At 41.4% G+C, this 72,089-nt stretch overlaps 1 protein-coding gene across 2 annotated transcripts; it reads left to right on the top strand.

Moving 5' to 3' along the window:
• The first annotated feature begins 17,566 nt into the window (after positions 1-17,566).
• On the top strand, positions 17,567-65,772 carry SIKE1 (suppressor of IKBKE 1). Of its 2 annotated transcripts, none has more exons than XM_054980514.1 (6): positions 17,567-17,701; positions 55,067-55,235; positions 55,347-55,452; positions 59,976-60,118; positions 62,890-63,003; positions 63,851-65,772. In XM_054980514.1, the coding sequence occupies exons 2-6, from the start codon at positions 55,077-55,079 to the stop codon at positions 63,968-63,970; spliced, it is 642 nt and encodes a 213-aa protein (XP_054836489.1). In that variant the 5' UTR covers positions 17,567-17,701; positions 55,067-55,076; the 3' UTR covers positions 63,971-65,772. The 2 variants fall into 2 exon arrangements, with proteins under 2 accessions (XP_054836489.1, XP_054836488.1); XM_054980513.1 differs by lacking the exon at positions 17,567-17,701 and adding an exon at positions 54,357-54,456.
• The last annotated feature ends 6,317 nt before the right edge of the window (positions 65,773-72,089 follow it).

The following is a 72,089-nucleotide window of genomic DNA, read 5'->3' as shown; positions in this document are numbered from 1 at the left end:
ACAGGGTCCATTTTACAACATGCCAAATTTGTTACTTGTTGCTTGCTGACAGCTTCTGAGGTAGAGTGAAAGTGTGATGGAGGGATTTCAGCGTTCAACTAGTGGTCTAGGCATTTCATGGAGGGAGAAAGAGACCGTCCTCAGCACAACACCTATCACTAAACCACCCCGCTCACAAAGAAAGCGGGAAAGATAGACGCAGGGTCATTGGTAACAATTTTCCCTCCAAATGTCAATAGCCAATACTCTTCCACAATATTGGCGGGAAGTGCTCTGGCCTATCCAATATGTTTATTTGATGCAACGTTTATGTGTAGTAACGTTTTTTTGTGAGAAGTTTTTTTCTAATGTGTTGGTTTGATGCAACGTTTATGTGTAGCAACGTTTTTTTTTGGGGGGGGGGAATGAAGATGTACATCACTTCCCCCGGAAAAAGCGATGAGGAATCAATTTTTATCCTGTCAAAAATTCCGCATGATGGACTTTGAGCCGATGAAATATGCGGAATCCCCCCAAAACAGACAAAACGTGCAGTGACTTCGAATCTGCTGCTAGGATTGCCTTCCCACGTGTGGAAACACAAGAAAAAATCGAGGTCATTTAGAAGCTGAAGCAGGGAAAACCATTTGTGCGGAATCACCCAAGATCTTCCCTTACAGAACCCATACTGAGTCTTCCTCAATAGCTTTTGTTCACCAATGTTTGCTTTGTTTATTCTCCATTGCCAACTTGTTGTGTGTGTAAAGTGCTGTCAAGTCACAGCTGATTTATGACAACCCTGCTGGAGTTTTTCAAGGCAAGAGATGAACAGAGATGGTTTGCCATCACCTGCCTCTGCGTAGCAAGCCTGGCCTTCCTTGGTGGTCTCCCATCCAAGTACTACCCAGGGTCCACCCTGCTTAGCTTCCAAGAACTGATGAGATTAGGCTAGTCGGGTTCATTCCAAGCTAATAACTGCATAGGTATAAGACAGAGAGATGGTGTACCTCCTGCTTTCACACACAGTTTTGTTGTTAATATGTTATGAGATGGCCATGACAAAACTATGTTACTATAAATCACATGACAGGAACAATGACTTGACTCCTACTATGGGAACCACAACGGCTTACTATTGTTTCATTGTTATAGCAGTCACTGCGCTGAATGTTTCTGTTTCTTTTCCTTACATTTAATGGGCCTTCCGACATTCAAAGACTAGGTGTGCTGAGATCATCACAACTAACATCCTTGCCAGATGAACATACTTTGTTCAAATTTCCCCATGTACAGGTGAGGTGAGTTCCTGATTAGTTTGCCTTGATATTCCTTTGAGAAGTTTGTCTAAAGCCCAGAACCAAGCCAAGTACAGTAATTGCATAGTCATTGAAGCCTGTATGTGGTTTTGTCCAGTCCAAGACCTAAATCATTTTCTTACTGGAGAAGACGTAGCATCCCCCACAGCCATGGTCACTTGGGTCGCTAAACTGACCAACCAGTATAAAGCACAGAATCACTTGCAATTTGTCTTTGCTTTGTGTCTTTTAAATTTATTTATTTATTTAACTTACTTTACACCCCACTTTTCTCCTCAATGGGGACCCACAACAGCTTATATCATTCTCCTCTTTTCCATTTTATCCTCACAACAACCGGATCAGGTAGGTTAGGCTGAGAATGTGCAACTGGCCCAAGGTCACTCCATGGCAGGCTGAGGAGCCAAACCAGATCAGTGGCATCTATTCAAGAGGAGTATATGAGAAGCGATCACAAATTTAGCTGGATTCACAGACAGATGTTGAAGGCACAGAGAGATACTAAGTAATAAGTCTTAACTCAAAAATCTCAAATGAAATTTTTCTGTTTACTATGCGTCTTTTAAAATTGGAGGTGGCTGTGGCAGAGAAAACTTGGGGGAAGCAAAAAGCAGTGCAATCTTGTAAGTGAAAACATCCAGATTCTTCCAAAAAGTTCACTCTCAGTTGACTCCTTGCTCACACCCAGCCATTAGAATGCGAGCGGAACCATCCTACTATATCAAAGGCAAGCTGTGCTGCTGATGACTCACTTTTCATCCTGGGGCAGGCACGTTGCCAATGATCCTCATACAGATGCCTTGCCGACAGCTCTGACCTCAAGGCTGCTGTGAAGCTCCTGCTTGCCGCTGGGAGGGGCACCAGTGAATAGACAGTCTGAGCACTCCTCCCAGTGGTAAGTGGCCGCTTCACTGCAGCCTGGAGGCCAGAGCAGGAAGGTGCTGTGGGGAGCAGTGGTTAGGCCATCAATTCGGCGGACCCCCTCCTGGCAGCAAGCAGGTGCTTTACAGTGGCCTGGAGACCAGAGCAGGAGGGTGCTGAGGGGAGGTATGGGGAGGAGTGCTTAGGGCTGCAATCCTAGAGCCCGTTGTATTTTTTCACACAATGGGTTTTGTTGCTAGTTTTAACATAATTATCAAAGAACCAGTTTTATTCATATATTTCCTTTCTGTGGACAGGGGCTTTTTTCATCCATGTAGTTGTAAAGAATCTCCAGTTCCACACCTGCTTTCTGCCCCACTACAAATTAAGTACTTCAAAATAATTATTGTGGAATACTGTTAGCTTTCTATCAGAAACAGAGTGGACCTTAACTCGCTGGATGTTTAATTCATCCATTTATCAAAGATAAAGTTTCCCTCACCCTTTCCTTTCAGCCTGGAATCTATCTTGTAGAAGTTTGTTTGAATAGTACAAGGAATATTAGACTAAAAGTATGGTGCCATAAGGAGTTCTGGCAGATTTATCAAAAGTAGCTAATTAACATGAACAATGGGACTACATTCTTAGGGTCACTGAGTAACATTTTCTACCTCAACAAAACATAATCTTCATAAATAAACATAGGTATGGCTTCTTAGGAATGGGAAGAAGCTAAAGGATGTGCATTCTATTTTCTATTAATAATAAACTCATGCCCCTCTCGTAAGAGCTTATGTATGAAGCCACAGGAAGGGACCTAGTTTCTGACAATAATTTAGAGGAGGAAAGATTCTGCAACCAACCTTTTTACAAATTCTGTATACTAACAGCACAGTGCTATCCATATGCAAATGGAGGCTGAATTACCTGTTATGCAGTCTTTGTGGCAGACCCACACACAATCTAAGTTCATTGTAACATGTAGCATACATTATTTTCTTTCTATCCCTCCATCCACCCATCCATCCCTGCTGTGCAAAGAACTCTTTTTTTCCCTTATGAGAAGAGAAATACAACAGTGTGGAGCAATATAAAGCTGGAAAATATTTTCCACAGAAATACAACAGTATGTAGCAATGTAGAGCTGGAAAATATTTTCTACAAATCCATTCAAAATCTGCTTCTTCATTTTTTAAAATGTTAGCTGACTATGTAGCAATATTTGATACATATTTTTGTGGTTGTTGGGGGTTTTCCGGGCTGTATTGCCGTGGTCTTGGCATTGTAGTTCCTGACGTTTCGCCAGCAGCTGTGGCTGGCATCTTCAGAGGTGTAGCACCAAAAGACAGAGATCTCTCAGTGTCACAGTGTGGAAAAGATGTACACACACCCTGGGAAACTCTTACAGAATGACTCAGCTCAACCCCACCCCTCCTGAGTAGATACAAATGACCTACATCTTTTCCACACTGTGACACTGAGAGATCTCTGTCTTTTGGTGCTACACCTCTGAAGATGCCAGCCACAGCTGCTGGCGAAACGTCAGGAACTACAATGCCAAGACCACGGCAATACAGCCCGGAAAACCCCCAACAACCATCGTTCTCCGGCCGTGAAAGCCTTCGACAATACATCATATTTTTTGTGTTTGATATTTAATACTTCAGTGTTTGGTTTATCATGTGACATTTGATTAGAACTTGTGTTACAATTCTGACCATATTTGGTACGCAACACATTCCTTTGAATTTTCCGTATGTGGTTTCTCAGAGATTTTTCTGTTGTGCCAAGAAGGGTGTTTGAGAGCAAAAAATCTCTTTAAAAGCAGGCTGATGGCACAGAATCGAAGCAGAATTTCAAGACCCTGTATACAAATTTCAAAAAGCTTTACTAAGGAAATTGTTTTCTAAATTTAAACTCTCCAGTTCAGTAAAACTTTGGTTCACTTAGGCTTTGGACAAGAGAGGTGACAATAATAGTTCTCTGATACAACAATATTCCATGTTTCCATTATATGCTCTTTATCCCCTGTTCAAGATCTTTTGGGGAGGCATTTGGGAGTCTTTTTTTAGAAACAGGATTGGTGCCCCTGACAATTAAAACTTGCTTATCTGTCAGTCATGAGTGAGTTTGTAATGTATAATGTTGCTTTATATGTAGTTTGTGTTTCTATATTCTTTCTTAATTATTTTACCCATAATGAAATGCAGAGTTGCAGAGGTGATGAATGGATGTGAGTAATTCTTTTATTATACAATATTGTATATATTATATTGTAAGACAATATTGCTGAATGCAGTAAACCAGTGAGGTTGATGAATTTGCCATGGATAATCACAACAAATGGAAATTTTATGCATGTTTTAATAAAGCATACCAAAAAAAGTGTGTAACCTTTGATTATTGTGCTTTTTTGAAATCCTGGCTGTTCAAATTGTGACACTCACTAGCTAAGGTGCATATGTACGCTAAGGTCGGCTGCTGCAGTTAGGTGATATTTAGCTATTGTGAAATTGCATTTCCAGGAGTTCCAGGAGAGCAGTTTTTCTGTTTAAAATGTAAGCTGCTTAGGGGAAAGACTTTGTCCTTTTGGACCCCTATACTCCAAGAAAGGCGATTAAATACTGCCAGTTTAAAAGTAGCCTGGAACAAACAGAAATACTGTCAAACTGTTCAGAATTAAACCACAACTCAAATCTCTGTTGGATTCCTTCAGAGTTCTACCAACAGGGTGCTTGGTTACATTATTAGAATAGATTACTAAATTACAGATACCAGCAAAGAATTATTGGTCTTTTTTTCCCAAATGATGCTGAAAATAGTTTTTGGTTTTCCATTTCTCATCTCTATAAATTGAATGAACAGGCTTCAAAAATTAGAATGAATTCCTGTATTTAACCTTTAAAGGCTCTTTTCTAACACTATTCATGTTACACATTCCAGATTTAAAAAGCAATTCAGGCAGCTTGATCATTTGCGTGTTTATTCAAGAAGAAATTCTACCCAGTTTAATGGAATTCACTCCCAAATACAAGCCAATGTAATACCTTTACATGATTTTTTAAATGATATTTTTTACATGATATATATATATATATATATATATACATATTTGGATTTAGCTATAGTATCTTCTGGCTTCATCACACATATGGTTTAAGCCATTATTAAGTCCCTCAGGCTAAGCATGTGGCAAGTAAAAGAATTTTGATGCCTCCCCTCTCCTTTTTTTTGTTTTAATCAAAGAAACATTGGTTCAGAAGAAAGCAGTTTTGAACAGAGGTGATAAGTAAGTAGGGCGCAACACCTCAGCCTAATCCCAGGCCACTGCTTCTCCATTAGAAGCTGCTGGAAGGGTGATTTAAGAATGGTAGGTAAGGAAGGAGTTAAGCACCCCCTCATTCCCTGTCACATCTCCATTCAAAACTTCTTTCCAACATTATTTTTCTTTTTATAATTTAAATTATCAACAATTTCCTATTTTCTTGATAATTTAAACTATAGAAAGAAAAATAATGTTGGAAAGAAGTTTTGAATGGAGATGTGACAGGGAATCTGTCCTGGAAATACTAATATATTGCAACATATTAAGATCTTACAACAACAACTATCAATGTTAATGTCAAGAGAAATGGAAATTAAATTGAATTATGCTAAACAAAGAACATTTGAATATGCAAATAAGCCAGGAAAATGGTTGGCTTATAAATTGAGAAAGGAGAGAGAAAAGAGAATGATACTGAAAATACAAGAGGTGGATAAGGCATTAACAGACACTGCAGATAGACAAAAGGCATTTTATCAATACTATACAAATCTGTATAAGAGTTGTGATGTGTCAGCGGAAAAAATAGATGAATATATTAATAAACAGAAGTTACCTAAGATCACAGAACAACAAAGATACTGGAAGATATGGACTTTGGGAACAATTTTATTAAATGGACTAAGTCAATCTGTACAACCCAGACTGCACGGATAGTTGTGAATGGAGAGTTAACTAAACCATGTGGAATACAAAGAGGCACAAGACAACGTTGCCCATTGTCACCTTTGTTATTTATACTGATGTTTGAAGTTTTGAATAGGGATGTAAGACGAGATAATTCGAGGTGTTAAGGTGAAACAGGAGAACTACAAACTGAGAGCCTAGATGATTTGGTGTTGATTTTGGAGGACCCCTTGAAAGGAATTGAAACCCTAATGACAAAATTGAAAGAATTTGCTGTAGAGGCTGGTTTTAAGGTTAATAAGCAGAAAACCAAAGTCAAAATATAAAAATACAAGATCAAATGAAACTTGAGAGCATAACAGGGTTTAAAGTTGAGAAAAAGGTAAAATATTTGGGTATTACTTTGTCAAATATGAACTGTATGTTATTCCAAAACAATTATATTAAGACTTGGAAAGAAATTAAAAGGGATATGCTAAGATGGGATAAAACTCAATTATCACTGTTGGGAAGAATAGCTACAATTAAAATGAATGTCTTACCTAGAATGTTATTCCTATTTCAGACAATTCGGGTATTGACAACAGAGGCACCATTTAAACAATGGCAGAAGGATATATCGAGATTTATATGGCAAAGCAAAAAGCCAAGGGTTAAATTTAAGGTTCTACAGGACGCAAAAGAAAGGGAAGGTTTGGGCCTCCCAGATTTGAGATTATATTTTGCAGCTGTTTGGTTTGGATGAAGGAATAGATACTGTTAAAAAATAGATTACTGGACCTGGAAGGGCATGTTCTAAAATTTGGGTGGCATAGGTATCTAGGGTATGACAAAGTTAAAGCCAATGCAGAGTTTAATAATCATTATCTAAAGCGTACAATCCTGAGAGTATGAAATAAATACAAACTTAGGTTTTGTTCGAAAATACCTCTTTGGCTGTCATCGCAGGAAGCTCATTTTAGAAGGGAAATGGTTAGTCCACTTAAATTGTTAACTTATCAGGATTTATTGGAATTCTCACAGGACCAAGTTAAAATTAAATCAAGAAAGGACTTAGCAGCAGAAGGGCACGCCTGTCAGTGGTTTCCATATATGCAAATTCTGGAGAGATTCAAATTAGACAAGAGTCATTATGACTTTGAGAAATCTAAAACTGAATTTGAAATAGTCCTTTGTACAAATGATGAACATGTTATTTCTAAAATGTATAAACTTCTGTTGAGGTTTGAGAAAGAGGAACAGCAAGTAAAAGAATGCATGATTAAGTGGGCGAAAAATTGTGGACATGATATATTAATGGAGCAATGGGAAAATACGTGGATAAGGGAGCTGAACTCTACACTAAGCTCCAGTATTAAAGAAAATTTTTACAAAATGATGTATCTTTGGTATATGACTCCTGAAAAATTGGCTAGAATGTATAAGGGGGCATCAAATGTATGTTGGGAATGTGCTAAACAAGAAGGGACATTTTTTCGTATGTGGTGGACATGTAAGAAAGCAAAGAGTTTTTGGTTGCAGATACAATCATCGATTCAGAAGATTTTGAAGATTAAACTTCAGCTGAAACCAGACTTTTTTGTTGGGAATAATGGACAGCCAGTTGGAAAAAGGTTTTAGAACACTGTTTTTATACTTTACTACAGCAGCAAGAGTACTTTATGCACAAAAGTGGAAAACTACAACATTGCCTACAATGGAGGAATGGTTGACAAAAGTTTTGGAGTTTGCATTAATGGCAAAACTTTACTGCATTAATTAGAGAAAGGTCAGTTAACTTCTTGTCTGAATGGAAACTGCTAATAAGACTTTTTGCATGAAATGGATAACAAGGATTTAATGACATCTGGATTTATGGATTAAGAAACAGGAACAATAGAAAAAAGAGGGGGTTTGTGACTTAGAATAAGTCGGACTCTAGAAATGATATATACTTGTGACAGAGAAAATCTTGTAGTGTAATCTAGGTGTTTTTTTATTTTTTTATTTTCCTCTTAATTTTATAGATATATGTATTGTTAGTGTGTTATGTTTAGAAATGTGTTTTTTTTCTTGTTCTCTATGTTTGTTGTTTATTGTCTTGTGGTGTGTAGTTTATAGTTTAAATAAAGAAAATTTTAGAAAGAGAAAAAAAACAATTTCCTATTTTCTGCTTTTCTTTTTTAAGCTTTGTTATATGAGACTTTGTTATATGTATATTTTAGCCCTTCTCCCATGAAGGTTTTTTTTTAAAAAAAAATCTTATGGCTAAGCAGAAGAGAGGCATTTGGAACATGAATGAGCATTCTGGTCTGCATATATTTTACATTCATTGGAGCAAGAACTGTATTAAGTTTCACGTGTGAACAAGTCCATAGAGCGCCATGGAAAAGTGGCTGGGGTGCTTTTTTATGCTTTTATGAAAACTCTTTGCCCATTTGGGGAGTTTATGATTTATTAGTAATAATAATAACTGCACTTATACACCGCTCTTCTAGCCAGATTAATGCTCCACTCAGAGCAGTGAACAAAGTCAGTGTTATTATTATTCCCACAATACAGCTAGAGAGCTGGGGCTGAAGAGGAATGGCTTACCCCAAGGCCACCCATTGAGCATATAGCAGTAATGGGATTTGAACCAACAGAAGTGTTGATTCACAGCCCAACCACTCACAACACTATGCTTGCTTACAAAATTTGTATTTGTTCAGCAATAAGGCACTCTATAAATACAATTTCAGCATCAAACCCATTCAAACCATATTAGGATGCCAGGGTACTGCTGCGGTTTAGTTCAGCAGCAGAGAATAAAACCTTCCAATCCCAATCTTGCAACCAATTTAGGTGGTTGAATTTTAGTGGGGGCATCTTGTATCAGGGATTGCTGTTCAGATTTTCACTCCCATCCTATCTCACATCCATGCTGTTTTGTTTGAAAAGAAATCATGTATGGTTTGAAAAAGATGTAATGCATCACAACTGGTACAAGAAAAGAATGGCTTGCTTCTGAGTGCCAGGGCTTTCTCTGCATCAGTAACCATTGTGGTAAGACAAGAGAGATCAGATTTTATTTTATTATGTATCTAGATCACGTAATGGTGTTGTGGTTGATCATCAAGGGCATTTCTGCTCACATAAAAATTTCTGGATGACATTCCACAATAAATTCTTCCTGGTTCACATAGAAGAAAAAGAAGTGATTGTTATTTTGCAGTAAATCCATTTCTCCAAGAGGGTTGGAAGGCAGGAAGTAATTATGTATAGTAAAAGTATTACAATGACATTCATGTCAGGGAAAATTCTAGATGGAAAGCAACAGTGGGAAAAGATTTATATGAATATTTTAAAACATTTTCAAAAAAGATGCTCAGGTATGATCTTTCATGGATCTCCAAGGGGAAAGAAATCTACTTGGGGAGGGGCTATGGCTCAGTGGTTGAGCATCTTTGCATACAGAAAGTCCCCACATTTCCAGTTAAAATTATCAGGTAGCAGGTGATATTAAATACCTCTGTTGAAACCCTAGAGAGCTGCTGCCAGTCAGAGTAGACAATACTGAATGATTCAGCATATGGCAGCTTCAAGTTTTCACTTAGTTGTATAGTATCTGCTGAAAGCACCTGCCTATATGCTCATGTTGCTTGCCTATACGGCTGAAAGCACCTGCCTATATGCTAATGTTGCTTGCCTATACTGCATGATGCTATTCTTGGACCTCACTGTATGGAAGCAGCCAAGGTTGACAGGAAGGAGTTGCACCTTGTAGTTGCTACCATCAGGAGCTGGCAACGGGAGAAGTGAACACTGACTCAGTTTTCCAGATGCAGGCATGGCCACATAACAACTGCAAAGAAGTTTGCAGCAGTAGCCAATGACATAATATAATCTCTTTATTTTTAATAGGCATGGCAGGCTGTGCTTCCATTGCGTGAATTGGACTTGCTGAAACACACCCTCTTCTTGTTCACCTCCTGACAATGGCTACTTGGAGGTACAGTGATGCTTCCATGGGCCAAGAATATGCACCATAATATAGCCCTTTTGCTAGGGGCATGGATGGAACTATTAAGAACATACACTTAGTTGATTTATAGTGCAGTCCTAAGCATTTACTTTAATAGACTTAGAAGGATATAACTTTGCTTAGGATAATACTGTTATGCCTGTACAACACCAGATATGAAAGCTATATAATACTATGACACTTCTAGTGTTGTACTGGCTTAACAGCGTGATCCTAAGTTCTGGCCAGAATCGCAAACAAGCAACCCCCTCACACAGTTTTCATCTATTATTATAACATATAAAGTGGAAATCCTTTGCAAGGCAAGTAAAGCGGACAGACACATCCAGGCTTGGCATGCCTGTATTCCCATTTCATGTAGGTTTACTTTGCCAGTGTAATTGTGTACCAGTTCCAGTAAGAACGGAGCTCCTCTAACAATCCTTAGGAGTTGGCATTAGCAATTCCAGCTCTCTCTCCTAGGCTCCAGCCTCCAGATGGTGTTCACCATGGCTCCCTTTTCTTTGTTTGCTACAGCCTCCAGGTGATAGCTGGAGATCTCCCGGAATTACAACTGATCTCCAGGTGACAAAAATCACTTCCCCTAGAGAAAATTGCTGACTTGGAAGGTCGATTCTATGGCATTATACCCAGCTGAGGTCCCTCCCTTCCCCAAACCCTGCCCTCCCCAGGCTCCACCCCCCCAAATCACCAGGAATTTCCCAACATGGACTTGGCAACCCTATTCTCTCCACTTGCAACACAACATAGGATCAGAATGTCAGTGGGGCATGAAGTGTTACCAAATCTAAGACCTGCCCATAGTCCCTTGAAAAAGTTTTTTCCTTGATGAAGTAAAAGTTGATGTTGATTTTACAGTGGAAGAAAGGAAATTTTCTAGGTTACTTGTACTGTATTGTCAAGTGAGCATGTTTGAGTGACACCTTTTCCTGCTAGAGCTTGCTATACCAATTATCTGGCCAACATCACTAGTAATCCCTCTTGGCTTAAATCACAAAAAGGCTTAAATTTTTGTTAAATATATTCAGTTCATTACCAGTCCACATCATTTTACCCAACATGTAATTGTTTTTTCTCCATTTGTGGAAAGCATCAGTTTGTTCGTTCCTATCTGTACTTTTCCTGCTGGGACAAATCCATTCTTTATTTGACAAAATGCAGCCATGTGGCTAAAAGAGTTATTAAAAGCATTAAAGCATTAACCTCTCACAACCCCATTTTTCACTTTGTACACATCCATAAGTGTTTAATCGAACTGGAGTTAAACACAAAAAACTTGGAGAAGAAACTTTATACATTCCCTTCAGTTTATACAAAGCCAGCATGATAAGAAGCCAAAAGAATTAGAGGGAAGACAGTATCATGCACAAAACACTCATCATTTCATTTACCTTCTATACAGCTACTTTTATATTTAAAAAAGGACTGCCTGGCTTCTAGAGTAATTTCACATGGGTCTGGCTCCTTTTTGTAATAAATTATTTCCCTCATTTTCTTTAAAACTGCTAGAGAAACGTGGCTTCAGTTAGAAGGAAGTCTCTGGAAAATGAAGGAATGGAAATTAGCCTCTTGGTGACATAAGGCAATCCTAAACAGAGTTACACCCTTCTAAGACCATTGACTTCAATTGATGAAGAAGGGTGTAACTCTGCTAAGATTGCTGTGTTACTCTCTTTTAAGACAAAGGTTGTATGGTGGGATTATTACTCATGGTTATTACTCATGGTTACTACTCAGCTGTTTCAGAGAAACATACCTTTCCCCAAAGAAATGCTTCTGTTATGCATTAATCAATTAATTTTGTTGGTATTCCAGCTGCAATATTAGGTTGCCTCGAAATCCCAGTCTCCAGCCCATACAATCATGCAGCACCCAGTTGATAGTACTCAACTACATTTAGCATGGCTGCAAAGCAATTTAAGAATATTTGGATGATAACCTGCATTTGTCCCATTAACTAATGATTTAAACTCAAATAAATATGCACATTATCAAAACCTCACTACAGACACATTTTGAGTTACAGTATAAACAAATTAGCAGCGAAATGAGTAAAAACCTCCACTGATGTAAGAAGGAAAAATATTCTTTTCCATTGCCTATTATAATAACACACCGGAATCAAAACAACCTCAGAAATGTGTACCCTTAATTTGCCATCACACTGATTAAAATTAAAAACAGCTCCAGTAAAGCTTCATTTAATTACAGTACCAATTAAAAGCTTGCAGCTTTAAAACTATTCAAAAATTCTGTTTAACTCTTACTAGAGTGCCACTTGACCACAGAAGGAGATTCTTTGCTTTAAAAAAAAAGTTGATGAACACAAGTAAAACTACCTTTCGCTCCCAGCAACACCTTACCATTCTGTGAATTCTTCAGCTTTCTTCATCACTCTCAGTAGTACTTTATATTTGTATAATTTTTATAGCACTTTCAAGTGTTCAAAGTACTTCACAAGCATTTATCTGGATACTACAACAAATGTTTACAATAAATGTACTTTATGTATTTTTTGTGGAAAACAATGAAGACCAGAAAGTACTGATGGGATGTCCAGGGTGAGGTAAGAAGGCAACTGTGCTTCCTTAAAACAGCAACCATAGCACCATTACATTTTCCAGCACTCCTGATGTTTCTCTCTAATGTGTTACTAAAGTATTTTGCAAGTCTTCCAAGTGTAGCTGCTGAAACTACATTGTGCAGACTTGGATGAAAAATCAAGTCATTCTGGGGGGATCTGGAACAAGAAGGATTTTTTAGTGGACTCTTACATGTCGTTAAAAATAAAGATGATTTGTTCATTATCTGTCTAAATTATTTTTCTGTCTATAAAATATGCATTTAAAGTAATAGAAACTAATTCTCAGATCTGAATGGAAAGTATATTAGAAGTTTAAAAAGAATATCTTCCTACATTGGTTTACCTTTTTAGAACTCTCCCAATACAACTGATCCCAAAACAATATTGGTTACATTTATACCCCCACCTTTCTTTCAAGAAGCTTCAAGCAGTGTACATAATTCTTCCTTCTTCCATTTTATCTTCACAACTAATCCTATCCAGGTCCCAGAAAGCTGCTGCTAATTGGAATAGACAATAATGACTTTAATAAACCAATAGTCTGATTCAGTATAAGGCAGTTTATGTATTTTTTATGCAGGTTCATTATATCACTCAATAAATAAGATACAATCTGTTATAAGTACTATTTGGAATGATAAACCACAGAATGTAAAGCAGAGTGTTTTAAGGGTTGTCTGCCAGAAAGGGAGTATCTCCATGCCTAATAGCAGTCATTATTATTATGTTTTGCATCTGGCTGCGCTGAATCAGTTTGGTTTCATACTGTAGGAGAAGAAATCTGGGAAAGGATAAAACAAAACTTGCCAAGGTTTTTAATTTGAATGGATAAAAGAAAAAGATCTATACAAATTAAGATTATTTTTCTCCAATATTAAAATGATACGATAAAATTCAGAATAAATATGAGCTCTCTGTTAGCTCCAGTCCAGTGACTTCTGTATCATTTTAAATATACCAAAACAGCAAGTGAAGTTAAGCATTGGCAGAAAGTAAATAGGATGTTATGTTGTTGATGCTAATTTTGTACATCAGGAATTCATATACTAAAAATTTTTTAAGGGGCTTGAAAAAATATACTTTAGCTTTTAATGTAAGCAAAGCAGAAGCCTTGTAAGTCTGAAGATGGGGGCGCACAAGAAATGGATTTGAAGACAAAATAAACCATTAGTCCCAGCCCCACATGCTTGTAGCATAATACTGTGCAATTGCCGAATTGTGACGCTAATAAGAAATTTCCTGTTCACATAATCCTGAGCCTCAGCTGTCTAGTGTGCTATAAAATAATTGCTCTAACTTCTGAGATCTAGGGCTAGTTGAAGAGGAAGTTGCTTATCTTGTCCTGAAACTGATCAATAACCATAGGAGTATGGTATTTTTAATTTTCCCATTTTATATTGAATGGGAGAGTTTGGAGAGTAAATTGAGGATGGGGAATGCACACCTCAAGGTTATAGTCTGTTGTGGAGCAGAGCTGGCCAGGTTCCCCTTCCCCTCTGTTTTCCTTTTTTCTTCCTTGGACATTCAAGTTAAATTGTTAAAGTACAAAGAAAGAGCAAGACATGCTCAGTTTGTGGGAATGTTCATTACAAATATGAACTATGAATGGTTAAAGATTCAAAAATCAATAACTGCATTTTTAAAAATGTAGTAATGAAGATAATTAGAAACAATGTTTATGAACTAAATGACCGTTAAAAACAAGAGAAGTTTTCTCAGAAAACTCACTGTTCGGTGTTTTTGAAAATGTGTGGAACACACATGCAACAAAAAGGATGTGAAATCCCAGGATATACGTTGTCTTTGTTAATTCATTAAAATATGCCAGATTGGCTATACATTCTTTATTTTCTTTTAATTAAACTATAAACTAAAATGAAACTAATTGTCAAAGGATCAAAAGTCAATGGTAATTTTTGCTCGGTTTTGCATGATTTTAAAGTGGTAACAACAAGCTTCAAAAATTAGACCAAACTGAAATCCCTTTGAACAAAGTCAAATTAAACATCAAGGACACCAAATATCACTAACAGTATCTTCTCTTAGCAAATAAGTAATGAAGAATCCAGTCAGCATAACAGAAAGTCTGTTTTAAAAAAAACTTGAGTAGGGGGTGTTTACTGTGAAAAGGAACAAATAGGAATATTAGATAAGATGACATATTGACAAATCTCAGCCTGGAATTCATTAAACACTATTTAAAGTGATGTTTAAATAGATAACCAGAGCATGTCAGGTCAAGGATAGGAGTCCATTTGCCATGCAAATACACCAGTCCAACAGTCCAGACATTTACAATACAACAAGCATAGGAACCCAGTTAGCTTCACAAAGAGAGCCAGCTTAATATAATGGTTAGAGTGCTAGACTACAATCTGGAAGACCCAGGTTCAAATTGCCCACTCTGCCATGGAAGCGCACTGGGTGATGGGCCAGTCACATTCTCTCATTTTAATCTACCTCACAAGGTTGTTGTGAGAATAAAATGGAGGAGAGGAGAATGGTGTAAGCTTCTTTGGATCTCCAGTGGGAAGGAAGGTGGAATATAAATGAAGTAAGTAAATAAATGAGTATTGGAATGAATTTGACTGTAGGGGGATACAACTGGGAAGAGTTCAACATTGCAGCCATTTTCTAGATGGAGCTTATGTTTGCTCATCTTGAGTTCATCTGAGATGAAAAAGAAAATCTACTGCAATCAACATAAGGCCCATTTCTTGCAGAGATATGCCTCAGATAAACATAGGCATCTGTCCTCATTGGGGACTCCAAGAAAGATAACATTGACAATTTATTTCTAACCCTTAGTAATTCCTCTAACAAGCCTCCAACACCAGTTTCAGGATGCTAAAACACCTGCAACTCAGGATTTTCTTAGGACCAAGCACACAAACTTTATCAAATGGTGATGATGCCAAATCTAAACAGAAGCTATTCTAATCTATATAGAGGCTATTTTCTTCATAAATAACCATGATGAAGGCTCCAGGTTCAAGTCCTGACATCTCCCATTGAACGGATCTCAGGAAACAGGTGATAAGAAAGACTTCTCCCTACCTGAGATCTTGGAGAGCCACTGTCCATCACAACAGACAATAATGATTTACATGGGCCAGTCTGATATAAGGCAGCATTGTGCGTGTCAGCAGAGACTCAAATGCTCGTTTCTAAAATCCAGTAGACTTGCAATTCAATAAATCATGACAGGATGATGTCTATCAGGGGTGCAGCTACTGAATCTCAGTGAGAAAGGTGGACTATAAATAACAAATAAAAAATTAAAAAGTGAGCAGCAGAAAATAAAACTGTGGAGACATAAAAACAAAGGTTGCAATCATAGTCACCCTTTTCAACCAACTTGTCTTAAACCTCCTGTCAATATTTACAGAAGAATCCTAGTTATTGCCCCTACTTACTGCTCTAGGCTTGTCTCCAAGCTATTCTCCTGCACTAGAAAGAGCAAGAGTCCAGTAGCACCTATAAGACTAACAAAATTTGTGGTAGGGTATGAGCTTTCATGAGCCACAGCTTACTTTTTCAGTGAGCTGTGGCTCACGAAAGCTCATACCCTACCACAAATTTTGTTTGTCTTATAGATGCTACTGGACTCTTGTTGTTTTCTACTGCTATGGACAGACAACACGGCTACCCATCTTGATGCATCCAGCACTGGGTGAGCCTTATGCTACAGATAATTGGCAATTTGGCATATGGAGTTCTACCTCTGCTGGCACCTGTTCTGCACAGCCATGCCAGGATGGTACCTATTCAAGTTAACAGGAATTCTTTTTTTAAAAAAATGTGAGAATGACAACCAGATAAATAATACATTTTTGTTTAAAGTGTCAATGTCTGCAATGTATTTCTTTGACCTTTGTACAGTGAAAAAAAGATCCTTGAAGTTTTCTGAGAAACATCAGATTGTTTAGAAAATGCATTTTTTTGGTCGCAGAAAGTCATTCACAAAACATGAACTATTTGTACACAATCTCAAACAGTCATAGGACTGGAAAGATGTCAGAGCTATCTTTTAGCAGGATATTTGCCACAGAATTTCCTACTGCAAAAAATGACAGCACTGTAGAGAGAGATTAGTTTATAAATTTTTGTTTACAGAAATGGTTAATTTGCCAAAATCCTAATTTATTGACATAATAATGGTTTAAAAGCAACATTCCCTACATCATCGAACTCCCATGAAAGAGCCAGACTCAGGGCTTTTTTTCAGCTGGAACACGGTGGAACAGAGTTCCGGCACCTCTTGAAAATGGTCACATGGCTGGTGGCCCCGCCTCCTGATCTCCAGACAGAGGGGAGTTTAGATTGCCCTCCAGCAGCACGGAGGGCAATCTAAACTCCCCTCTGTCTGGAGATCAGGGGGCATGGCCACTGGCCATGTGACCATTTTCACCGAGGGCAATTTAAACTTTAAAAAACTCCTCCCTTGTTCCAGCTGACCCAGAGTGCGGTCCTGAGTTCCACCACCTCTTTTCCCAGGAAAAAAAACCCTGGCCAGACTCATATAAATGTATTTAGAACATGACAAAATAAGGAACCCTATTGGATGGAAGACAGACATACAGTGTTATTCTGCCAAATTTTTGCTGGAATACAATCTCTTCATGACCTCAGCTCAAGCGACAGACTTCTTACAATCCTATGTACACTTACTGGGGAGTAAGTGATGGAATAGGCCTTGGACACTGGGGGGCGCTGCATGACTCTCTGTGCATATGTGTAACTCTCTTGATAGTAAGCTGTTTGTCTAAGCAGGAATGTCTCCCCTGACTCCTCCTATGTCTGTGTCTTGTGGGAGATTTGTCTTTTTACCAAAAGGAAGGCTGTATTTCTCAGCTCCTGCCGTGAAAGCCTCCTCCACAGACCCACTTACAGCCTCGCTTCCGTACTATCTGTCCATGGTATTAATAGGTATTTATAGTTGTTATATTAGGACTCTTCTTTCTACTCCAAAATCTTGCTGTTAATGGAATCTACCTCAATAAACTGTAAGTTCGTCGTCGTCCTTCTGTGCAGCCCCACATTGGGACTGCGCATGCGCAGGCCGGCCGCGGAAAGATTTGACTAGCTATAGAATCGTGAAGAGGGGGACGCCCGCCGGTTCCGCGCGTGCGCGGTTCCGTTCCCGCCAAAACCGGCATACTTAAGGCGAGCGTCCCCCACATTCCCTCAGTTCCTTTTTCGCCGCCGTCGGAATTGGTTCTGCTAGCGTTCTTTTTCCAACTCTCATTATGGCCCTCTTCAAAAAGTGTCAGAAATGTTCGACGAAGATGACCCACTCCGATGGGCACGACTTGTGCCTTCTCTGTCTCGGGGAAGGGCACATTGTTCAGCGCTGTGCTATTTGCCAGTCGTTTACACCCAAGGCCCGCCACGACCGTTCTGCTCGGCTGAAGGCCTTCCTCTGGGGGTCTAATCTTCTACCCCAAGATCAGGCGGGTAAGCAGGATGCGCCTCGTTCGGCCGCTTCTCCCGCTCCCGGGCCTTCGTCTGACCCGGCTCGTGGTTCCTCGGATCCGACCCCCTCGGAACCGGCTGCGGTACCGGCTACCCCCCTTGTGACCGAGGGTGCTACCCGCCCGAAGAAGCGCTCGGCGGAGCGCTCCGCTGTGGAACGGGCAGCTTCGGCGCCCCCGGCAAAAAAGTCGAAGTCTCGTTCGAAGCATCACAAACGAGACGTCTCCGCTCCCGCCACTCGCGGCCCTTCGCCTGTGCCGGCTTCTCTTTCAGCTCCTCCGCCGGATGCCTTGCACACGCCGTCGCCGCCGCACACGCCTCCACCGCATATAGAGGATGATTACATCTCGGTTCCGAACTTCCCGGATCCGATCGTGGCCTTCGAGCATGGCTTGCCATCCGCTCCTGCCTCTACTGATCCATCCGTTCCGTCCTGGCCCCAACAGCAGGTCCCGGACGCCCGTTCGGTTCCGACCCCGTGGCTGCCTCCGGTGCAGAACTTTCCGGGCATAGGTGATGTGGCGACCTGGTCATCCTTCGTGTCCTGGCTCCAGTCATCGGCGGCGCTTGTCCAGCGCGCTGGCCTGGTCCCATCGGTACCTGCCTTCTCGTCGGCCGTGCCAGAGACGTCCGTGAGACAGCCAGGACACGCGGTCGCTCCTCCGACACTGCCTCCGGTCTCCCGCACGGAACCGATGCCATCTGCCTCTGCGCAGGTGCCGGAGTTCTCCGGTTCCGAGGATGAGGAGGGTCTGGCTTCCCCCTCTGAAGCTTCCTCCGACCTGGCGTGGGATCCGTCCCCTGACGACGCCGTCGGTGAGTCCAGAGCATCCTCTCCCACCGAAGATCATCGTATGCTTCCTGAGCAGATGATCCGAATGGCAGAAGCTTTGGAGCTGGCTGTCACTTCTTCTGCCACGAAGCACAAGAGTAAGGTCCTCCAGGCGCTGTCCTCTGGTTCTTCGGCATCTGTGGCTTTCCCTCCGGTGGAGGATCTCGTTGATGCCGCGCACAACTTGTGGCAAGCACCGGCCTCGGTTCCGGCGACTGCCCGGAACCTGGAAAAATGTTATCGGCTGAAGCAGGAGGATTGTCCTTTTCTCTTTGCCCATCCGAAGCCTTCTTCCCTGGTCGCCGACGAGGTCAACGCTCGGTTCCGTCGAAACTCACAATCCGCTCCAGTGGATCGAGAAGGTCGGGAACTGGATGCCCTGGGTCGCAAGGTCTACTCCTCCGCGTCCCTTGCTTTCCGTATTGCCAACTTTCAAGCGATAATGGGATCATACAACCTGTTCCTATGGAACCGACTGTCGACCTACATTGCCGACTTGCCCGCTGCCAGTCGCCCCTTGGTCAAGGCTCTGCAAGCTGAGGCTGTGAAGCTCGCAAAACAGCAGATGACAGCCGGGAAAGATGTGGCTGACTGTTCGGCTCGCTCCATGGCTTCCTCTGTGGTCCTCCGAAGGCATGCTTGGCTCCGCTCCACGGCCCTGCCTCTGGATAAGCGGACGAAGGTTAAAGATTTCCCCTTCGAGGGGAGCCTCTTATTTTCGGAGAAGACGGATGAAGCCCTGTCCCTCATGAAGAAGAATCACCAAACGGCTAAGTCCCTCGGCGTGATTGCTGACCAGTCGGCCTCGAGGTATCGTGCTCCTCGGTTCCAGTCCTTCCAAACGCCCTACCAGTCTTCCCAGCCCTACCACCAGCGCCAAGGCCGCTATTCTTCCACTTACTACGGCCACCGTTCCTTCTCCGGTTCGCAGAAGGGTGCTGCTAAAAGGTCTTCTCGGAACCGAGGGAAGCAGGGACCTCAACGCTCCCCGAAAGGTCCGGCGTCGGGTCCGAAGCAGCTCTTCTGACTAGATCTGGACGCTGCCCTGCCTGCCTCCCAGGATGTTGGCCAGACCCCCTTGTTTGGGAAGAGGCTCCAACCGTTTCTGCCCGTTTGGCGGACTATCACTACTGTCTCCTGGGTGTTGTCTATTGTAGAGCATGGCTACAGATTGTTGTTCACCTGCACCCCCCCACTCTCTCTGCCCCCTCGTTATACACCTGTTTCTGGTTCACTGTTGAATAATAATGTTCAGGAGTTGCTTCTAAAGGGTGCTGTGCGTGTGGTTGATCTTTCCACCTCTCCCTATGGTTTCTATTCTAGGTACTTCCTAGTGGATAAGAAGGATGGTGGTTCTCGCCCTATCCTAGACCTCAGGGGTCTCAACTCCTACCTTGTGACCCAGAAATTCAGGATGCTCACCCTGTCCAAGGTTATAGAGCTGTTGGACACTGGAGTCTGGATGGCCATTATTGACCTGAAAGACGCCTACTTTCACATCTCTATACGTGAGGATTGTAGGAAATACCTCAGATTCTTCTGTGGGTCAGTGGCCTATGAATACACTGTTTTGCCTTTCGGGTTGGCTTCCGCCCCCCGAGTATTTACCAAATGTATGGCTGTGGTGGTGGGCTTTTTACGCTCTCAAGGATGTGTCATCTACCCCTACTTAGATGATTGGCTCCTGGTTGGGCCATCTGCCCTTGGGCTCAGGGATCAGCTCTCCCTTGTCACTTCCCTGCTTAATAGCTTGGGCCTTCTCATTAATTTTGGAAAGTCCATATTTTTGCCTACGCCAACGATACGGTTTATTGGGGTAGTTCTGAACTCCTCTTTAGGGAGGGCGTTCCTACCTTTGGACCGTTTAAACCGCCTGGTTTCTCTGGTGCGTTATTTCCTGTCTCATCGCTACCAGACGGCCTTACTTATTCAGACACTCCTTGGGCTTATGGCCTCCACTACGAGTGTAGTGCTTCTGGCACGCCTCCATATGCGGCCCCTGCAAACCTGGTTCCTTCGACGTTTTAACCCTCTTCTGATGTCCCCTCACCGGAAGTTCTCCATCCCAAGGGGTGTGCTGCGCTCCCTGGTTTGGTGGTCCCTCCCTGAGAATTTATCCCGGGGCTCTCCATTTGGCACTTTCATGGCTGACGTTACTGTCTCCACTGATGCCTCCAATCTCGGCTGGGGTGGCCGCTGTGGTTCTTTGACAGTGCAAGATGTCTGGTCGCCCTCTGAGGCCTCCTTGCACATCAATGTGTTAGAACTCCGTGCAATCCGGTACTCCCTTGCTTCCTTCACAGATGTGCTCCGGAACAAGCGGGTCCAGGTCCTGTCCGACAACACGACGGCCTGCTACTACGTGAACAAGCAAGGGGGAACGGTTTCACTCAGGCTCTGCAAGGAAGCCGCACGACTATGGTCTTGGGCGGCCCACAACAATGTCTACCCCAGAGCGATTCACATCGCGGGGGAGCTGAACGTGTCCGCAGACACCCTCAGCAGGGTGTTTCTCCCGCAGCACGAGTGGTCCCTTCAGCCCAAATATCTCCTTCCAGTTTTCCGCCAGTGGGGGTTTCCGGAGGTAGACCTCTTTGCTACGGCTTCCAACAGACAGGCCCCGCAGTTTTGCACCAGGGCTGGGGTGGATCCTCGATCCCTGGGAGATGCCTTCCAGATACCCTGGTCCCCAGGCTTCTTTTATGCCTTCCCTCCAACCCCGCTCCTGCACAAGGTTCTTTGCAGGATTCGAGCTTATCGCACCCACTGCATCCTGGTGGCTCCATATTGGCCTCGCCAGGAATGGTTCCCCCTCCTGCTCTCCCTTTCGAAGGGATGTTGCCTACCCTTCCCAACCGCCCCGGACCTCTTGCTGCGGGACGGTGTGTGGCACCACAATGTGGGGGTTCTGAAGTTGACGGCCTGGCTCCTGCTGGCTCCAGAGTGACCTTCTCTGCTGAGGTCTTGCGGATCCTTTTAAACTCACGAAAGCTCTCCACTAGGCTGTCTTACCAGCGCAAGTGGTCCCGTTTTTCCAAGTGGTTGGCTCCCAAAGGGGCTTCCCCTTTTGTATGCCCCCTACCTTTAATTTTTGATTACCTGGTGGATCTGCACTCACGTGGTCTGGCTGTGAGCAGTATTAAGGTCCACCTGGCTTCGATCTCCGCTTTTCATGAGCGGATTGATGGGAGAACCGTGTTCAGCCATCACTTGTCCAAACAGTTTCTCAAAGGGCTTTTCAAAACCTTCCCTCCCAGGGTACCCCCGGTTCCACAGTGGAGTTTACCTTTGGTTCTGGCACAGTTAATGCTTCCGCCCTTTGAACCACTGGCTACCTGCCCTCTGGCATTGGTGACATTAAAGGTGGTGTTTCTGGTGGCTATTACCTCCTCCAGAAGGGTTGGGGAGATCTCTGCCTTTCGGGCTGATCCCCCTTTTCTTCAGTTCTTCCCTGATAAGGTTGTCCTGCACCCTACTCTGGAGTTCCTCCCGAAGGTGGTAACCAAGTTTCATCTGCAACAGAAGGTTATCCTCCCTACATTTTTTCCCAACCCTTCTTCCCCAGGGGAACGAGCCTTGCACACTCTCGATTTGAAACGTGCTTTATTGTTTTATTTGCATGCAACAGCAACTTGTAGGAAGTCCCCTGCATTGTTCATTTGCTATTCTGGACCCCGTAAGGGTCTGCCTGCTTCCCCACAGTCCATTTCCCGCTGGTTGGTGTCTGCCGTTAAACTTTGTTATGCTAAAGCTGGTGTGCGGTGTCCTTTATCCGTGATCGCCCACTCTACCCGGGCACAGGCTGCTTCTGCTGCATTCCTGCGAGGAGTTCCGCTTCGGGACGTCTGTCAAGCTGCCACCTGGTCGTCTCCGTCGACGTTCATCAAACACTACTCTGTGGACGTGAATGCGAGACGTGACTTGGCAGTTGGGACTGCTGTCCTGCACTCGTTGTTTCAGTGACACTCACACCCGCCCCCATTGGTGAGTAGCTCGCTATACTCCCAATGTGGGGCTGCACAGAAGGACGACGACGAAAAACAGTGTTTCTTACCAGTAACTGTTGTTCGTCGAGTATCTTCTGTGCAGACACACATTCCCTCCCTCCTGCCCCGCTGTGAGTGCTGTTTCGTACTATTTGGCCTCCGGCGGCTCAGGGGAACTGAGGGAATGTGGGGGACGCTCGCCTTAAGTATGCCGGTTTTGGCGGGAACGGAACCGCGCACGCGCGGAACCGGCGGGCGTCCCCCTCTTCACGATTCTATAGCTAGTCAAATCTTTCCGCGGCCGGCCTGCGCATGCGCAGTCCCAATGTGTGTCTGCACAGAAGATACTCGACGAACAACAGTTACTGGTAAGAAACACTGTTTTTCTATCTTTTCTACCATTAGATTGCCTGGGGATTAATTACTGCATGTTATGGAAAACACTTTTACCTAAGTAACTTTGCTACCAAACAAAATATAACTATTTCTAATAGAAATAGTTATAATGAGGGAAACTTGCATTCAAGTAAATATACACAGGCTCAGGCCTGTGTCTGTGGTCTGCTCTCCCTTTATTCCATGGCACTTCCATTTTACTTGATTTTAAGCAGTATGTGAGTCACAATGCCCTGCTAGCATGGAAAATAGTACAGATTTTTTAAAAATCATTTTATTTATGTTATTTTTAGTTCACCTTTCTCACTAAGATTCAAGGCAGACTACACAGTGTAAGTCAATATAATCAAAAGCCGAGATATCCATTAAATAACTGGGTTTGGATTGCAGAAATTTGAAATTACCTAGTAGGAGCATACTTACAGCACACAGTAGTATAGTCTACAGTCCCTATCCCTTTACCAAAGCATCTTTATGAACCAATTCCTTATAGTACAGAGCCCCTACCTGTGCAAAAAAGCCCTCCTGAAATATTCAGTGTTTTATAGTTTGCAGAAAGTAAGAAAAGCATGAGCTTTCATGACCTCTTCAGGTAGGATATTCCATAAGGTGGGAGCCACCACAAAGAATGTATGTGTATGGGCAGTTGTTGATTTTACCCACTTGTAGGATGACACCAGCAGAAGGCCCTGCTCAGATTAGCAAAGGTGTTGAAGTAGAGCATAGGGAGAGGGTTGGTTTTGCAGAGATGGGGAATACAGTAAAGTTTTTTACACTGAGCCAAGACAATTGGTCCATCTATGTCAAATAATTAGGGCTGCCAACACGCCTGAATAAAATGGGACTTACTTCTGAGTATAACTGTTTAGGGTTACTCTCAATATGTGCAACTCATGCACTGTTCCTACAACATGGTTCTCCTCACCTCCATTTTACCCTTACAACTCTGTGAAGTGGATTAAGTTAGCCCAAGGTCGCTGCCGTGGCCAGGCAGGAAACTGAACCTGATTCTCCCTTCTCCAACCACTACACTTCACTACACTGATTCTACTTTTCTACAATTAAAAAAAAATACTGAACGATTACTGCGCCAAGCTGCACCATATCCATCCCAAGCAAATAGCTTGTAACTGAAGAAGAGAATCTTGCCTCTTGAAAGCTCATTCCCTGAAAACCTCGTTGGGAGTCCCAAAACTGCTTTTTGCCCCATTGAGATTCTCACACGGGAGTTTTAAAGAGGGACGGAAAGCGAACGGAGCTCCCGTTTGCCGGTGGAGGGGCTTAAAGAGAAGTAAGGGCATAAGCCTTCAATCGTTTTACTGAGCATGCTCAATGCCACTACTGGTAGAACAAAGAGATACGAAAAAAGAGTTTCCCCAGAATCCTCACTTCCGGTTCCAAATAGAATTCTTCGTGTACAGGGCGAGAGCGTGGTAGCAAATTAGCAGGCAATGTGAAACATTAAATAATTTACTGAACGGCTAAAGAACAGTTATTTTGCTCGCTAGATGGGTGTGTTTCTTGTTGGTTACTACAACAGTTCTTTAAAAGCTTTTGAAAATAAAAAGGTAGTTGAGCTGATGGTGGCAATTCCAAACTTCGGCTCTTCAAAATACGAGTTGACGTTTAGAAAACTCAGAGCTTCAGTCGGCCTCTTCACGCTCCTCTGTTACCAACAGGGTTGCCAGCTCCAACTTGGGAAATTCCTGGAGATCTTGTGGGTGAAACCTGGAGAAAGTGGGGTTTGGGGAGGGAAAGGACCCTGGCATGGGGACGGAAAAAGCCGGAACAGGCCGGAACGGGCACTAAAGAAATGCCAGTGCCACAAAAAAGAGGGGGATGTGTTAGAGACACTCCAGAACAATATTTTAGAAATGAAAACTCTGGACTGGCACCCTTTAATTAACCCATTCCATGCCAAAAAGCTCCCGGAACAGCACAAAACAGCCCGGAACGGGCACTAAAGAAACGCCAGTGCTACAAAAAACAGTGGGATGTGTTAGAGACACTCCAGAACAATATTTTAGAAATGAAAACTCTGGACTGCCCTGCTTTTATTAACCCGTTCCATGCCAAAAAGCTCCCGGAACAGCACAAAACAGACTGCAGTTTTCTGCAGACTCGGGAACGGGCACTAAAGAAATGCCAGTGCCACAAAAAAGAGGGGGATGCGTTAGAGACACTCCAGAACAATATTTTAGAAATGAAAACTCTGGACTGGCACCCTTTAATTAACCCATTCCATGCCAAAAAGCTCACAAAACAGCCCGGAACGGGCACTAAAGAAATGCCAGTGCCACAAAAAAGAGGGGGATATGTTAGAGACACTCCAGAACAATATTTTAGAAATGAAAACTCTGGACTGGCACCCTTTAATTAACCCATTCCATGCCAAAAGGCTCCCAGAACAGCACAAAACAGCCCGGAACGGGCACTAAAGAAATGCCAGTGCTGCAAAAAACAGTGGGATGTGTTAGAGACACTCCAGAACAATATTTTAGAAATGAAAACTCTGGACTGCCCCGCTTTTATTAACCCGTTCCATGCCAAAAAGCTCCCGGAACAGCACAAAACAGCCCGGAATGGGCACTAAAGAAACGCCATTGCTACAAAAAACAGTGGGATGTGTTAGAGACACTCCAGAACAATATTTTAGAAATGAAAACTGTGGACTGCCCCGCTTTTATTAACCCGTTCCATGCCAAAAAGCTCCCGGAACAGCACAAAACAGACTGCAGTTTTCTGCAGACTCGGGACTGAAAGCACACCCAGACCATGTTTTTCGCTTCCCTCCACCCCAACAATTATCTGTTGGTAGCCTGGGACTTAGCCTCAGGCGAAGAGGAGTTACCTGGCTGGATGCTCCAAGTAACAATAAAAAAATATGTCCTATTTTTTCAGTTATTTATTTGTTTATTTATTTGAAAAAAAAATTAAGAGATGTCCGATTAATATATATAATAAACCAAAAAAAGGAATCCACTTTAAGGATTGCTTCCCATAGACCAATTCAGTTAGAGGGTCAAAATGAAGGTGAGTGCAAAAATGATGCGAAGGGTGCGTGTGTTTGTACAGTGAACAGTGGATTAATGTGAACAAAATCAGTGATGCAAAAATTCGTGACAGCTTGGTTGGAAAGCTGCATGAAGTATTGGTATCTGAAGAGGGTTTTGACTAAAGTGTCAGCAGGTGCTTGGAGAGACGGTTCAAGCATACAGGAGGGAACAGCAGAGCTGATTTGAAGAGAAGGAGACTGGGTAAGGTTGCAACCTCCAGATAGAGCCTGGAGTTCTCCTGGAATTACAGCTGATCTCCAGGTAAGAGAGATCAACTCCCCTGGAATAGCTGCTTTGGAGGGAGGACTCTATGACATTATATGCCACCGAGGTTCCTTTCCTTCCTAAACCACACCATCCTCTGATATTACCCCTAAATCTGCTGGCACAAGCAGGAGTCAGCAACTGTAAGACTGGGGAGGCTGAGGATGGTGAAGCAGCAAATATCATACTCTAGAATGTAACAGATAAAGGGCTTCTAAGCAAGATCAGGTTTGCCATTATGGCCTCTAGGAAAAAATTTCCTATGGGGTGGTGGTCTGGGGTACCACTTGTCTGCACACAACACACACACACGTCAGTGCCCAGGCAGCCAGGAGGGCCAATAAGGCTGGCTAGGCAAGAATCAGCCAGTGGTCTAGTGGTGCAGAAAAGCCTGGTGCTGCAGCTGCTGCCTATCCTCCTCACTTGGCTTGCCTTTGCCTCAGTTGCCCCATCAGTGATCCCTCTTGATCAGAGACACCAGCCACAGATGACCAATGATGAGGCAAGTGAGGCAAAGACGAGCCGAGGGAGACAGGCAGCAATAGTCCTTGGCTTCACTGTGGTGCTGCCTCCTGCTGCTGGCTTGTACTTGCATATTAGCCCATTATCTGTTGGATCTCCTCCAGATGAGGCAGTGTTGATGGAAGAGGGATGGGACCAATGGTGAAGAACCATTTTCCATGGCTTCTTTGGCAACCCTGTCCACCCCCGTTGCCACATGATAAAGATGATCCATTTGAGTCTGATTGTTGCCCTCATCATGGCAGACTAAGATCATTTGTTGCCCTGATGAATGCCCTACACTGATCCTCTTATTTGGAAACTGCATCCTTGTTTGTTTTCCTGTACTTCTTAGTGCCTTTTGATATCGTTGACAATGCCATCCTGTGACAGCACAGCATTCATATTTGCTAACGCTGTGACCTGGAACCAGGTATTTGGGACACAGGGAAGTTTATATCCCAAACATCTGTCTGCCATGCAGCCACAAAGAGGTAGGTAGATAACATGCACAAACGATGTCTTCTTCACCCACTGGTTTGTAAAGTGTGGGTTGGTGAACCCCAAAAAATGGAGCCAGGGCATCCATTGTAGATGTCAGCACTCAAAAGGCAAGGATTGGTGGGGGGGGGGGAGAGAGAACAGCTTCTCACATATGTGAAGGACAAAGGCTTTACATTCAGTAGACAAATGGCAGCTTTCTCCCTCCCTCCTCGACGGTATCTGAAGACAGCCCTGATCAGGTGAGCAAAACTGCTGTGGTGGAACATAGAGGAAGAGGTTGTCCTACCGATATGCCAGGCCAAGACCATGTCACAGTCAAGACCTTGAACTGAGTTTGATAACTGATGGCGGAGGCGGGGCGGGGGGCGTCGGGGGGAGCAGCGCAGCCGCGACCCCCGGGGGCCTGCCTGTCTTTATCTTAGTCTTCAGGTTGGGGTTGGGGTTGGGAAATTTTATTTTTGGCAACCTCTTCTACATGCAAAACTTTTTTGGTACAAAGTTGTAATGTTATAAAATGGTAAAAATTTCATAAAATTGTAATTTTACTAACAATCCAACTCAAATAAGTTTATAGATAATTCAAACAGTATTGCTTCTATAATCGTATTAAGCATAAATATTAAAAAAAACTTTTAAACATTAAGTAAAAAGTATTAAATACTCGGTAGAGATGGGTTGAAGGTTTTATCTTAAATCCCGAGCAGCTTGAAACCTTCAAGTGAGAACTGAAAACACGTTTCTCTGTTTTAGAGAAACTGCTGTTCAGTACAAAATAAACGGGATGTATGTTTTTCTTTTTTTTTTATTAAATTTTTATTGGAATTAGAAATATTTTGTCATTTATAACAATCAAATTACTTTAATATTCCAGTTCTAACCCCCTCCCTTTCCCCCCCCCGTTTGTTGACTTCCAACAGTTTTCCAACCCTTTGTCTATTCTTCCCCTACTCATTTCAACTTATTTTGTCAATTAAACATATACTTTCACACTCTTCTAAGCTAGTCTATTATAACACAGTACTAAGTCAATTTCCCTTCACTTATCAACTAACTAATACATTCCTGGCATGTTATTCAATAGTAATAATACTGGTAATATTCACAATATCCTGTACTCTAACTTATTCATTCTAATGTCATCAATATGGGACAAACAATTTATCCCTCCCTATACATAACTTGAGTACTCATAAGTGATGAATACATTTATAAGTCAACCAATTTAACTTATTCTCTATATGTTACTCTTTACTTCCTCTTATATCTCATATATCTCTTATCTTTATAACATAAAATCAATCAATTTGACTCATATTCTACACATTTCTAAATATACCTATAAACACAATATACATTCGACATAAGTCAATCAATTTGACCCATGTTCTGCACATTTCTAAATATCGCTATAACCAAAAATACCTTCAGCATAAGTCAATCAATTTAACCTATATTCTATATGCTACTTCTCATTCCCCCCCTTCTTGTATTCATGAATTTTAATTCTGTTAATTCTCAATTACACCCCTATCTGCCAGCAACATAATTAATTAATTAATTTCTATTCTTATATATCACATAATAACTATTACTTAATACTGTATAGAATAATCAAATAGATTAATTGCTTAGTAATTCTTCTTTAACTCTCCTCCCCCCGGTATAGTCACTTCTCTCTTCTTTTGTTTTTCTTCAATAATTTTCAAACTGCCACAGTTCTCCTCCCACCTCCCATTTTTTCACCAAATATTGTTTCAGCTTCTCCCAATCTGTTAAACTGTCCTGGATCAAGGTCTCTTAGTTTTCTTGTCAGTTTATCCATCTCCGCCATGTACAGCAATTTGTGAATCCAGTCCTCGATAGTTGGCACTTCTTGTACTTTCCACTTTTGCGCATACAAAAGTCTAGCCGCTGCTGTCATGTAAAAAAGCAATGTCCTATGTTGTGCTGGAATATCTTCCATTCCCAAGTTCAGTAGCAGGAGTTCTGGGTTCTTATTAACTTGAAACTGTAAAATCTCACTTATTACTCTTATTATTTCCCCCCAGTACTGCCTGACTACCTCACAAGTCCACCACATATGGTACAAAGATCCTTCATGCTTTTTACATTTCCAGCATTTATTAGACGTGTTCACATTCCCTAGCGCAATTTTCTTTGGTGTCAGGTACCAACGATAGATCATTTTATAGACATTCTCTTTAATGTTAGTGCATGTCGTAATCTTCAAAGTATTTTTCCACAAATATTCCCACGCCTCCATTGTTATTTCTTTATTAAAATTTATAGCCCACTTCACCATTTGCACCTTAACTACCTCTTCTTCAGTATACCATTTTAACAACACTTTATAGACCTTTGAAATTTCCTTTTTGTCTTCTTGTAAAATTACTTCCTCCAAGTCCGAGTTCTCCATTCTTATCCCTCCCTTGGCACAATCCGATTTATAAAGGTCTCTGAGCTGTCTATATTGAAACCAGTCATAGTTTGGAGACAACTCTTCTTGCGTCTTTATTCTTAATTTAGAAAATTCTATTCGTGTTATCTCCTTATACGTTAAACACTGTTGTTCATTATCAACAGTTCTCGGATCTATCGCTTCATAAGGAACCACCCAGGAGGGAATTCCTTCTTGTAGGTAATCTCTGTACTTTTTCCATATTGTGAAGAGGCTTCTCCGAATGTAATGGTGTAAAAACATAGAGTCCGCTTTTACTTTATCATACCATAAGTATGCATGCCATCCAAATATTTGTTTGTATCCCTCTAAGGCCAGCAATTTGCGATTTTTAAGCATCATCCAGTCCTTCAGCCAAACCAAGCAGATTGCCTCATAATAAAGTCTTAGGTTGGGCAGTTGCATTCCGCCTCTCTCTTTCGCGTCCTGTAACACTTTCATTTTCACTCGAGGCTTTTTGCCTGCCCAAACAAAGTCCGATATCTTTCTCTGCCATTTCTCAAACTGCTTGGAATCCCGAATAACTGGTATTGTCTGTAACAGAAACATCACTCTTGGCAGCACATTCATCTTGACTGCTGCAATTCTTCCCAACCATGACAAATTCAATCTATTCCATTTAATCAAGTCTCGCTCTATTTGAGTCCACAATTTCTCATAATTGTTCTTGAATAAATCTATATTCTTTGCAGTCAGTTCAATTCCCAAATATTTCACCTTATTTGTTACTTCACAGTCTGTTATTTCCATAAGTTGCTGTTGTTTTTGTTTAGTCATATTTTTACACAGTATCTTTGACTTCTTTTTGTTTACAAAAAAACCTGCCAAATCTCCAAATTCTGTGATTTTTTCTATTACCCTTGGCATGTTTTCAATTGGATCTTCCACAATTAACATTATATCATCTGCAAATGCTCTGACCTTATAGGAAAAGTCTTTTATCTTTATTCCACGGATTGCATTATCTTCTCGGATCTGTATCATCAAAATTTCCAAAACCATTATAAACAACAGTGGAGACAACGGGCAACCTTGTCTTGTACCTTTGCCTATAGTCAATTTCTTAGTCACCTCGTCATTCACCACAATTGCTGCACTCTGGTCTCTGTAGATTTCTTTTACTGCTCTGATAAATCTTTCTCCCAACTGTAGCTGTTCCATAGTGGCGAACATAAAATCCCAGTTCAAATTGTCAAATGCTTTTTCAGCGTCCACAAAGAAGAACCCAACCTCCTTATCACAACGCCTATCATAATATTCAATAGCATTTATAACTGTCCTTAAATTGTCTCTGATTTGTCTATTCGGTAAAAAACCAGCTTGTTCTTCCCCAATAACTTCGGATAGCCATCCCTTTACTCTTTCCGCTAAGATCTTCGCAAAGATCTTATAGTCATTGTTAAGTAAGGAAATAGGTCTGTAATTTTTGACGTTAGTCAAGTCCTGTCCTTCTTTAGGGATCAATGATATATTAGCTTCACTCCAAGTATCTGGAATTCTTTGGTCTCTCATAACACCATTGATCACTTCTTTTAGGAATGACACCAGTTCATTGACCATTACCTTATAAAATTTAGCTGTGAGTCCATCAGGCCCTGGCGCCTTACCCAGATTTGTTGACTGTATTGCCTTCCTTATCTCTTCCTCTGTCACTTCACTATTCAATTTATTTCTCCAATCTTCCGAGATCACTGGGAGCCTCATTTTCCCCAGATATGTCGCTATTGAATCTTTATTCACCTCTTTTTTATTATACAATTTAGCGTAAAATTTGTAGAAGGCTCTACTAATGGCAGTCTGTTCCAGATATACTTTATTATCCTCACATATTTTATTTATTGTCTTCTTCTCCTTTCTCTTCTTCAATTGCCATGCCAAATATTTCCCAGGTTTATTTGCTCCTTCAAATGACTTTTGATTCATTCTCTTCAGATTCCATTCCAGTTCTTTATTATTCATTGCTGTCAACTGTTCTTGTAAAATTTTAATGTCTTGGTAAACTTTCTTCTTCCCTGGTCTTTTCTTTAGTAGTATTTCTTTGGCTTTTATTTTCTCTGTAATCTCCTGTCTCTTCTCCTCTTGTTTTTTCCTGGCTCTTCCGTTTAAGTCCATTAGTATGCCTCTAATTACTGCCTTATAGGTATCCCATACCTTGTTGGTTGGTACTTCTCGATTCATGTTGTATTGTATGAAGAACTTAGTTTCCCTTCTCAACATCTCCAAGTTTTCTCCCTCTTGCAACAAGTCCTCATTTATTCTCCATCCTTTCCTCTTAGTTCTTTTCCCAAACTTCCACATAATTGGATTGTGATCTGAGCCTACCATAGGCATTATTTCCACCTCTTTAGTCCATAACACTAAGTCCTTTGAGGCCCAGATCATGTCGATTCGTGATAAAGTAGAGTGTCTTGCGGAGAAAAATGTGAATTGTCTGCCCTTGGGATTCTGTATTCTCCATACATCTTCCAAAGTTTCCTGCTGCATTAATGCAAAAAAAGTTTTTGGTAGTAATCCTCTTTTCTTTTGTGCAGTTGCTGATTTCTTGTCCTGCTCCAAATTTGTAACTCCATTGAAGTCTCCTGCAAGAATTATCTGGTCGTAAGAAAGTTCATCTAATTGCTTCCTCAAATCCTCAAAGAAGCTTTCTTTTGCTCCATTAGGTGCATAGATTCCAATCACCAGCACTTTCTTTAAATTCCATGTACATTCCACCGCTAAAAATCTGGCTTCTGGGTCCTTAAACACTAACTTTGGCTGCAGCTCCTCTCTAATATACAAGACCACTCCCCTTTTTTTCTTTTTTGTGGCCGCTGCAAAATGAGTGCCTAATTTGCTCAGTTTTAGATATTTTACATCCTGTTTTCTAATATGAGTCTCTTGTAAACAAACAATGTCACATTTCTGTTTTAATAGCCAGTGAAAAGTACTTTTTCTCTTATTGGGTGAATTAAGTCCATTTACATTCCAAGATATAACCTTACATTCCGTATTCATAGCCTTGTTGCTGGTAAGTCCTTTTCATTGTCCCTCATAAACTTTTCCATTTCAGATTCAGATCTGATGCGCTTTTTCACTCCTCCAAACTCAAATGCCAGTCCTTCCGGTAGTTCCCATCTATACCTTATTTTCATGTCCTTCAAAATTTGGACTAAGGCTTTATATTTTTTCCAATCAAGCAACACCGATCTAGGTAACTCCTTCATAATAATCACCGTCTTGCCATCAACCTCCAATGGGTCTTGGAATTGCTTGCTCACAATCATTTCTTTCATATTTCTGATTGTAAATTGCACAATCACGTCTCTTGGTAACTTCCTCTGGGTCGCAAGTCTTGAGTTTATACGATACACCACATCTAGGATAGCCACGATTTCTTCTTCTTCCTTCCCCAGGTATCCAGCTAACACTTCAGCAACTTGCTCTTGAGCTGTCTTTCCCTCCATCTCCGGCAAACCGCGAAACCTTAGCTGCTTTTCCATATACTTGCTCTCCGCAATAGCCATTCTGCCCCTCATCGTCCTCATATCTGTCTGTTGCGTGTCTGAGAGATTCTCCATTGCCTTCTCCACCACGTTAACTTTTTGCTGTGTTGCTTCCATTCCCTTTTTCATTTCTGCCAATTCACTTTTAACTGTCTCTTTAACTTCTTTGATCTCTTTCACCAGCTCCTGCTGGACCTTTAACATTTCCAAAAATCTTTTGTCTAAATTTTCCATAGCCGTCTGCCACTCTTTTTTCGACATCGTGGGGCTTGACTTGCCTCGCTCCCACGAATCTGCTTGTTTCCTTAACTCCGTGGCGCTTGGCTAAGTGTCCCTTTAATTTAATTTAATTCAAATGTCCCGGTTTCAAAAGGAAAAAAAAAGCACTTACAAAATCCAAAATGCCGGGCGTCTTTTCTCTATGGTTTTTCTATATTTTTGTAATCCAATATGGCATACTTCCTCTTCTGCTGACGCCTGTGCCCTTCCCTCTTCAAAGATGGCGATTGCCCTCTTCCTGTCTGCCTTAGGGCCGTCTCTCTCCAGCAGCTCTATCACAATTACGTACTTCCTGTTTCCCGTCTCCTCACAGCAGCTCTCGCGATGGTAGAAGCTATTATCTCCTCACAACCACAGGTATGAACAACAATCCTCCAATTTCTCTAATTACTTCTTTTAGCTTAGTCCTTTTACTAATCTGTTTCTTGCCGAGTCTTCCTCTACTTTTAATCAAACTGATGCAGTTTAAAAGTCCCCTTTAATGCTTCTTTACTTTAAGTAATTCATCCCGTTTCAAGAGATAGTGATCTTTACCTTTTCAAACATCTTTCTGGGTTGTAATCACTGCTTCAAACTCAGGTTCTCTTTCACCTTCTTTCCTCCTGTTGATGCTTGGGCATGTAGATCTTATGCCAGCCGTCACTGGCCCCAGAACTGCCGCAGAGATATAGGCCGACCTGTCTTAGGGTGGGACCTCAAGGGACGGGGGAGAATCTGTTGCGCAGAACCCCCCCTCGCCCGAGATCAACGCGCCCTGAGGTACTTGAGCGTTCAAAGCCTGTTCTCCGCCTGAGAACAGGGGACCACGGGCTTGTTTGCCCCCGCTGGTCACTAAAAACGGCAGCCCGGTCAGCTCTGCTCCCAGAGCTGTGTTAGACCTCCATGGATCCCAAACAGGAAGTCTCGGGATGTATGTTTTTGTTGCACTCTCCCAACCAGGAGACAGACTCCTCCTAAGAGTTTAATGGCTTCTTTCATTAACAAACGCTAGTCGTTTTCATTACGTGAGGTATCAAAATATAAATGTTTATTTAAATAAAACATAGAAAAATAGAACAGATGAACACAACAAGAATTAAGTTTCCTAACATTTCTTAATGAAATCTAACTCAGTCAGATTAACAATGAAATGCATTCAAGTTACCGTAGCACATATTACAGGGGTAAGTTTCCTGCCTAGATCTTCATGAGATTTCTTTTGGCCAAAACCCTGATCTGCTATTTGGATTACCATTTTTATATATTATCTTATGCAGAAATCTAAGATCTTTTCATATGATAACAAAGATAAATATCAAACCAATCATAATTTAATTCTTTTTTACTATTTCCAATCATGTGACATTCTACCTAGCCAAAAGTACCACTATGCCCAGCTGCAAGATAAGAGATATGGATAGTAAAAATGACAAGAAAAGTTACATGACCAGATCATCCTTGGTCTCTGCTAACAATTACAGAACATGTATCTGGTACTGTTCACTATTTTTAATTGGCTGTCAAAGATAAAGCACCAGTTATACACCATACTAGAAAAAGAACTACAGTGATGTTCATACAGCGTTATTTAGAATGCATATGTTTCACGAAGTATGTGTTCTAAACCATAATCAGCAGTCTACTGGTTTGAATCCCACTACTGACATGAGCTCAGTAGGTGGCCTTGGGTCAGCCACTCCTCTCAGCCCCAGCTCCATTGTGGGGATAAGAATAACACCAACTTGTTCACTGCTCTGGGTGAGGCACTAATATGTGTAGAAGAGCGGTATATAAGCACAGTTATTATTATTATTTATATTTCCATGACACCATCCCTTGACCTGTGAAATTAAGTATTTTGATAAATATGAAAGTGATACAAAATATAAATGCATTGCATAATGTGTGAGTGTACATATACAAACTTTAAAAATTGTATTGGATAATACCGCAAAGCATGATTACTGAGAAAGCTGCTTTCACTGCTTTCAGTGTGGAGAGCTGCTTGTAGATCAAAAACAACCTGACGAGCTGTCTTCATGCAGAGTACACTTGATTCTCTTGGCTTTCAATTCTGCTTTCGTTCAGCATGGGTAAATCAATGTGTCAGCAGTAAACATTTGTATCACTCCTCTCTGAATGACCTTTTAAATTTTACTGCCTATCGTGTCAAAGCAATTAAAATTAACAATACAGTTACTAAGCTGCTAAGATCAATTAATGGCTCTTAGGCTTTATCTATTGATCTAGTGACATCTTCAAAACCCACTGGTAACAGACTATACATACTTCTCTTCTATCCACAATATATACACAAGGATTGATTACATATTCTTATCTTCTAAATTACATATTTAAATGACATATTCTTATCTCCTAAATTAATTAGTCAAACTCTTACATCAAGGATTGGTGACAAGTTGTGGACAGACTATGCTTGGACAGAATGTACACTGAGAATAAATGACATCAAACAAATTGGAAACTAAATAAATCACTTTTATTTAACAAATACATTTCTTCTGAAGTCTCTTTAGAAAGTAAACAATAGAAACAAACTATGTGGCATTCCTCAAATCCACGTGTAGGATGCTATGGAAGTGGTACTTAGAGGGAAATTAATCTCCGTTGCCTCCTGTCATGAAGAGCAAAAAGAAAACATTAGAAATGAAATGATATCTAGAATAAGAAAACTAGAAGATGAACACAAAAAAGGCCACCCAATCTATAAAATTGCTTGCATGAAAATTAGAGGAAAAAACCTCCTCACATTCTATACAAGCTATTAAAGGCACCCAGGAAAAACTCAAACTAATTCTGTAAAATTAGCCGATGTATTTGCTGAATACTACCAAACCATTTGTACATCAGACAATCCTGACACTAATCATATTTTAAATTATTTATCATCACAGGAAATTTGGAAAAAAACCTCACAAGAACATAAACAATATCTGGGCCAACCAGTCACAACAGAAGATGTTACAGTCACTATCAAATCCTTGAAAAAAATAACAAAGCTTCAGACAGGGATGGATTCCCTGCCAAATTTTTACAAAAAAATACATTCACCTACTTTCAACTCCACTAACTGCCACATGCAACTCTGTTATGTTAGGAGGTAGCATCCCTCTCTCTTGGTCAGAGGCTGAAATAGTAGTTACTCCAAAAAAGGACAACCATATTACAAATACTAAATCTTCTCAACCAATACCCTTACTGAATCAAGACCAAAAGATCTTTACAAGCATATTTGCCAAAACATTGTCTAAATTTAAATAACCAACTACATTCACCTTGACCAGACAATACACGTAACATTTAACTATAATTAATTTCTGTGAAGCATACAAAACCCCTGCATTACTTCTGGCCTTTGATATAGAGAAGGCATTTGATTAAGTGGAAATACCATATCTAAAACTTTTACTTCAAAAAATGGGGTTTGGCGACCAATTCTAAAATGCCATTAATGCTCTTTATCTTTCTCCAAAAGCTACAGTTAGGACTAACAATGTACATTCAATAGATATCCATATAGCAAGGGGAACTAGACAAGGCTGTCCCCTTTCCCCATTTCGGTTTGCCATAACTATAGACAGGGCCAATGCTACCATTAGACCAACTAGGCAGCCGCCTTGGGCACAGACCTCAAGAGGGGCATAGTTTTAAACAGATTACTTTCTTGAAAAAAATGCAACTGAGAAAACCTATTGAGCACCCCCTAAATGGTCCTGTCCACAGACATCAAGCAACTCAAAAGCTCGCCGTAACTTTTTTATTTATTTATGTATTTATTTATTTGATGTATACCCTGCCCTCCTCACAGATGGGCTAAGGGTGGCTAACAACATTAAAAATACATTAAAATCACAGAAACATAAAATCAATCATATTTTTAAAAAAATAATTAAAATAGTCCAGGAGCAGGCTATTTAAACAAATATTGGGAGTCCATATACAGGCATGGCAGATGGCTGAGGGCAGCTCCGGAAGAAATGGTGGTCTTAGATGGAAGAAGAAGGACACTCGCTGGCACTCAGCCAAAGGCCCAGCAGAACATCTCCGTTTTACAAGCCCTGCAAAACTGTAACAGGTCCCACAGGGCCCAGATCTCCAGCGGGAGAGCATTCCACCAGGCCAGGGCCAGGGCAGAAAAAGCCCTCGCCCTGGTTGAGGCCAGATGGATGTCCTTTGGGCCAGGGACCACCAGGAGTTGCTTGTCTGCAGAGCGCAACACCCTGCAGGGGACGTAATGGAAGAGGCGGTCCCACAGGTATGGAGGTCCCAGTCCATGAAGGGCTTTAAATACCAAGGTTAACACCTTGAACCAGATCTGGAACTCCACTGGAAGCCAGTGCAGCTGGCACAGCACATGATGAATGTGCGCTTGGATGGGCGTTCCGGTAAGGATGCGTGCCGCTGCATTCTGGATCAGCTGTAACTTCCGGGTCAGACCCAAGGGCAGTCCAGGATAGAGTGAGTTGCAGTAGTCTAGCCTGGAGGTGACCGTTGCATGGATTACTGTGGCCAGGTCCTGTGGTGAAAGATAGGGCGCCAGTTGCCTGCCCTGTCGAAGATGAAAAAAGGCAGACCTGGCAACAGTCATGACCTGGGCCTCCATTGAAAGTGTCGCATCCAAGGTCACACCCAGACTCCTCACCATCAGGGAAGGTTTCAATTGTACCCCATCAACAGCTGGGAGCCGGTTCCCAGCTCGATTGCCCCATGATCCAGACACAGAACCTCTGTCTTCAGGGGATTCAATTTCAGGCGACTCTGATGTAACCATACCGTCACAGCCTCAAGACCCTTGACCAAGGAATCCAAAGCAAGATCGGACTGGCCATCTCTAATGATTCCAAGTAAATGTGTGCATGTATCTTTAAATGCTTGATGAGATAGGTGAAGAGTGGGGGGTGAAGGAGATGGATGAGTGAGTGATATGTGTCAGGCTATGGCATTCCAGACTTGATAGTCTGTTTCACTCCCTTCTGCAAGAAGACGAGGTCTTTTGATTTCAAAAGGTTTATTGTGAAAGACAGCATTCAAGCCCAGATGTGCATATTCCAGGATTAGAGATCCTGGCCGAGCAAAGCGTTGCTAGGAATGAATCATAGAGCAAAGGTTGTTACATTTCACACTCCCGGAGCCCAGCCTCCCCCCGAGTTCATACAGCAAAACTTCTCAGAGGTGCGCTGAGCTGGCCAAGGTCGAAACAGCAGATAAGACAGGATCCTTTCCCATGGAATCGGCTCCTTGCAGGTGTTGCCTGGAGGGAAAGAAGTCTAAACACTACACGATTAAATATGGCGTTACTTAGGTTAAAACAGTTTCTGACAATATGATTGGTTGAGGACTGAGAGGGTGGGTGGAGTGAATGCAGTTTGAGACTGAGAGTAGAGAGAAAATTTTTAGTCAGAAGAAAGCAGGCTAGCTGTGTGCTGCCTGAATATGTTGAAGTGTTTATGAGAGAAATATAACCTGTGTGGAACCTGAATTGAGCATGTTTGTGAAAGGACACTCAGTCAGGGAAAGAGAGGCCAGCTGTGTGAATGAGAGTAAATGAAGTAACTTTAAGAACCGAGAACTACGTTTATGAAACCGATACGCTTCTCGAATAAATAAAAGCTTATTTTTGTTTTGCTATATCCCAGTGCAGCTGTCATTGCTATATCCCATTCCTATCTTCAGGGCCACATAGAACCACGAAGGAGCCTGACGCTTAGGAACGTTACCAAAGGGAAAATTTAAATAAAATATCTTGGAATAAAATATTCCGGGTGGCAGCAGACTACCCAGAGGGTTAAGGGATAGATTAAAAGAAAAATCTACCCTAAAGAAAGTAAAGGTCATAACACCATCCATCAGCAGATAGAGCTGAGTGTCATCCGCATACCAGTGACAACCTAGCCCAAAGCTGCAGGCTAACGGGGCAAGGGGGCACATATAGATGTTAAATAGCATCGGGGAAAGAATCGCCCCCTGAGGGATGCCACATACCAAAGAATGGTAAGCAGACATCTGTTCCCTGAGTGCCACCCTCTGTCCTAGATTGTGAAGGAAGGAGTTCAGCCATTGCAGGGCTGTTCCACAAATCCCCACATCGGCAAGGCAATGGGTCAGAAGATTATGATTGACCATGTCAAATGCTACTGTAAGATCTAAAAGTATCAGCAGTGCCGACCCACTCCGGTCCAGGTGTCGCCGCAGATCATCTGTGAGGGCAACCAGAGCCGTCTCTGTACCATGGCCAGGCCTGAAGCTGGACTGGAATGGATCCAGGATAGAGGCATCACCCAGGTATACCTGCAGCTGTTCTGCTACCGCCCTCTCAATTACTCAAAGTTATCTCAGAAGTCTCAGTCAACTTGAGAGGAACAATCCTTAGTGAAACCACTCCTTTTTAGCTCTCCAGAGAGCCAGCTAAAAAGAAGAAAGCAAACAAATTAAGTAACTGCAGACAAAAGTATCTCCTTTTCAAGTACAACACAATTCTCTCTCTCATTGTCTCATTGAAGAGAATGATAGCACTTTGAAAGAGCTCCGTCTCTCCCATGCCTTATTCAAAGCCATGTCTAATACTGGGTGCTTGGAGACAGGCCACATTCGCAACCAAAGATTGTGGCCTGACACCAAGCACATGTGCTGGTGCCAATACCACCATTGTCTCCAATTTAGGAATTTCATTAGGCTGTCTTGGTTTGGGGCATAAATTGAGCCAAATGTGTAAGTTTGGTTTTCTATAGTGCCTTTAATAAATATGAATCTGCCTTTCGGATCTCTTAGCGTATCTTTTCGTTGGAAGGGTAAATATTTTTACTTTACCTTTTCAACATAAATTTTAAATTTCAGGCATGGGAGAGACGGAGCTCTTTCAAAGTGCTATCATTCTCTTCAACACCGACACCACACCCTCCGCTTTTCTCCATTTCTCAGCTTCTTCTGGTGGTAGCTAGGATATTTCACCTCATGAAGTAGGTTCAGGTATTTCTGCTGTTCTTAGTGCAGAGGCAGTCAAGTCAAGTTTATTATTACAGTCTGCGACCAGTACATATAAAACCATTTGCAAATCAGTTTAAAAGCAGTTGAGACTGGATACCGGGGAAGAACGATGAATAAATATAAGAGTAAAAAAATAAGATCATCATAAATTAGTTGTTTAAGCTGCCTTATGTGATTTACGTTGCTTGTAGACCTGGGCACAGAATCTTGCTACTTGACATGGTGTCTGGTGATTCCGATCAGACAAAAGATAATCAAGTTTGATTTTATTTGAACTTCCAGGGAATCTTTCTACGAATGGACTGATGGTTTCCGCTCTAATTTTACTATGACTTGGGCAGTTGAAGAAGATGTGCTCCATTGAGTCAATTTCTCTTAGGGGATAGGAGCAAAGCCTAAGAGAGTAATGGACAGCTTTAAACTTTCCTTCCAGAACGGCAGAGGGTAGAGTTGAACTTCTAGCTAAAGCAAATGCCCTTCTGGAGTTACTGGATTCAAGAAAGTAAAAATAGGCTGCAGGAGCGGCAATATATTTAGTAGTATCTTAAGAAATAAAACCTGATGCTCTAAGAAAATGTCTTTCAATGTCTGTCACTCTCTGCTTAATGAGTGATTTTGCTCGGTCTAACCCCATGACTAGCAAACTTTGAGGGGAAAGACCCAATTTTCCCAGGGATTTCAGAGTCGCCTTTTGCCAATTAGATTGTCTTGGAATAACAGAGGGAGCAGACCTTGCGGGTTTAGACGTCCTGACAGCCATTTGAAAATTGAAAGGATGGTGATTCTGGCCTCTACCCTTAACATTCCTGTTTCCAGTCTAACCCATGAGTTAGGCATGCATTTGGGCACTTGTAATAGAGCTCTAAGGAATTTGGAGTGCACTCTCTCAAGTTGAGAGAAAGAGGAGGATGGCAGCCCCAAGAATGATCCGTATACTAATTGGGCCAATGGTTTGGCTTTAAACAAACTGAGTGCAGCCGGTACATACTGCCCCCCTTGTGATCGGTAGAATTTCAGTATACCGTGTGCTGTTTTTTCTCCCACATCAGCAATGAAGCTGCTATGTGTTGTTTTGGTACCCGAGGCTTGCAAAACTACACCCAAATATTTGAAGCTGGTAAGTTGTTCTAACTGATGCCCCTGAAGCTCCCATCGTCTGATCTTTGGATTTTTACCGAAAGCCAGGATCTTAGTTTTTTGGTAATTAGTTAGAAGGTGTTCAGTATCGCAGAATTGGGAGAATTTTTTTAGGGCTCGTTTCAGCCCTATGGGGGTCCTAGAAAGTAATACAGCATCATCTGCATAGAGCAGTACGTGAATGTGCCTATTTGCTAATTTGGGAGGGTGCAATCCAGGGTCATTCAAAAGGTTTACCAAATTGTTGATGTAGAAGATAAACAGAAAGGGGGCTAGAAGGCACACCTGCCTGTAAGTTTGAATGGGGTCAGTCAAATGCCCAATTCGGCTGCACCTTACTCAGGGCAGTTTGCTTGTGCATAGCCCCCAAAAGGGACAGCAGTCGCCTATCAATAGAGGAGGTCTGCAGTTTCCTCCAAAGTCTATTTCTAGAGACTGTGTCAAAAGCTGCTTTTAAATCAACAAATGCCCGGTAAAGTGATGCTTGGTCTCCTGTAGCGTATTTCTCCACAAGGTGTTGCATTACTAGGCAGTGATCTATTGTTGACCTGCCAGCTCTAAACCCAGCTTGCTCATCAGCAATTATATCCTCCTGTTCTAGCCAGTCTAAAAATTTCTTCAGCAGATGTTTTGTAGACAGCAGTGCTTAGTAAGCTGATTGGTCTATAATTGGATGGATCCTCCTTCTTTCCCTTCTTATGGAAGGGGACTACTATAGCCATTCCCCAATCATTGGGGATGTAGCCGGTTTCATCAATATAAGTAAATAGGGAGGCTAGGAAAGTTTCCCACCAGTCCTTATTTGTTTTTAGTAATTCTGGAGATATTCCATCAAGCCCAGGGGCTTTTGCATTCTTTAACTGGCTAATATAAGCTTTTACCTCTTCGGCATGAACTGGGGGGCATTTGGCCAGATTTTCTATTGTTAGGGCAGGAGGGGGTTGAATAGGATCATCATACATTTTTTGGAAAAAAGAAGTCCATTTATCTGGGGGGATAGTGGAAGCCAAGGGGAGGCGGCTGTGGAGGCGCGGTTTGACACTAGTTTCCAGAACACCACTGAGTTTTTGCTCGTAGCTGCTTCAGTTATATTGGCCCACAGTTTTCTGGTATGTTCTTTCTTACAGCGGGCAACCAGTGATTTATACTTCTTTTTTAAAAATGAAAGAGAACGATATGCATCTTGTCTGGTCTTTTCATCAGCTCTCAGTGCTAGCTTATAGGCATAGATTAAAGCATTTTTAGCACAAATACAGCTTTGATCAAACCAAGGTTTAGATGACAAATTGGTCTTGACCAGTTTTCCCTCTCGAGCACCTACCAAAAGTGGCCTTAAGGATTGGACGAGGTCATCATAACTCTTTAAAGTATTTTCAGATTTTGAGGAAACCTTAAAAGCTTGGCTATATAGTTGTAGGTTCTAGTGCAGAGGTATTTTTCCCTGCACTTGTTCCTCTGCAGCAAGTATGCTATGCGCATTGCTACAGCAGAATTCCCCTACTTTCCTCCCTTTTATTGCAGCCATGAAGCTGACTTTCTGCCCATTTCTTTCCAGACACAGCAGAATAGCTGTGAAGATTTTAGTGTTTTCCACTCTGCCTCTTCTCTTGGTGTTGCTGGGATACAGTTTGCTCTAAGAAGTGGGTTTTTTCTTAGCTCTGGAGGCAGTTTCCCACCTTTTCCCTTTTGTTTTCCTTCTCACTTCTTGCTTGGCTTCCTCAAGTTGCTGAAAAGTTTCTTTTTCTAGCATTGGAAGCTATTTCCCCACCTTTTTCCTGGCTGGCACAACAGAGTGTCTTCTGCTCCCACCCCCTTCTCATGTTTGCTGTGAGACAATGAGAGAGAGAATTGTGTTGTACTTGAAAAGGAGATACTTTTGTCTGCAGTTACTTAATTTGTTTGCTTTCTTCTTTTTAGCTGGCTCTCTGGAGAGCTAAAAAGGAGTGGTTTCACTAAGGATTGTTCCTCTCAAGTTGACTGAGAGTTCTGAGATAACTTTGAGTAATTGAGAGGGCGGTAGCAGAACAGCTGCAGGTATACCTGGGTGATGCCTCTATCCTGGATCCATTCCAGTCCAGCTTCAGGCCTGGCCATGGTACAGAGACGGCTCTGGTTGCCCTCACAGATGATCTGCGGCGACACCTGGACCGGAGTGGGTCGGCACTGCTGATACTTTTAGATCTTACAGCAGCATTTGACATGGTCAATCATAATCTTCTGACCCATTGCCTTGCCGATGTGGGGATTTGTGGAACAGCCCTGCAATGGCTGAACTCCTTCCTTCACAATCTAGGACAGAGGGTGGCACTCAGGGAACAGATGTCTGCTTACCATTCTTTGGTATGTGGCATCCCTCAGGGGGCGATTCTTTCCCCGATGCTATTTAACATCTATATGTGCCCCCTTGCCCCGTTAGCCTGCAGCTTTGGGCTAGGTTGTCACTGGTATGCGGATGACACTCAGCTCTATCTGCTGATGGATGGTGTTATGACCTTTACTTTCTTTAGGGTAGATTTTTCTTTTAATCTATCCCTTAACCCTCTGGGTAGTCTGCTGCCACCCGGAATATTTTATTCCAAGATATTTTATTTAAATTTTCCCTTTGGTAACGTTCCTAAGCGTCAGGCTCCTTCGTGGTTCTATGTGGCCCTGAAGATAGGAATGGGATATAGCAACGACAGCTGCACTGGGATATAGCAAAACAAAAATAAGCTTTTATTTATTCGAGAAGCGTATCGGTTTCATAAACGTAGTTCTCGGTTCTTAAAGTTACTTCATTTACTCTCATTCACACAGCTGGCCTCTCTTTCCCTGACTGAGTGTCCTTTCACAAACATGCTCAGTTCAGGTTCCACACAGGTTATATTTCTCTCATAAACACTTCAACATATTCAGGCAGCACACAGCTAGCCTGCTTTCTTCTGACTAAAAATTTTCTCTCTACTCTCAGTCTCAAACTGCATTCACTCCACCCACCCTCTCAGTCCTCAACCAATCATATTGTCAGAAACTGTTTTAACCTAAGTAACGCCATATTTAATCGTGTAGTGTTTAGACTTCTTTCCCTCCAGGCAACACCTGCAAGGAGCCGATTCCATGGGAAAGGATCCTGTCTTATCTGCTGTTTCGACCTTGGCCAGCTCAGCGCACCTCTGAGAAGTTTTGCTGTATGAACTCGGGGGGGGGGGGAGGCTGGGCTCCGGGAGTGTGAAATGTAACAACCTTTGCTCTATGATTCATTCCTAGCAACGCTTTGCTCGGCCAGGATCTCTAATCCTGGAATATGCACATCTGGGCTTGAATGCTGTCTTTCACAATAAACCTTTTGAAATCAAAAGACCTCGTCTTCTTGCAGAAGGGAGTGAAACAGACTATCAAGTCTGGAATGCCATAGCCTGACACATATCACTCACTCATCCATCTCCTTCACCCCCCACTCTTCACCTATCTCATCAAGCATTTAAAGATACATGCACACATTTACTTGGAATCATTAGAGATGGCCAGTCCGATCTTGCTTTGGATTCCTTGGTCAAGGGTCTTGAGGCTGTGACGGTATGGTTACATCAGAGTCGCCTGAAATTGAATCCCCTGAAGACAGAGGTTCTGTGTCTGGATCGTGGGGCAATCGAGCTGGGAACCGGCTCCCAGCTGTTGATGGGGTACAATTGAAACCTTCCCTGATGGTGAGGAGTCTGGGTGTGACCTTGGATGCTACACTTTCAATGGAGGCCCAGGTCATGACTGTTGCCAGGTCTGCCTTTTTTCATCTTCGACAGGGCAGGCAACTGGCGCCCTATCTTTCACCACAGGACCTGGCCACAGTAATCCATGCAACGGTCACCTCCAGGCTAGACTACTGCAACTCACTCTATCCTGGACTGCCCTTGGGTCTGACCCGGAAGTTACAGCTGATCCAGAATGCAGCGGCACGCATCCTTACCGGAACGCCCATCCAAGCGTACATTCATCATGTGCTGTGCCAGCTGCACTGGCTTCCAGTGGAGTTCCAGATCTGGTTCAAGGTGTTAACCTTGGTATTTAAAGCCCTTCATGGACTGGGACCTCCATACCTGTGGGACCGCCTCTTCCATTACGTCCCCTGCAGGGTGTTGCGCTCTGCAGACAAGCAACTCCTGGTGGTCCCTGGCCCAAAGGACATCCATCTGGCCTCAACCAGGGCGAGGGCTTTTTCTGCCCTGGCCCTGGCCTGGTGGAATGCTCTCCCGCTGGAGATCTGGGCCCTGTGGGACCTGTTACAGTTTGGCAGGGCTTGTAAAACGGAGATGTTCTGCTGGGCCTTTGGCTGAGTGCCAGCGAGTGTCCTTCTTCTTCCATCTAAGACCACCATTTCTTCCGGAGCTGTCCTCAGCCATCTGCCATGCCTGTATATGGACTCCCAATATTTGTTTAAATAGCCTGCTCCTGGACTATTTTAATTATTTTTTAAAAAATATGATTGATTTTATGTTTCTGTGATTTTAATGTATTTTTAATGTTGTTAGCCACCCTTAGCCCATCTGTGAGGAGGGCAGGGTATACATCAAATAAATAAATACATAAATAAATAAAAAAGTTACGGTGAGCTTTTGAGTTGCTTGATGTCTGTGGACAGGACCATTTAGGGGGTGCTCAATAGGTTTTCTCAGTTGCATTTTTTTCAAGAAAGTAATCTGTTTAAAACTATGCCCCTCTTGAGGTCTGTGCCCAAGGCGGCTGCCTAGTTGGTCTAATGGTAGCATTGGCCCTGTCTATAGTTATGGCAAACCGAAATGGGGAAAGGGGACAGCCTTGTCTAGTTCCCCTTGCTATATGGATATCTATTGAATGTACATTGTTAGTCCTAACTGTAGCTTTTGGAGAAAGATAAAGAGCATTAATGGCATTTTAGAATTGGTCGCCAAAACCCATTTTTTGAAGTAAAAGTTTTAGATATGGTATTTCCACTTAATCAAATGCCTTCTCTATATCAAAGGCCAGAAGTAATGCAGGGGTTTTGTATGCTTCACAGAAATTAATTATAGTTAAAGTGTTACGTGTATTGTCTGGTCAAGGTGAATGTAGTTGGTTATTTAAATTTAGACAATGTTTTGGCAAATATGCTTGTAAAGATCTTTTGGTCTTGATTCAGTAAGGGTATTGGTTGAGAAGATTTAGTATTTGTAATATGGTTGTCCTTTTTTGGAGTAACTACTATTTCAGCCTCTGACCAAGAGAGAGGGATGCTACCTCCTAACATAACAGAGTTGCATGTGGCAGTTAGTGGAGTTGAAAGTAGGTGAATGTATTTTTTTGTAAAAATTTTGCAGGGAATCCATCCCTGTCTGAAGCTTTGTTATTTTTTTCAAGGATTTGATAGTGACTGTAACATCTTCTGTTGTGACTGGTTGGTCCAGATATTGTTTATGTTCTTGTGAGGTTTTTTCCCAAATTTCCTGTGATGATAAATAATTTAAAATATGATTAGTGTCAGGATTGTCTGATGTACAAATGGTTTGGTAGTATTCAGCAAATACATCGGCTAATTTTACAGAATTAGTTTGAGTTTTTCCTGGGTGCCTTTAATAGCTTGTATAGAATGTGAGGAGGTTTTTCCCTCTAATTTTCATGCAAGCAATTTTATAGATTGGGTGGCCTTTTTTGTGTTCATCTTCTAGTTTTCTTATTCTAGATATCATTTCATTTCTAATGTTTTCTTTTTGCTCTTCATGACAGGAGGCAACGGAGATTAATTTCCCTCTAAGTACCACTTCCATAGCATCCTACACGTGGATTTGAGGAATGCCACATAGTTTGTTTCTATTGTTTAATTTCTAAAGAGACTTCAGAAGAAATGTATTTGTTAAATAAAAGTGATTTATTTAGTTTCCAATTTGTTTGATGTCATTTATTCTCAGTGTACATTCTGTCCAAGCATAGTCTGTCCACAACTTGTCACCAATCCTTGATGTAAGAGTTTGACTAATTAATTTAGGAGATAAGAATATGTCATTTAAATATGTAATTTAGAAGATAAGAATATGTAATCAATCCTTGTGTATATATTGTGGATAGAAGAGAAGTATGTATAGTCTGTTACCAGTGGGTTTTGAAGATGTCGCTAGATCAATAGATAAAGCCTAAGAGCCATTAATTGATCTTAGCAGCTTAGTAACTGTATTGTTAATTTTAATTGCTTTGACACGATAGGCAGTAAAATTTAAAAGGTCATTCAGAGAGGAGTGATACAAATGTTTACTGCTGACACATTGATTTACCCATGCTGAACGAAAGCAGAATTGAAAGCCAAGAGAATCAAGTGTACTCTGCATGAAGACAGCTCGTCAGGTTGTTTTGATCTACAAGCAGCTCTCCACACTGAAAGCAGTGAAAGCAGCTTTCTCAGTAATCATGCTTTGCGGTATTATCCAATACAATTTTTAAAGTTTGTATATGTACACTCACATATTATGCAATGCATTTATATTTTGTATCACTTTCATATTTATCAAAATACTTAATTTCACAGGTCAAGGGATGGTGTCATGGAAATATAAATAATAATAATAACTGTGCTTATATACCGCTCTTCTACACATATTAGTGCCTCACCCAGAGCAGTGAACAAGTTAGTGTTATTCTTATCCCCACAATGGAGCTGGGGCTGAGAGGAGTGGCTGACCCAAGGCCACCTACTGAGCACATGTCAGTAGTGGGATTCAAACCAGTAGACTGCTGATTATGGTTTAGAACACATACTTCGTGAAACATATGCATTCTAAATAACGCTGTATGAACATCACTGTAGTTCTTTTTCTAGTATGGTGTATAACTGGTGCTTTATCTTTGACAGCCAATTAAAAATAGTGAACAGTACCAGATACATGTTCTGTAATTGTTAGCAGAGACCAAGGATGATCTGGTCATGTAACTTTTCTTGTCATTTTTACTATCCATATCTCTTATCTTGCAGCTGGGCATAGTGGTACTTTTGGCTAGGTAGAATGTCACATGATTGGAAATAGTAAAAAAGAATTAAATTATGATTGGTTTGATATTTATCTTTGTTATCATATGAAAAGATCTTAGATTTCTGCATAAGATAATATATAAAAATGGTAATCCAAATAGCAGACCAGGGTTTTGGCCAAAAGAAATCTCATGAAGATCTAGGCAGGAAACTTACCCCTGTAATATGTGCTACGGTAACTTGAATGCATTTCATTGTTAATCTGACTGAGTTAGATTTCATTAAGAAATGTTAGGAAACTTAATTCTTGTTGTGTTCATCTGTTCTATTTTTCTATGTTTTATTTAAATAAACATTTATATTTTGATACCTCACGTAATGAAAACGACTAGCGTTTGTTAATGAAAGAAGCCATTAAACTCTTAGGAGGAGTCTGTCTCCTGGTTGGGAGAGTGCAACAAAAACATACATCCCGTTTATTTTGTACTGAACAGCAGTTTCTCTAAAACAGAGAAACGTGTTTTCAGTTCTCACTTGAAGGTTTCAAGCTGCTCGGGATTTAAGATAAAACCTTCAACCCATCTCTACCGAGTATTTAATACTTTTTACTTAATGTTTAAAAGTTTTTTTAAATATTTATGCCTAATATGATTATAGAAGCAATACTGTTTGAATTATCTATAAACTTATTTGAGTTGGATTGTTAGTAAAATTACAATTTTATGAAATTTTTACCATTTTATAACATTACAACTTTGTACCAAAAAAGTTTTGCATGTAGAAGAGGTTGCCAAAAATAAAATTCCCCAACCCCAACCCCAACCCGAAGACGAAGACAAAGACAGCCAGGCCCCCGGGGGTCGCGGCTGCGCCTCTCCCCCCGACGCCCCCCGCCCCGCCTCCGCCATCAGTTATCAAACTCAGTTCAAGGTCTTGACTGTGACATGGTCTTGGCCTGGCATATCGGTAGGACAACCTCTTCCTCTATGTTCCACCACAGCAGTTTTGCTCACCTGATCAGGGCTGTCTTCAGATACCGTCGAGGAGGGAGGGAGAAAGCTGCCATTTGTCTACTGAATGTAAAGCCTTCACATATGTGAGAAGCTGTTCTCTCCCCCCCCCCCACCAATCCTTGCCTTTTGAGTGCTGACATCTACAATGGATGCCCTGGCTCCATTTTTGGGGGTTCACCAACCCACACTTTACAAACCAGTGGGTGAAGAAGACATCGTTTGTGCATGTTATCTACCTACCTCTTTGTGGCTGCATGGCAGACAGATGTTTGGGATATAAACTTCCCTGTGTCCCAAATACCTGGTTCCAGGTCACAGCGTTAGCAAATATGAATGCTGTGCTGTCACAGGATGGCATTGTCAACGATATCAAAAGGCACTAAGAAGTACAGGAAAACAAACAAGGATGCAGTTTCCAAATAAGAGGATCAGTGTAGGGCATTCATCAGGGCAACAAATGATCTTAGTCTGCCATGATGAGGGCAACAATCAGACTCAAATGGATCATCTTTATCATGTGGCAACGGGGGTGGACAGGGTTGCCAAAGAAGCCATGGAAAATGGTTCTTCACCATTGGTCCCATCCCTCTTCCATCAACACTGCCTCATCTGGAGGAGATCCAACAGATAATGGGCTAATATGCAAGTACAAGCCAGCAGCAGGAGGCAGCACCACAGTGAAGCCAAGGACTATTGCCGCCTGTCTCCCTCGGCTCGTCTTTGCCTCACTTGCCTCATCATTGGTCATCTGTGGCTGGTGTCTCTGATCAAGAGGGATCACTGATGGGGCAACTGAGGCAAAGGCAAGCCAAGTGAGGAGGATAGGCAGCAGCTGCAGCACCAGGCTTTTCTGCACCACTAGACCACTGGCTGATTCTTGCCTAGCCAGCCTTATTGGCCCTCCTGGCTGCCTGGGCACTGACGTATGTGTGTGTTGTGTGCAGACAAGTGGTACCCCAGACCACCACCCCATAGGAAATTTTTTCCTAGAGGCCATAATGGCAAACCTGATCTTGCTTAGAAGCCCTTTATCTGTTACATTCTAGAGTATGATATTTGCTGCTTCACCATCCTCAGCCTCCCCAGTCTTACAGTTGCTGACTCCTGCTTGTGCCAGCAGATTTAGGGGTAATATCAGAGGATGGTGTGGTTTAGGAAGGAAAGGAACCTCAGTGGCATATAATGTCATAGAGTCCTCCCTCCAAAGCAGCTATTCCAGGGGAGTTGATCTCTCTTACCTGGAGATCAGCTGTAATTCCAGGAGAACTCCAGGCTCTATCTGGAGGTTGCAACCTTACCCAGTCTCCTTCTCTTCAAATCAGCTCTGCTGTTCCCTCCTGTATGCTTGAACCGTCTCTCCAAGCACCTGCTGACACTTTAGTCAAAACCCTCTTCAGATACCAATACTTCATGCAGCTTTCCAACCAAGCTGTCACGAATTTTTGCATCACTGATTTTGTTCACATTAATCCACTGTTCACTGTACAAACACACGCACCCTTCGCATCATTTTTGCACTCACCTTCATTTTGACCCTCTAACTGAATTGGTCTATGGGAAGCAATCCTTAAAGTGGATTCCTTTTTTTGGTTTATTATACATATTAATCGGACATCTCCTAATTTTTTTTTCAAATAAATAAACAAATAACTGAAAAAATAGGACATATTTTTTATTGTTACTTGGAGCATCCAGCCAGGTAACTCCTCTTCGCCTGAGGCTAAGTCCCAGGCTACCAACAGATAATTGTTGGGGTGGAGGGAAGCGAAAAACATGGTCTGGGTGTGCTTTCAGTCCCGAGTCTGCAGAAAACTGCAGTCTGTTTTGTGCTGTTCCGGGAGCTTTTTGGCATGGAACGGGTTAATAAAAGCGGGGCAGTCCAGAGTTTTCATTTCTAAAATATTGTTCTGGAGTGTCTCTAACACATCCCACTGTTTTTTGTAGCACTGGCGTTTCTTTAGTGCCCATTCCAGGCTGTTTTGTGCTGTTCCGGGAGCTTTTTGGCATGGGACGGGTTAATAAAAGCGGGGCAGTCCAGAATTTTCATTTCTAAAATATTGTTCTGGAGTGTCTCTAACACATCCCACTGTTTTTTGTAGCACTGGCGTTTCTTTAGTGCCCGTTCCGGGCTGTTTTGTGCTGTTCCGGGAGCTTTTTGGCATGGGACGGGTTAATAAAAGCGGGGCAGTCCAGAGTTTTCATTTCTAAAATATTGCTCTGGAGTGTCTCTAACACATCCCACTGTTTTTTGTGGCACTGGCGTTTCTTTAGTGCCCATTCCGGGCTGTTTTGTGCTGTTCCGGGAGCTTTTTGGCATGGAACGGGTTAATAAAAGCGGGGCAGTCCAGAATTTTCATTTCTAAAATATTGTTCTGGAGTGTCTCTAACACATCCCACTGTTTTTTGTGGCACTGGCGTTTCTTTAGTGCCCGTTCCGGGCTGTTTTGTGCTGTTCCGGGAGCTTTTTGGCATGGGACGGGTTAATAAAAGCGGGGCAGTCCAAAGTTTTCATTTCTAAAATATTGTTCTGGAGTGTCTCTAACACATCCCACTGTTTTTTGTGGCACTGGCATTTCTTTAGTGCCCATTCCGGGCTGTTTTGTGCTGTTCCGGGAGCTTTTTGGCATGGGACGGGTTAATAAAAGCGGGGCAGTCCAGAATTTTCATTTCTAAAATATTGTTCTGGAGTGTCTCTAACACATCCCACTGTTTTTTGTGGCACTGGCATTTCTTTAGTGCCCATTCCGGGCTGTTTTGTGCTGTTCCGGGAGCTTTTTGGCATGGGACGGGTTAATAAAAGCGGGGCAGTCCAGAGTTTTCATTTCTAAAATATTGCTCTGGAGTGTCTCTAACACATCCCACTGTTTTTTGTGGCACTGGCGTTTCTTTAGTGCCCATTCCGGGCTGTTTTGTGCTGTTCCGGGAGCTTTTTGGCATGGAACGGGTTAATAAAAGCGGGGCAGTCCAGAATTTTCATTTCTAAAATATTGTTCTGGAGTGTCTCTAACACATCCCACTGTTTTTTGTGGCACTGGCGTTTCTTTAGTGCCCGTTCCGGGCTGTTTTGTGCTGTTCCGGGAGCTTTTTGGCATGGGACGGGTTAATAAAAGCGGGGCAGTCCAAAGTTTTCATTTCTAAAATATTGTTCTGGAGTGTCTCTAACACATCCCACTGTTTTTTGTGGCACTGGCATTTCTTTAGTGCCCATTCCGGGCTGTTTTGTGCTGTTCCGGGAGCTTTTTGGCATGGGACGGGTTAATAAAAGCGGGGCAGTCCAGAGTTTTCATTTCTAAAATATTGCTCTGGAGTGTCTCTAACACATCCCACTGTTTTTTGTGGCACTGGCGTTTCTTTAGTGCCCATTCCGGGCTGTTTTGTGCTGTTCCGGGAGCTTTTTGGCATGGAACGCGTTAATAAAAGTGGGGCAGTCCAGAGTTTTCATTTCTACAATATTGTTCTGGAGCGTCTCTAACACATCCCACTGTTTTTTGTGGCACTGGCCTTTCTTTAGTGCCTGTTCCGGCCTGTTCCGTCTCGTTCCGGCTTTTACCCTGTCCCCCCTGGCATGGCATAATTCCATAGAGTCCACCCCCCACAAAGTAGCCATTTTCTCCAGGAGAACTGATCTCTGTGGCCTGGAGACCAGTTGTAATTCCAGGAGATCTCCAGCCACTACCTGGAGGCTGACAACCCTAATTACCAAGCCAAACTGGCAGAAGGTAAATGAAAAAACATTTTTCACGCGTTGTTCTAGTATATGATTCATAGGGGTAAAGACTGGCTGGGAAGCTGGCAGTTTCAAAGAACCAGCAAAAAAACGTGGGGGGATGGCCACGCCTTTTTTTAAAAGGCGCTATGACATTTAGCAGCAGTGTTCTCATGCATCGCCTCATCTCCATGCTGGGTGCCGCCTGTTGAATTTTTGCAGGAAAAAGCAAGATTCGGGTCCAGTCGCTCCTTATTTTTTTAAAGCAAACTATTTTTCGAACCTAGAATAATGCAATCTCTTTTTTAAAAAATATACAGTTCTGAGTGTGCACACAGAAATATTTGTATATGTAGGCAATAGTGAAAGAGTGCATCTGTGAGCATCTGAATCCGTGTATATTTCTGCATGTTGCTGGCTGTAATCCTTTCTCCGCTGACGATCACTTGAAACTATCGGCAATGAATAGAAACCTCTGTGCGCGTAGGTGGGCGGGCGGTGTGCGTGTGATTCTGTCACGAATCCCTCTATCAGCGTTTCCACCGGCGCTTGCCCCGCACACCGGCGATGGAGAACCGGAAGTGTTAGTGACAAGTTTGCAGCGCTGTAACTCAGAAAGGAGAAACCTTCACGCCGGAAGCTGCGGTGGGGGTGCTTTTTCTGCCTCCCAAGGCAGCCTTTAGGCGCCGCTCACGGAAGGAGGAAAGGTAGCTGCGAGGGCCGGCGCTGAGCCGCGGAGGTGGGTTCAGTCACGGGCTTGTGTGCCCCCTTCCCCATCCCCTCTATAGCGCGCCCACGGGGTGGGACAGTGCTGCCCCCGTGCGGCCGGTCTAGGCCGTTCTCCCTCTAGGGTCAGTGGACTTCAATTTTTCCTTCGCAGGTGGAAGAAGGGCTTCTGAGCAAAGTTTGGGCCTGGATGGTGGGGGTCGGTTTTTGTACTTATGTATACTCGCATCCTCCCCCTTAGTATCAGATGGGTAGCCTTCTTGCTCTGCAGTAGAAGAACGAGATTCGGGTCCAGTAGCACTTTAAAGACCAACTAGATTTCCAGGGTATGAGCTTTCAAGATTCGAAGTTGAAACTGTGACTCTCAAAAGCTTATATCCTGGAAACCCAGTTGGTCTTTAAGGTGCTACTGGATCCAAATCTTGTTCCTCTCTCTGCCTATGGCTATACCACCCTGAACACGCCTGATCTTGGAAGCTAAGCAGGGTCGGGCCTTGTTGAAAAGCCTTTTCAGCCCAGCTCCTTAATGAAATCAAGACGGTACAGTCCATGGGTAACAATTTTCCATCTCTCTCCCTTGGCACCCCTGGAGTTTTGACCCATTCCTCTCTCCCATCCCTCAGTTCTCTTGTAATGGCCTGCACTATAGAGAAGATTCTGACTGATGCAAAAACACTGCTGGAAAGGTTGAAGGATCATGACAATGCAGCCGAGTCTCTTATTGACCAGTCCACCTTTTTGCACAAGAGAGTGGTAGCCATGAAAGAAGCTGGCACAGCTCTTTCACACAAGGTGAGAGTGGATCCAGCACTGCAGGAACCAGTTGTATACATGGAGCAGGGTGGGGGAGTTTTACATGCTGTATTTCTTGGGAGGGTCACACAGAATTCTTTGTTTTACAAGTACCAAGAAGATGCTCCTGAGCTGAAGGATATGTCAAAGTACAAACCTCACATCCTGCTATCTCAGGAGAACACGCAGATCCGAGACCTGCAGCAGGAAAACAGAGGTGACTATACAGCTGTGAGCTGTTGAATAGCTTGTTGGCTGTAACTGAGAGTCTCTCCCTCCAGACTAATTTTGTTGATTGTCATGAACTAAAAGAGCATCACTTACTGTAAAGTCTGAACATGACTCTAGAAGGGAGTGTATGCCTAATATTGTGATGTCAGGAAATGCTTGTATGCAGCCCAGCATGTTACTGATAAGCCAGTTCCACTGATATTTGCAGGACTAACTTCTTAAGTGCTTAGGTCTCTGCCTGATGTTCTTAAAGTTATTAGGATGATTTGTGAGACTGTCTCCTTGTATGCCAGTTTCTTCTAGTTGTGACATCTTATGGGGCTTGAACCTTCTCAGCTTAGCCCCAACCTGCTGGAATGGGCTCCCAGTGGAGGAGAGGAAGTTGCCCATACCTGTTAGCTCAATCAGTCCATGTCAATTTAACAAAATTTGGCACATGAGGGTTACATTATAGTCAAGGATTTTGTTGAAAGTTTGCAGGGACAGTGTGCATTTTGAAATTTATTTTCAGATAATTTTGTTCTTATAATTATCACTGGAAGGCAGAGTCACACATCTCTGAAAATTTGTTCAAGGTCACAGTTCCTTTAAAATGTGGGATCATTCTTGTTTTTTTTAAATACCTGTTCTTTTTATTTTAACACAAATTTTTACAAAGTAAACTTCCCGGTATTGTTATACAGGTTTCTTTTTTTTCCCCTTACCCTCCCCTCCCTCCCTTCCCTCCCCTAATCTTCTTCTGTCATTGCTTCAGCCACGGGCACAAGGTCCAAAGTTTCCAATTAATATCCTTCTTGGCTTCTTCCTCCATGATCCAGTCAAAATAAGGTGACCACTTCTTATTAATCGAACTCTTCTTTTCCTCCCAGGTCTTCTCTTCAGTAGATAAAGCCACGATATCTGATTGTACAAATTCAAAGAGATAGTTGTTCCAAATCTCAATAGTCCATTTGTTCTCATTTTTCCATCCCAATACTATCACAGCTTTCCCGGCTAATACCATAGCTTTGAGGACCTCTTGATATTTACTCTCTATTTTCTCCTTCTTTAGGGTACCCAATGTCATCAGATTGTTATCTATTGGTATTGATACCCCTATCTTATCTTTTATCCTGTCCACTACTTTCTTCCAAAATGTCTGCACTTTAGCACATTCCCACTACATATGCGAATACCAGCCTTTAGCCTGGTTACAGTGCCAACAGTTCGAGCTTATCCCCTGTACCATATTAGCTAATTGGGCTGGTGTCCTATACCATTTCGTGAAATATTTCAGCTCCATTTCTCTAAACTTATCCATTTTAATCTTTTTCACCCCTGCCATTAATTTTTTTAAAGTTATTTCTGAGGTCAGCCCTTCTCTATGCCATTTCTCCTGAAGACTTTTAATTATTGAGTCCTCGTTGGTGGTCATTATTTTATATATCTTACCAACTAGCCCTTTACTTGTCTTCCTCTTCTCTTTATACAATACTTCTGCAATTTCCTCCAAGCACCTTCCCCCCTTTTGCTGTTGCTTTCTTATGACGCTATATAATCCCGTCAATTTCAACCAGTATTGTTTTCCTATTGTCTCGGATCATTCTTGTTGTTATTGAATGAAGCTTTTTCTACCTATATCAGTCATTAAGGCCTCATTTTGATGTTCAGATTCTATTTCAAAAGTAGCAGAAATGCAACAATAACTGATGGTCAAATGTGTATAGGAAACTTCCAAAGATTCAAAGGTTTCTATACCCATTATCTCCTCTATGAATGTAGATCCTACTAAAGGTTTTGGTTATATTGATTTACCTACTAGTGCTCAGCTTACCAAGTACATTAGCATTGTTTTCAGGCATGTACAATGTTTTTGGCTGTCAGCATTCTGAAAAATGTCAAAATTCTCTCCTGTTGCTCCTCTTAAATCAGCATGTGTGGAGTAATGTTCAAAATGCTCTTGCTAGGTAGTTTAGGATGTGTTTAGCTACTCTAAGAAAATTCACCTTGTTCTTCCAGTCTATTAGATTGTAAAACTATTTTAATATGCATAAACATTAGTTATGCTCTTCCTCCAAATTTGCCATACAATTTCTAATTAGTGGGAGTGTACAGTACAAGGAATTCTGAATGTACAGTTGTGACAGGCCTTTACTTCCAACTGTGGGAATCCTCACAGCCTCCTATAATTTGGGGGGAATTAGGTTTGTTTTGAAATGGGACCCTGCCCCTCAGATGTTAGATGTTTTTATGGTAGTGACTGTAAAGACTTTTGGTTCACTGTTGTGAGGTAATTTTTTTATTGCTTCAGTGATGTCAGTCCTAGAATTGCTTATGCTCTGTTTCAGCATTTCTTCAACTCTGTATTGGATTCTTGCTAATCCTGTGTCTTTGTAAACTTTTATTCATTTACCCTATGTCATTCTTTATGGAAATGTCTTTCATATTGATTGTACTAATATCATACTCTGTAATCCACCTTGAGTCTCAGTGAGAAAAGCAAACTATAAATGATAAATAAAAGATTTCTGTGCTCTTCAAGAACAAGAGGTTCAGCAAACAATAGAGCAGATTTATTTATGTACAGGTGGTTTTTAAAGAACAGAACAGCAGCCTAGGTCTCCAGACAGTCACAGGAGAAGCCTGGCTGAGGCACTTAAGCTAGTTTTGGCTCTAGGTTGGGATTTAAATTCCTTATGCATACATTTACAAACAGGTTTTCACTGCCTAACCCCCAGGTTTGATTCTCTCACACACAGGATTCCACCCACACCGGCCTGCTCTTTCCTAGGAGTCAGACAAAATGGTAACATGTCTGCTCATCACCAGAGACAGGCCTCATGACTGGGTCCTCTGTCCTCTCCCAGAGGTGAAGCTGAACCACTCTTCCACACTTATCAGGCAGAGCCACCCTTGATACTGCCTGCTTTTTTGCTGAGGTAGACCCCAACTGAACTGCTGTGTTTCCCTCCAACATCCTATCCCCCTTTGGAAAGGTGATTGGATGCTGGAGCAGCACTCGCATAGGCTCAAAAATAGCTGAGTGGCTATTCTACCTTTCAGAGGCAGGACAGCCTCCTGTCCATCACAATCGTGTGTTTTGAACTTTGAACAAATTTCCAGCGATAACATTTTTTAAAAATGAAGGGTAGATAAATTTCAACACGTCTGATGGATCTGCAAATCCATTATTATCATGAAACAACGCCCCCCCCATCCAATCCAATATGGAATATTCCAGCTTTTAGGAAATCCTGCAAGACAATTCTGTTTCAAAGGACTTTGCAGGGAGATTAGAAGATATGCCTTTTGGGGCTGTGGTACAGGCTGTTTTTTTGGAAGGTACTTAAGTCGCCTGGCTTGCTTATTTTAGTTACTTTTTATCTTGTATGATGTCTTCTATCATACATTGAAGTAAGCTGCCTTGGGCCCCTTTTTGGAGGGGGGAGGCGAGTATAAATATGTTTACTAATAGACTAATGAATAGTGAACTGTAGTGTTCATTATGATAGAAAAGAGGGGAAATTACTCCTTGGTTCATGATCAAGATGGATTTAATTATTTTAAACTTCAGATTTTTGAGTCTGATAACGTTTTCAGTATGTTCTAATTAGTATTTTCTGTCAGGTATCAAATTCAAGGGTCATATGAATCTGTTACAGCAACAACAAATAGGAGCCTTGTGGTACCCTCAACATGAAACAAATTATTCTTCCATAAATGTTTGTGGATTTATCAGCTGACATTTGAAGTGGGCTCTGATCAACAAAAAAATTATGCTATGATAAAAAGTTGTTAGTCTTTAAGGTAAAACAAGACTTGCGTTTGTTTCCTTTCTCCAGAATAGTTCTAGGTGGGTAACCATGTTGGTCTGTAACAGAACAGCAGGATTTGAGTCCAGTGGCACCTTAAGAGACCAACAAGATTTTCTAAATGTAACAAATTGTTCAAATTGTGCATGTTTTGGTTAATTCAACAGGTGAGTTATGAAAAAGCAGAGAATAACCCTTGGTGTACAATCCTTAAAATTTTCTGAGGGGGGTGGATATGTAATATATGTCCTTCTACTGTGTGGCATTCCCACAGCTATCCCATGCAGGCTACCAAAAGTCCGCACCTGCAGCAGCTAGTGCTCCCAGACCATTCATTGGGCCCCATTTCTTATGCACATATGGGGGCCACAGTGTCTGTCCCTGTTATCTTTTGGGTTGGTTTATACCCCAGAATTAATTTTTAAAAAATGATTTGATGAAGGCTGTGTTGTAGCAGCTGGCCCTGTTGTGTGGATTTGGCTACCTGCCCAGGAGGTACTACATATATACTATGGAGGATTGTATATATAGCTGTGTCCATATTTGAGAAAGAATATTGAAATGGAAGATTAAATAGTTACAATGGGAAGGTCATATAGTCTTAGTTGTGATGTTCTTATTGAGTAGTTTTCATTTGCAAAAATGTGAATATTTACTGACACAGAAGGATATCTTTCTTGTAGTTACTCCATGGGGCTTGTGCTTGACATTTTTTTAGAACTGTGGGTCTCCTTGGAGGAACACCAGGATGCTTTGGAACTTATTATGAGCAAATACAGAAAACACATGCTGCAGCTGATGGTGAAGAGAAAAGATGTAGATGCTCAGCCAGTTCTGCAAGTGCATCAAACTCAGTCTGCAGTAAGGAACTATTATGTTATCTTCTCTCTGGGAAGCTGAGAACATGAATAAAGAGGACTCTTATTAAAGGAGCTTTTGGGGGGGTGTTTTGCTCTGCTTCTATCAAGCTGCTTCTTGCTCTTTTGTATCTCCCTCAAAAGCCTCCTCTCCAAAACTTCTTCCTTCTAATAGTGCCCACAGCTCAGAAGTGTCTTCTCTCTCTAGAATAAAGCATTACAACTCAGCCAGGAGGTACTTCCTTTAGAATTCATACCAAGAAAATGATCTGGTATCACTTGTAAGCCATGTAATAGTTTCTGGTGACTTCAGCATTATAAAACGCCACTAGCTAGCCAACGATGACTATACATTTGCGATTGACCTGTTAATGAAAATGCATATAAAATTCAGGCGATTCCTCCCTGTTCCCTTAAGGTGTTTAGTGTGCTCTGACTAGTTCAGTCAGATTGCAACCTGGAGATCCTGCCTGGCCATTCATACTTTCTAAGGAAGCAGAAGAACATGCCTGCCCAATTCACCTTGTCTGTGAACATAAATCTTATTTCATAGTCATTTAAGGGATCCAGTGTAGGAATATGACCAGAGGCACAGTTGACACTTAAATGCACAGATACCAGGGGTCTCTGAGTTGCAAGAGACAGTGTGGTGTAGTGCTTAGTGTCTCAGACTAGGAGCTGGGAGACCCAGGCTTGAACCCCCACTTTGCCATGGGAACCTGCTGGAGGACTTGGGCCAGTTACACACTCTCAGCCCAACCTACTTCACAAGGCAGGGTGAAGGGGGAAATGTTGTAAGCCCCTCAGGTCCCCATTGGGGAGATATTTATTTCCTTTATTTATACCCCATCTTTTTCCCCCAGTAGGGGGAGTATAAAAGTAGTGTATAAATGAAATAAATATAGTGCCCCTCACTCCAGTGAGTTAAAGGCAACAGTATGACTCTTTGGTATCATATACTGTAGGTTTTCTTTGGTGAAGTCTTAACTAAATTATAAAAGCCAAATATTATTTATGATACATTGATTGTTATCTATGCTTTGCACTTTGTCACTGTATGAATATATTTATTCTTCAAATTGTTAATAGTTGATTGGGAGACCTTTTGTATTTGGTTACTATTGTATCTCTCTACCGGGCTTCTCTGCTGTTGTTCTAAATTATAAAAGGACAAAAGTGAAGATGAGCAAAAATTTCAGAATAAAGCATTTCTAAATGATAATCTTGTATTTATTGTTAGTGAATGAATTTGTGTTAGCCATCAATTCAGTCTGAACTAGTCAAGTGTGTCTCTTATGTAGGTCTTCATTGGATGCTGACATGATTTATTAAAAGTCAAGGTTTGCATGTGTCATGTTTATAGCTAGAACTATAGGAGAACAGTTGCTGGATATGACCATAGAAGATACGTTTGCACACAGAAACAGAGCTTGTCCAGCCCCATTAGAGGTACCACAAGGGGAATCTAGGGGCCTGAAATAGAACAACCTTGTAGAGGGACATGAAACAACGGAGTAACACAGTTGTATGATTATGTGTAGATTAGAAGAGCCATTTAACTCACATCAATGTATACAATGTATTAAGGCCCAGGTGCAGAAGGTGTCTGAGAATGTCAGGAAAGTCTAACTTCATAGAAGTTGGTGATATTATTCAAGGACAGACATATTGGTTAAGGCCAAAAGAGATTTATATGTATGAGAAACTTGTAATCACTATTTTTACATAGCCTTGGTTAAGATAAGAGGTAGCAAGAATGAATGACCGATTTTTATATATTTTACAATGTTTCAAATATGGATAACCTTGTCTGGTGTTTGAAGTTATAAGATAATAAGTTAGCCAAGACTGTGAATCCCTTTGAAGCAGGACAGACAGCTATTGTAATGCGATGGTTTTGAAATCCTATAAATATGACAGGCTGAATTGACAAGAGCTTCCTCTTAGAAGGGGTCCTTGCCTGTGACCTTCTTATCTTTGGATAAGATACTTTTTCTGGACTCATGTAATTGCTCTCCTTAATGGTCTTTGTAGTAGTTAATAGATGGTATGATTTTCTGTTGATTGAGTTGATATTAAGATTGCTAAATAATTATGTTTTGTTTATAAAGATTTAGAATGGAAGCCGAAATTCCATAATTGTATTACTTGTGTACAATAGGCAGTAATGAATCTTAAGATGTTATCTGTGGTGTACCACTTGACAGGAGTTAAATGATTTGATATAGGAAAGCTAACTAGATGCTCAGGGCTTCTTATGTGCACATCTATATCTGAATTAGGCCAGACCAAAGTCATCCAGAACACATGAATTTGCTAAAGTGGCTGATAAATCTTAAAATCATAAGCTTTAAAATATTATTTTTTATGTTTCTTGGCTTATCATACATTTGTTACACTCAGAACAGGCCTTGAGATGAAGGGTCACATATGATTATCAGTGGAGCATAGTTTTAACTTCTGTGGCCCTGGAGTTTTTATTGAAGCTACTGCTGCTTGGGTAACAATTCTCTAGTTTGTACAGACATTCACTTACCAGTTTTTGTCCCCTTGCTAACTACTTCTATAGTCATATTATGACTGAACTTTGCATTCTTAGGCTTTCTTAAAGCTTGTTGCATGGGAACAGGTTTAAAGGTCTTCTGACAGCTAGCTATTTTCCCCTGGCTGAGAAAAGCAGTAAGTGGATTGAAGAAGAAAGCTAGCATGCCTTGTTTTTGTCTTCTTTTTATGTTCTCTATTGGGAAAATGATTTGTCCTAAAAACTGTCCACAGGAAATTGTGAATCAAATAGACAGAATCTACGAAATGGGAGAAGTGATGAGGAAAGCTGTACAAGCAGACAACAACCAGTACTACACTGTACAAGAAAAGCTAGCACAGTTGGAGGTAAGAGACTGTACAGCTGCAAAGGGTGGTATAAAAGAAGAAATGTGCACTTGCGTTTGTCACAGGAGAGTCTGCAGGATCTTCTGCCTCCTGCATTAATCACTGCTCTGTTAAAAGCTAATAAATCCCACTGCCAGATTTTTATCAAGTCACAGTGAAGTCACGTGTCAGGTATAGGCAAGCAGCTGTATTTCCATAGCATTCAGAAGTTAGGACTGTACTAGTCAAATCATAGGCACAATAATTCAGTAAATTAGAAAAATGTGTTATTAGGAAACTGGAATCAGAGAACAGGGCCGAACCTGACTCTTGTTGTGTCTGAGGCACATGGTAGCTGCTGGAAACTTCAGTTCCCAGGTGCACTGAGGCCCAATTCAGATTGGGACCACAGTGTGGGGAAGATAAGGGGTTTCGGCTCTCCTCTCCCCACCCACATGCCATTTTCCCAACACAGAACAGCCTTAGAGGAACACCGTTTACCCCATTGAGGAGCTGCACTTGTAATGAGAAAGAATTGCAATGCAATGCAGTTTAGTCTACAGATTTCTTACTATTATGGCCACATGCATCAATTTGCAGACATTAGTGGAGAATGGACTATCACAGGGGTCTAGAGTTGTCTTTTTCCCCTAGTTTGTTGAAACAGCTGGATTTTGAACGCTGCTACAAATTGCCAATTCAAAGACTTCCTAAAACAGGTGATTTCTCCCATCTCAGCTCAGTGTGGGAGAGGAACTCATCAATCCGAAAAACATCCAAGGTCATTCTTGTCGCAAACAAACTCCATTTTGCTTAGCAGCTGCTGTCTTCACCAGTGTATCTTAAATTGTTTTCCTTGGTTTTGCAGCTGGAAAACAAGGAATTGCGCAAGTTGTTGTCAATCAGTAGAGAATCTATTGAGGTGAAACGAGAAGAGCTGCCCGATGATGCATCTCAGCCCACAAAACAACTACCTTTGAATACTTGATCTCAGAGACTGGTAACTGGATTGCAGGAAAATATGTACTGCTTTTCTGAGGTGTCCCATTATTCCTCCATCATTTTCTCTTGCCTATCATTCCAGCATTTGCTATATTGTAGACTTGTGTCCTCTGTGTACTGATTTGCAAGTTGTGCCCTCTGCTGGCCAACATCTCCCCAGCATAGTCACATAGAGAGCTTCCATATTCCCTGGCGTACCCCCCCCCTTCATTATTTTGAAACCTCACCTAGACAATTGGAACAGCTTTGGCTTTTTCTGTGCAAACAGAATTAAATTATTCTGCTTCCGCATATCAGTAAAATAGTCTTACAACATGAGATAAATTTACTTAGAAGTCCTACTGATTTAAGTAAGTCTTTGTTCCAAGTAAAGATCCTTATGACAAATTGTGTAGTTTAAATACAGCTTTCCCAATCCCCTGCATCGTAACACTGATCAATATAGAAAACCGCATACAATTCTTCTGTAAAAATGCTACAGCCTTCCACAGTTGCAGAAGTCTTGTCATAAGACATGAGTCCTTGTGGGACCCACAGGGTCTAAGGTAGCTATGATAAGGTATGCCATGTAGCTATGATCACATATTATTGACATTATCTAGGGAATGATTAGAAATATAAATCATCTGCTAAAAGCAGTATTCCTTTGAAATACAGGCTAAGTATTTCAAAAGTTACTCTTTGTGAGAAACTAATGCCAAGCTACCACTGTTCTGAGCAACAATGTGAAAGAATTGATGGTTTGTTTTCTGCTGAGTTTTGAGGATTCAGATGAGCACTACATGGGAATTCCAAGCCGTGTGCCATTGACTGGAGAAATGCAGTGTCTTCATCGTAAATATTTCAAGGAAGATATTCACCAGACAGATCTGATGGCAAATGTTAACCACATTATAAATTGACTATACAGCAACCAGCAAAATCCTGTCTTCATCTGCGGCCTCCTAAAGTTTAGTGGGTAGTCTTTTGGGGGTGAGGGGGCTTTTGTTTTGTTTTTTGTCTCTACCTTCTCACATGCAGACACTTGGAAAGTGTTGTGCTTAAGAGTGTACAAAATTGAAATGTCGTGTGTAGCCTGTGTGATCATTCCTCTGAATCTTTGCTCTTTGTGCACTTTCAGCTTGAACAGCATTCTGTTTGTTGCTACCATGTTGTAAACCATAAAGAGACATGCCCCAGTTCCAAAATTCTTACTAGGAATGGAGGTGTTTAAATTTCCTGCTTCGACCCAAGTAAAATTTCAGAGTAAGATCTGTGAGCTTCATGTGTATTGTCTGTGGCTCTTATAGCTGATGATGTTGACCTGAGCTTGAGGCACGAAGATAAAATAGCTGCACTTTCCCACTCGTTATATTCTTTCCTCATGAATATGGTGTGAAGCACAATTAGGCTCATACCTCACATTCATCTTTGATGTCTTAAAATTCTCAGACTCAATTTTTGTGTGTGTTATCAAGGATGGAGCTGACCTCTGTGCTCTATGCAAAAGTGCCCGTTCCACAGGACAGACCCAGTTGCTGACCATCCCTTTGTGGTGTCATGCCTTAAATATATGCCATCAGTGCCACCTTCAGAATCAAGCAACATGTGCAGTTTCCAAATATGCTCCAGGTTACATTGTAAATACCAATAGGATGTTATGATGCAAATAAGTGACTTGTTGAGGTGTTGACATACTGTGTGTTCTGCCTGCCTGCTCTGATCAATGCATTTGAAACTTTACCTCTCAGGTTATTAAATATGGATATTGGCTCATTATTTTCTTGAAATAAATGTTTTGAGACAGTATTATAGGTTGTGGCCTTTTATACTGAGGATCATTTCTGGACATATTTTTAGTTTTGAGTAGACCACTAATTAACTGCTTTGATAGTACCAAAGTTGAGTATTTGCCTGTGATTTATCTGGAAATTAGGCTTTAAAAAAAATACTGTACTTTCCATATATTGGAATAACCTGTTTAGTCTGAATGGCTTGTCAGTGAAATAATGTTTATCAACTGATAATATCTGAACTTCAATAATGCCACATATGACTTTGTTTAATTTGGCAAAACTAAATTTTATTGTACCTGGTTATCTTCACTGACATGGTATAGGAGCTATTTTTCCATGCATTAAACAAGTACAAACAAAAGCAAGCCCATTTTCGTTTACATTTATTGGCTTTTCATAATAATATATTCAAAGCCATAGTAAAAATAGTACTGCTAATGCTTTAAAAAAAGCCAATATGGTCTAGTGGTTAAAGTGTCAGACTAAGATCGGGGAACCCTAGATTTGAATCCCCACTCTGCCCTGGAAGCTTGTTGGATGACTTTGGCCCAGTCACGCACTGTCAGCCTAGCCTACCTCACTGGGTTGCTGTGAGGATGAAATGGAGGCAAAGAAAGTAATGTATGCTGCTTTGTATCCCCACTGGGGAAGAAGGCAGTGTATAAATGAAGTAATTTTTTTTTTTAATCACAAATTAAAAAGAGTAAAACAGCAGCAGCATAATCAAAGTTCACCTAGTAATTGCTGCTCTGTTTTGATATGAAACTGCCTTCACCTACTAGTGGAAGTTGTGCAGTAAGACTTCTTGACAGACTCCCCAAGGCAGGGGAGTTTCAGAAAGTGTGAGCTTCCACAAGGAGAGCACTGCTCTGTGCCATCTAAAGATCAAGCAGATAGAATATTCCCTGCAGAATAAACAGGGTATAATTCAGACAGTTTCACCATCTACAATGGAATTTAGTTTGTTGTCAGTATAAAACATGCTGCATGTCTGGAACATTTGTTTAGCATGGAAATGGTTTTCAATCATAACATTTTTTTGAATTTTTATTTATTGGTGCAAAGTAAAAAAGAAAAAAAGCAATGGTGACCAATCTATACATAGGCTTCTATAAAAGGTCTCCATATATCTAAAAAGAAGTCCATATGTAATTGTCGTATATATGCACTACTTTCAAATGTTGATAAGTATATACAACCAGGGCCGTTTCCACACGTCTTACCTTCTGCTGGAACATTGTGGAAGACAGCGTCTTTGCACGTAAAATCGCACCAGGAAGACGCTGTCATCTGGGATTTTTGCATGAAATCGCATCATCCTGGCGCGATTTCACGCACGAAGACGCTGTCTTCCGCAATGTTCCTGCAGAAGGTAAGACATGTGGAAACAGCCCAGGTAAAATATTAGTATACCATTTAAGGCAGCAAAATAATAAGAATTATATTTCTTTGATTTAAGGATGACAAGAATATATTATACACTGTCTATACTGAAATAAATTTACAGTTTCAAAAGTTGCATTCTAAATTGTATAGTAAGGGCACGGAACCATTAGAAAAAGAGTTGGAAGCATTTTTCTCTCACCTTGTTTTTCTGTTTAAATATTACTCAGCAACAGCTTCTTGCATATGGATGAAATTCAGGTCGTGATGAAGAATGTGAGCACTGGCAAATCTCCAGGACCAGATGGATTGGTCCTGGAGATGAATGGTATAAAACTTTTTCACATTTTTTAATGCCAAAATTATATCAATTTTTGAATCCAGTTTAATTGCTAATGTTGCTACAGGATGCTTATATTACTGTGATTCCAAAGTAGGGTTGCCAGGTCCCCTTACCCTCCTGGTGGGAGGGGAGACCCAGTACTTACCTGTTCACCGCTTCCATGATGCTCCTCATGTGCCCCCATGCCTGTATGATGAAATCATTTCCACAAAGTGATATCATCGTGTAGTTGTGGGGGTGCACATGCGTTTCGGACCCAAATGTGCCTGACTTGGCCTGTTTGAGGCCCAAACTGCCCTGCTGCAAAGTATGGGAGTGCACTCGAGACAGCATGATGACATGTGACATTGTTGCGCTGCCCCAGGAGCATGCCCGGGAGGCCCGTTGCTGCAACTTTCCCTTCCGTTGGCCAGGTGAATGGTGGCGGGGGGCAGAGGGAGAAAGCGGGGGGACCCAGGGGAATGGGATCCCTATTCCAAAGCCTGCCGAAGACCATAATCAATGTGCAGTTTTTGGACATGTTTCTATGATGAATGTGAACACTAAGATATTAACTCTCATTCTTGCTAACAGACTTCAAAAGTTTATTAGAACTTTAGTACATGTAGACCAGGTTAGATTTAAATGAGATAGGCAAGGTTCTGATAGTCTTAAGTTGGCCATTGATATGATTGTATTAAATAGAAAGAGATCAAGTTGGTATTCTTTCGCTCGACACTGAAAAATCTTTTTGACAAAATATACTGGAAATTTAGTTTTGCTACACTGACTAAATTTGGCTTGCCTCACAAATTTTGGAAATGGATTAAAATTCTTTATCCTCCAGATCTAGGGTACAGATCAATGGCTTCTGCACTTTTTTCTTTCACCTTATTTTTGACTTATGTTTGGAACCTCTAGTTTGTGGTATTAGACAAAATAATAATATACATGGATTTATATATAACTCCTTAGAACTTAAAATTATTTTATATTATTTTATATTATTATAAAATTATATTATTATAATTATTTTATTGCTGATTTATCTTTGGATTTGGACAGATGGGCAACTCTAAAATTGTCATTGTGGCATAAAGTAAATACACTCAAAATGAATATTGTTTCGCAAATGATATATGTTTTGTGTGCAATTCCTTTTTATATACCTTGTAGATATATTCAGAAATTTATGTGGGGTTCAACAGTACCTCGGATTTCTTTAAAAGAGGATGCAACTTTCAATTAATGAAGGAGGATTTGATTTCCCTGATCTTAGTTTATATCATCAGGCATATTTGTTAACTTGTGCAAATTGTTGAGATTATTCCTCTCAGTTGGTTTATCCTTTTGGGGCTCTCTTGGATGCTTCTTGTTTAGAGCCCCTATTTAAATGGAATGCATTACGATCTACTTGTGTTAAAATGGATTCTGTTCCTCCTACAATTTCTGCAATTAGAGAAGTATGGCACATAATATCATGACAATATCAACTTGACCCATTCTCATATGCTAAACTAACATGGACCAATCAAAATTGGGAGGAAATCTTTTTTATGGAAGGCTTGGACAGACAAGGGGATTTTTACTCTGGATCATGCTATGATGTCATTTTTGTCATTTTTTCATCTGAGGTCTAGATACGATTTGCCAACTTTTGCTGAATGGCAATATTTACAGTTGCAATATCTGTTGGCATTTAAATATGGACCTGAAGCTTTGAGTGTTTCAGAATGTCCCCCACTTCTGGAAACTCTTATTGAATCAACAGAGAAAACAAAACCTACAATATTTGTTTATAAATACTTGATGTTGGTTAATAAATATGATATGCAGAATCTCAGAAAGGAATGGAATATTGAGCTAGACCACCCAATTTTGCCAAAGCAATGGGACATGGTTTTAAGCTTTAAACCTGTTGCTTCTGTGGATTTTAAGCTGTGACTTATTCAGCAAAAAAAATATGTTTGGGATATATTGGATGCCACAGCGCCTTTTTAGTAAAGGATTAAGTACAGCGACAAATTGTTGGTGTAAATTACAAGATACGTCTCTTAAGTGTATGCTTTGGACATGGCCAGTTATTCGTTCCTTTTAGGAGGAAGTCACATTCTGGGAATCAGAACCTGTTTGTTTGGGCAAGCCGGGCTATCCTTTGGTGGACTGAACCTGGAAATAGCCACACTGATCCTGGTAACTAGAAAAGCTTTTATTGTTTTTATGTGCACAGGCTCTGGGAGTCTCCAACCACAGAAGCAAGGAGCAGACTGCAACACAGCCTTTTATGTACATAGGCAACAAAAGAGCAGGAACAGAGAACCAATAGAAAATAAAGGTGGGAACAGAGGTCCAATAAAGAACTTACAACACAGCTTATCTCCAAATAAGGAGAGTGGGGGTGATCAAACAACCGTAATATTTTTGATGCAGCAGCAGCAGCCTTTATTGGCATTACTTAACCGTAATATTACTACTTTACCTGAGAGCCTGGTACATCTCCTTATACGGGATTGTTTGCTAATTTACCCAGGACTAAATGCATTCGACTCACTTTTGCACTCAAAGCTCCACAAAGTTCTGAGGGCAGTCATTACTTGTATTAATTTTGTATTAGTATACTCATTTATTTTTGAGAATGTTTAGGTACTTTTAAACTATTTGCCTGTCTCATGGAACCTAACAGATGGTCAATAGAAATGGACCCTCCATGCCCTCACAGTTGTTAAAAGACAAAAGATCATTTCTGTAATTCATTGTATTGAGGACCTTATTAAACCATAACAAATGTGGAAAATCTTTCTCCAATGGTACAGTTAACAATTAAGTTCTAATTTTAAAATGCAGTTAGCAGTTTTAGATTCTGTGATTGACCATACTTGGAGAAACTGAAGGGACATACCTTAATTTTTCATGGAATCTTTCTAATATTTTGGCAGGCTCAGTGGGAGCCTCTGAGGAAATTTCCTTGTCCACTTTCAGAAAGTTAACTTACAAGATGATTTTCCTCTCTTCTTCAGTCTTTTCTCATAGGACTTGTAAACAATCAGTTCTTCTCACCCATCAAGTTTGTCTACATTCTTCATAAGTGTGTTGCCTGTAGTTAAACTATACATTGTAATTATTAGGCCTCTGCTGGAGTAATGTAGTTCCTATAATTTAGAAAACAGTAATTCAGATAATAGTGCAAAATTGCACTAGACTGCTGTACAATTATAATGGCTTGGATCCAGAGTAGAGCGCAGGTGCTTCTGTTTATTCAAGGGAACATTGCTGCTTCTTTTTTATGGTGTTGGCTCCTCTGCCATGCAAAAAAAACACCATCACCAAACCTATCCTAAAAGTTGATGGACCGCTGAGTGCCATTTGAAGACAGTAGCAGGAGCTACAATGCGTGGGCAGGGGAGAAAAGACTGGAAATCTCATCAGCATCAAAGCCATTGCTTCAGTCAAAGCTCTGTCTGTGAGTCACTGCATCACCAAGAAGGCAATCCAGATAAAGCTCCATATGTTGGTATAGCCCTTAATATGATCAGTGGAATTTCCCTGGCATCCCAACATGCTTAAAAGTTTCTCTTTGGCACCATTAATGGGCTTGCACTAGGAACAGTCATCACTATTAGATGGGAGGTAGTGATATTCAAAGCTGTCACAAAGGATCATGTATGTGCTATATTAAATCCAATTAAGATAGCCATTTATATCCACACAAACCTATGTCTTTGATACATGAAAATAAGCTGTTACAGTGAGGTTGCAGCTAAAATACAAGGGGGCAGGCTATACCTGTCTTGACTTGCCTTGCTTATTTTATTTATATTGGGGATTTTTAACCTGTTTTCCAGCATGGCTTCTTAAAACAGCCTTCTATACTGTGTTTCTGTTGATAAAGAATTCTGTTGCAACTTTTGAATCTTGAAGCATCAGATGACTTCTGTATTTACAGATATTCACAAATTATTCTTAATGTATATGTAGGTGACCCTTATTGGCATACAATAGCACCAGAAAGCAGAAAGTATCAAGTGGGTATTAAAATGTAAAGGATGCTTCCAGCCTGAAGCTCTAGATCAGTGATACCCAGTCAGTGACTTGGGGCCACTTGCGGCTCTTCTGAGCATACTTCCCCAATGTGATGCCTGTCCTATGTTCCAGGAAAGAAGACAAGGCCTCTGTCCAGTGTTTGGCATGGGGTCCTCACTTTGAAACTGGCAACACCTGAGAGACCAAAGAATAAATAAGCTGCAAGCCTCCCTGAGCTGCAGGACCCATAACAGAGATGGAAGTAAAGGGAGTTCTATAGAAGCTGAGATAATTTCATCATTAACATGGGCCCAAGATAAAACAATTTTATTTTTAAGGCACAACACAGCTTGCCTATATGATAAATATATCAAGGTTCTGTGTAAGTGTCTGGGTCAACAGATGCAACTGAATGAGGTGGTGGGATGGAGCATATCACTTGGATAGCCTATAAAACAAAACTTGCAAACAGAAAACTATAATGGGAGCGAGTTCTAACCACCCTGTCCCCTGCAACACTAAGACTTCGACTTCAAGGGCACTTTTAATGTAGGGAAGAATTCTGGAGAACACACCAATTTTTGTCTTGTCTAAATCACAAGCCC

The sequence above is a fragment of the Eublepharis macularius genome, chromosome 5 (genome assembly GCF_028583425.1).
Source record: "Eublepharis macularius isolate TG4126 chromosome 5, MPM_Emac_v1.0, whole genome shotgun sequence".
NCBI lineage: Eukaryota > Metazoa > Chordata > Lepidosauria > Squamata > Eublepharidae > Eublepharis > Eublepharis macularius.
This window is presented reverse-complemented; position numbering and strand designations above follow the sequence as displayed.

Coding starts and splice junctions, on each gene's coding strand:
- SIKE1 (XM_054980514.1), top strand. CDS start 55,077: ATGGCCTGCACTATAGAGAAGATTCTGACTGATGCAAAAACACTGCTG. Junction 60,119..62,889: donor TGCATCAAACTCAGTCTGCA/GTAAGGAACTAT, acceptor AACTGTCCACAG/GAAATTGTGAATCAAATAGA. Junction 63,004..63,850: donor AAAAGCTAGCACAGTTGGAG/GTAAGAGACTGT, acceptor TTGGTTTTGCAG/CTGGAAAACAAGGAATTGCG.